The 72,089-nt window shown below is 47.6% G+C and overlaps 1 protein-coding gene across 2 annotated transcripts; it reads left to right on the top strand.

Moving 5' to 3' along the window:
• The first annotated feature begins 50,684 nt into the window (after window positions 1-50,684).
• LOC147120544 (C-X-C chemokine receptor type 4-like) lies at window positions 50,685-54,476 on the top strand. 2 transcript variants are annotated; one of them, XM_085986640.1, is made up of 2 exons: window positions 50,685-50,810; window positions 52,893-54,476. In XM_085986640.1, the coding sequence occupies exons 1-2, from the start codon at window positions 50,781-50,783 to the stop codon at window positions 53,952-53,954; spliced, it is 1,092 nt and encodes a 363-aa protein (XP_085842766.1). In that variant the 5' UTR covers window positions 50,685-50,780; the 3' UTR covers window positions 53,955-54,476. The 2 variants fall into 2 exon arrangements, with proteins under 2 accessions (XP_085842766.1, XP_085842767.1); XM_085986641.1 differs by lacking the exon at window positions 50,685-50,810 and adding an exon at window positions 50,981-52,668.
• Window positions 54,477-72,089: the final 17,613 nt, after the last annotated feature.

Here is a 72,089-nt window from a genome sequence, read left to right as displayed (position 1 = left end):
ACATGACCTGTGAGCTCTAAATTCCAGGCTGACCATCTGGCCAGAAACACGCGTCATGACTCGTTGCCGCTGCTCACTCGTGCTCTATGTGTCATGCAGTGCATTGCCATCTGGCTTACTCTCTAACTCCCTGGGGTGGATATCTTGAGCTGATGCTTGAAAGAGATAGGATGAATAACAATGCATGCGTGCTGGCATTGCCAGGTGATAAAGGCCCTGTTTTGTTCTTACTGCAGCACATATAGAGGAGAAAAAGCGACAGAGAGGTTAGAATGGTTTCCTGAGGAGGAAAGTTCACGTCACTTTCAATAGAAGGTTTAATGCGAGGGATTCATAAATGATTAATTGGAAATTAATGCAAGGTACAGTAGGAAAAGAAGAAAGAGAAGCAGAATTTCACAACAAACCTTCAGCTGGCACAATCCCTCCAACTTCCCCAATCTCTCCAACTTCCCTATCTCTTCCCCATTTAGTATCAGCTGTGGCTCAGTGGGTAGCACACTTACCGCTCAAGTCATGAAGGTTATGAGTTCAAGTCCCACTCCAGGAACTTTGAGCACATAAATCTAGGCTGACAGTGCTGAGGGAATGCTGCACTGTCGGAGGTGCCATCTTTCAGATGAGACGTTAAAACCGAGACCCTGTTTGCTCTCTCAGGTGGACATAAAAGATCCCATGGCAGGGGAGGTGTCCTGGTTAATATTTAGCCCTAAAAAAACAGATTAGCTGGTCATTATCATATTGCTGTTTGTGGGAGCTTGCTGTGTGCAAATTAGCTGCCACATTACAACAGTGACTACACTTCAAAAACATTTCATTGGCTGTAAAGCGCTTTGGATCGTCCGGTGATTGTGAAAGGCACCATATAAATGCAAGTCTTTCTTTCTTTATCTCTGACACCCATGAGGTAATGTAATGCCCTGCATACACACAGCCTTCACCTGGAAGTGTTTCTTCGTTCGTGCTCTCACCATAGAAATCTCACCTAGGTATTATTGCAGATCATAGTAACAAAAGGTAATTCTCACTTTTTGGATTCTTTTTTGACGAAAAAACAGCCCATAATAGTCAAAAGCATGCTGCGCTCAGTGGAGGTCCCCAAAGCTTAGACCTCTAACCCCAATGAAGAAGAAGCAATACAAATCCTGACGTTTTTAGATTAAAAATTAAATTAAATTAAAAAATCCAATTGGAAGAGCAAAAACTACTGTGATGATGTCTGGCTATTTAAGCTTTGCAGACCTTTAAACCCTTCAGCAACATCTAGTGGCCTGGATTTTGCGGTCAGCGGCGTACCTACGAAGCACACCACCGGCATCCGAACAGAATGCGAACTTACCTGATGAGGGCCCCCCTTCTTTGAACTTGCTGTTTGTCGATGCGCACTAGTGGCCCACGGATCCCGGGGCGCACCGTGTGTGGAAGGGTACCTGGGATCATGTGGGCCGGTGCTTCAATCAGGAAACAGAAGCAACATGTGTTTGGAGAATTGATCTTTGAAGCTTTCTCAGAGAAAGAATAAAAGGAAATAAAAACAGGAAAAGAATAAAGAAATCCAGGGAAAAGAGGAGGCAGATTCCAGTAGTTTAATGGCACTCAGGAGAATCAGGGTGAAATTCAGTTAAATTAACATCTGCTACAGTCCCATTTCTTTTAAAGAAACATATTTATCAGCATCCACTGTAAATTATTCGATGATTCTGTGTGTATGCCTGTCAATTTGTGCTAATATTCCACATTTTCTTCGGGTGCCGTCCCAAATGACACTCAGGTTCGACAACTTTTTACGTTCCTGGATGTAAACTAATTGAAAAAAAAGTATTAAAAAAAATTCCAATACAGCAATGAAGATTTTTTTTATTGACGGGCATCCCCTTACGCTGTGGAAATTTTCATACATAATTGCTGGCCAATTAGCCCAACTCTGAGCCAGCAATTAGGTTTTCAATGTCAGTGCGGACGATCTGTCAAGTCAGAACTTGACAGATCGATCACAGGTTTGGGATTTGAAATCCCGAACTTGCTGTCCATTTCAAAGGTGGCATGACGGCGTACTCTGAGAGCACACGGTCATACCCACCGCAAATTCTGCCCCACTATTTCTTGTTTCCCTCCCACACTCCCCAACAGGAGAGCTCCCAATGTGAGGTGTTTATTATGCCTGGAGCTTGCAGCTATCCCTGAAAATGACATGCCTATTCAGAAAATCTAGGCTGATATTTCCTCTGATTTACCTTGAACAACACTATAAGAGATTTGCTAGTTTACACCAATTTCTTTCGCAAATGTACCATGGAATACATATGAGACATTACATCATTTAAATACTTAATTCTTATAGTTGATCTAATCCCTTTGGAGTTGAACAGTACGGTTTGTTACTGGCTCATTGGCAAGATGGAGTAACGTTAACATGACCAGAGGTAAAGGCAGCGTGGTCAGAGTAGTGGAGAGGAAAACACCGGCCACAGCAAGGTCAGTGGAGATGGTTTGAAGGTCAGTATCACAAAATATATCACCCCTTGCCACAGCAAATCTATCTAGTAGAAAGCCTCTCCCTTGAAATAAACACGCACTTCAACAAGATAAAGTTACCCCCTGAAATAAATTCACCCTAAACCTAAACTTAAATCTAAGACTAAGCCCAGCCTTAACCCTGACTCGCTAATCTTCCTTAATCCCAAAGCCAAGTTCCTCCAACCATAAAATCGAAATAGATTTTATTCCAGGGGCAGATTACAAGGTTGTCAGGAGTGGCAACACAGCAAGAGAATAGCAGCGAGCCTACTGAGAATATCACAAAGTGCCGAGCAGCAGGGTAAGGCAGGAGGCAGTGGCAACATGGCTGCCAGGCATGACGGCATTGCGAGGGAACATAACATAAGAATATAAGAAATAGGAGCAGGAGTAGGCCAATCGGCCCCTCAAGCCTGCTCCGCCATTCAATAAGATCGTGGCTGATCTGATCCTAACCGTCAATCTACTATCACAGAACCATCTCCTGAATCTAACAGAATTAGACACACGAAATCAGAGCAGGATCAGGCTACACGGCCCCTGGGCCCGCTCCGCTACCCACAGGGCCATGTCCGATCCGAACCTAGACTCATGTCCAAATTCCTGCCCGCTCCCCGTAACCCTTAATTCCCTTTACTTCTAGGAAACTGTCTATTTCTGTTTTAAATTTATGTAATGATGTAGCTTCTACAGCTTTTTGGGGCAGCATATTCCATGGACCTACCACCCTCTGAGTGAAGTAGTTCCTCCTCATCTCAGTTTTGAAAGAGCAGCCCCTTATTCTAAGACTATGCCCCCTAGTTCTAGTTTCACCCATCATCGGGAACATCTTCCCCGCATCCACCCGATCCAACCCCTTCACAATCTTATATGTTTCAATAAGATCGCCTCTCATTCTTCTGAACTCCAATGAGTAGTGTCCCAATCTACTCAACCTCTCCTCATATGTCCATCCCCTCATCCCCGGGATTAACCGAGTGAACCTTCTTTGTACTGACTCGAGAGCAAGTATGTCTTTTCTTAAGTATGGACACCAAAACTGTACGCAGTATTCCAGGTGCGGTCTCACCAATACCTTGTACAACTGAAGCAATACCTCCCTATTTTTATATTCTATCCCCCTAACAATGAAAGCCAACATTCCATTGGCCTTCTTAATCACTTGCTGCACCTGCATACTAACCTTTTGAGTTTCGTGCACCAGGACCCCCAGATCCCTTTGTACTTCAGTACTTTCCAGTTTCTTGCCATTAAGATAATAACTTGCTCTACGATTTTTCCTGCCAAAGTGCATAACCTCACACTTTCCAGTATTGTATTCCATCTGCCAAATCTCTGCCCACTTACTTAGCCTGTCTATGTCCCCTTGCAGGTTTTTTATGTCCTCCTCACTCACAACTTTCCCTCCCATCTTAGTATCATCTGCAAACTTTGATATGTTACACTTGGCCCCCTCCTCCAAATCGTTAATATAGATTGTAAAGAGTTGGGGACCCAGCACTGACCCCTGCGGAACACCACTAGTTACTGATTGCCAGTCTGAGAATGAACCATTTATCCCAGGGAGCGTCAACAAGCTGCCAAGACCAATGGCAAAGTGAGAAGTTTCAGGGGTAAGAAGGGAAGGAATGACAACAAGGCAAGCTGATTCAGCAACAAGATCAATGTGACAAGAAGAAACCGAATAAAAGGTCAGCATATGCACAAGTAACAGGCTGATCTGGGAGCATGTGGCAATTAGTATGCAGAACCAAATGCAGAAAAGTATTTTCATAATTTTATGATATCTAATGATTAATGAAAATGATCAACTTTGGAAATCTTTTGCAGAAATGAAGAGCCAGTACTGTAAAGTGGAATGGGGGCTTGGAAGTAGATGTGTGGAGAAAAGACGGAAGGACAAAACAGTCTCACTTGTCAGGCAAGTACTAGTGCTGTAATAAAGAAGGGTGATTTAAAAATAGAGCTGGGGAAATACCAGAAGTCAACAGTTTAAGTTCAAAACTTACTGTTCCTCACAAACCACACAGAGTCCACAGGGGATATTTTCAACACGTGGTCAAAATGAATGCAAAGTTGTTGGAGTGTCAGTGGCACCCACCCGCTGGTGTGGGCAAGAGGCACAAACCATTTTCGGATTCGTATCTCATTTCCATATGATAGGCAGACAACAGCACATCCCATTGTACCTCCTTCACCTGCTATTGTCCCCACAACTATTCTCCTCACTTCCTGTGACATCTTCCACTCACCATCCAAACTATGCCTCCCTGACACGCACACCCATTCTTCTTGTAGGACAAGCTGGCACACAATAAGACTGAGCAGACCCACATGTGAAAAATGCCACCATCATCATAAGAATATAAGAACATAAGAAATAGGAGCAGGAATAGGCCACTTGGCCCCTCGAGCCTGCTCCGCCGTTCAATAAGATCATGGCTGATCTAGGACTCAAAGCCACTTCCCAGCCCGCTCCCCATAACCCTTCACTCCCTTATCTTGCAAAAATTTGTCTATCTCCACTTTAAATGTATTTAATGACCTAGCCCCCACTGCTCTCTGGGGCAGAGAATTCCACAGATTTATGACCCTCTGAGAGAAGAAATTCCTCCTCATCTCAGTTCTAAAAGGGCGACCCTTTATTCTGAGACTGTGACCCCGAGTTCTAGATTTCCCCATGAGGGGAAACATCATGTCAAGTGCTGTCCCCAATAGATAGACGCCATTGATGCAGCAGGCAGAGGATGGTCCACAAGTGTGGTAGGTGGTGATATACCTATCAATTCATTCCATGAAAAGCGATGAGTTAAGATAGTAACTATAGGTTTTTATTGGCTAAATAACAAAGCCCACCCTCGTGGGTGATCGGTTCCAGCAAGGAAGAATACTGGCCAAGCAATCACCTTTATACCTGGGCAAGCAGGCGGAGCCATGGGCGGAGTCAGCTGAGGTCAGCCCAGGTATAACAGCGTGCGTGGCAAGAGGTAACCTTGTGTAGTGATAACAACAGTGTAAACAGTGATAACAACAGTGTAACAATAGTGAACGGTTGTGAACGATAACAGTGGTTTACCACATTCACCCCTTGTTTAAAATTGAGTCCGGCGGGGTGAAGTGTACTACTAGTTCGTGTATGTCAGTCTATCAGGAGGCCTCGTAAGCCTTTCTGATCGGTGCAGCAGCGGCGGCGGTGGTGCAGTATCCAATGTTAATGCTGGTGTCTGCGTGGCCGACGGAGGCTCCTGGGGTTCCGGCATGCCGCCTACAGGAGCTGGATTTGGGGGAGTGGTGGGGGGTAACAGTGGTATCTCTGGGGTGCCCGAGGGTGCGAGGTCTCGCAAGGAGACTGTGTCCTCCCGCCCGTCTTGGTATGCCACGTAGGCGTACTGGGGGTTGGCATGCAGGAGGTTCACCCTCTCGACCAGGGGGTCCATTTTATGGGTCCTTACGTGCTTCCGCAGCAGGACGGGCCCCGGAGAAGTCAGCCATGTTGGTAGCGAGGTTCCCGTAGTCGACTTCCTGGGGAAACCGAACATTTGCTCATGAGGGGTGGCGTTAATGGCAGTACAAAGCAGTGACCGGATGGAATGGAGCGCTGCCGGGAGGACTTCCTGCCAGCGAGAGGTTGGGAGGCCCTTAGACTTTAGGGCTAAGAGGACGGCCTTCCAAACTGTCGCGTTCTCTCTTTCTACCTGGCCGTTCCCCCGGGGGTTGTAGCTGGTGGTCCTGCTCGCCGCAATACCTCTCGCCAGCAGGAACTGGCGAAGTTCCGCGCTCATGAAGGATGAGCCCCAGTCGCTATGTATATAGTTCGGGAACCCGAACAAGGCGAAGAGGTCGTTCAGGCATTTGATGACCGTGGTGCTGGTCATGTCTGGGCAGGGGATGGCAAAGGGGAAACGGGAGTACTCGTCAATAATGTTGAGGAAGTACACATTACGGTCAGAGGACGGGAGGGGCCCCTTAAAATCGATGCTCAAACGCTCAAAGGGGCGGGTGGCCTTGATCAGGCTTGCTCTGTCCGGCCTATAGAAATGCGGTTTGCATTCGGCACAGACTTGGCAGTTCCTGGTCATGGTCCTGACCTCCTCGATGGAGTAGGGCAGGTTGCGGGCCTTAATGAAGTGGTAAAGTCTAGTGACCCCGGGGTGGCAGAGGTCGTTGTGGAGGGTCCGCAGTCTATCAACTTGCGCGTTGGCGCATGTACCTCGTGATAGAGCATCAGGGGGCTCGTTGAGTTTACCAGGCCGGTACAAGATATCGTACTCGTAGGTGGAGAGCTCGATTCTCCACCTCAAGATCTTGTCGTTCTTGATTTTGCCCCTCAGCTTGTTATTAAACAAAAACGCAACCGAACGCTGGTCGGTGAGGAGGGTAAATCGTTTGCCTGCCAGGTAATGCCTCCAGCGTCGTACCGCTTCCACAATTGCCTGGGCCTCCTTCTCGACAGAAGAGTGTCGGATCTCAGGGCCCTGGAGGGTCCTTGAGAAGAAGGCTACAGATCTCCCCGCCTGGTTTAGGGTTGCAGCTAGGGCGAAGTCGGATGCATCGCTCTCCACTTGGAAAGGGATGGACTCATCCACTGCGTGCATTGTGGCCTTCGCAATGTCTCCTTTTATGAGGGAGAAGGCTGCGCATGCTTCTGGTGTCAGGGGGAAGGAGGTTGACTTCATGAGGGGGTCTGGCTTTGTCCGCATAATTGGGCACCCATTGGGCATAGTAAGCGAAGAGCCCCAGGGTTCTCCTCAGTGCCTTTTGACAGTGGGGAAGGGGGAGCTCCATGAGGGGGCGCATTCTTTCGGGGTCGGGGCCGATGACTCCGTTCTCTACTACGCAGCCGAGGATGGCAAGGCGCGAGGTGCTAAATATACATTTCTCCTTATTGTAAGTGAGATTCAGCCATTGGGCCGTACGGAGGAATTTCTCCAGATTAACATCAGTGTCCTGCTGATCGTGGCCGCAGATGGTGACGTTATCTAGATAAGGAAACGTGGCCTGCAGCGTGTTCTGGTCAACCATCCGGTCCATCTCCCTTTGGAAGACCGAAACCCCGTTGGTGACGCCGAAGGGAACCCTAAGGAAGTGGTAGAGGCGGCCATTCGCCTCGAAGGCGGTATACTGGCGGTCCTCAGGGCGGATAGGGAGTTGGTGATAGGCCGACTTAAGGTCGATGGTGGAGAATACCCGGTAATGTGCAATCTGGTTTACCATATCAGATATGCGGGGAAGGGGGTATGCGTCCAGCTGGGTGTACCGGTTTATGGTTTGACTGTAGTCGATGACCAGGCGGTGTTTATTGCCGGTCTTAACGACTACGACCTGGGCACGCCAGGGGCTGTTGCTCCCCTCGATGACGCCCTCTTTCAGGAGTCGCTGCACCTCAGAGCTAATAAAAGCTCTGTCCCCGGCGCTGTACCGCCTGCTCTTGGTAGCGACGGGTTTACAGTCGCGGGTGAGGTTAGCGAACAAGGAGGGGGGCGGGACTTTGAGAGTGGAGAGGCCGCAGGTGGTATGCGGCGGGCGGTTTAAAACCTGCTGGTTGTAGACTGTGAGTGGGGGGAGGGGTCCACCGTATGCCAGAGTGACACTTTGGAGGTGGCATTGGAAATCCAGCCCTAGTAGGACGGCAGCGCAGAGCTGGGGCAGGACGAGAAGTTTAAAGTTTTTATATTCCGTGCCCCTAACCGACAGGGTCACCACACAGTAGCCGCTGACGTCAGTTGAATGTGACTTCGACGCCATCGAGATCCGATGGCGCGTTGGCCGGACAGTGAGGGAGTAGTAGCTCACCGTGTCTGGGTGAATAAAACTCTCCGTGCTTCCGCTGTCGAACAGGCAGGTCGTGGCGTGGCCGTTTACTCCGATGTCCATCATGGACTTGGACAGATGATGCGGGAGGGCTTGGTCAAGCGTGACGGAGGCCAGTGTATGGTTGAGTGAGCTGCTGTAGTCTGCAGGTGAGGCGGTGGTTGGGTCTGGAGACAAAATGGCGGCCGAGTGCGGCGAACAAAATGGCAGCGCCCATGACGCGGATCCCCACGAAGTTGGACAAAATGGCGGAGAAGATGGCCGCCCCCACAACTCACATGAGGCACTGCTGGCGTCTGTGGCCTTGATCAAAGATGGCCGCCCCCATGACTCACATGAGGCAATGCTGGCGTCTGTGGCCTTGATCAAAGATGGCCGCCCCCATGACTCACATGAGGCAATGCTGGCATCTGTGGCCTTGATCAAAGATGGCCGCCCCCACAACTCACATGAGGCACTGCTGGTGTCTGTGGCTTTCCCCCTGCAGGCATTTGCGAAGTGGCCTTTCTTTTTGCAGCCAGAGCAGGTCGCGTTCCTTGCAGGGCAGCGCGCCCTTTGATGTCTTGCCTGGCCACAGAAAAAACAGCTGGCGGCCCGATCGCGGGGCTCCGCTGCCGCAGCAGGTCCCGGGGTGGCGGTCCCGATCGATTCCAGGACACCGACGCCGTAGTAGGCCCCAGGGGCGGCGGTGCGAGGGGTATTGCGGCCGGGGTCGGGCCCGAGTCCCAGGGTCGCGCAGCACTGTACCTGGAGTACACCTCGAGGTCCCGATGGGCCACTTCCAGGGAGCGAGCAAGGGCTGCAGCTGTTTTCAAGTCGAGGTCCTTTGATTCTAGCAGTCTTTGCCATGAGTAGTCGGACTGAAGGCCTTTCACGAAGGCATCGCGGATATTTCCTTCAGCATGTTGTGCAGCCGTTACAGCTTTAAAGTCACAGTCCCTGCCGAGTGTTTGTAGCACCCGTAAAAATTCATCTACAGACTCTCCTGGCTGTTGTGAGCGGGATCTTAGGAGGTGTCTGGCATACATTGTATTTACTGGGCTCCGGTACTGCTCTTTTAGCAGGTCGAGGGCCTCCTCGTATGTAGCAAGGTCCCGGATGAGTGCAAATACTTTAGGGCTCACCTGGGCGGTCAGAACTCGTAGTTTAGATTCCGAAGGCACGCCGGAGGCTCCCAGGTAGGATTCAAAACAGCTCAGCCAGTGATCGAAGTCGAGGGCTGAATTCGCTGCCTGTGGGTTTAGATCCAGGTACGGCGGTCGGAGGGCTCGCAGCCAGGTTGGTTGCTGAGGCTGTTGTAGCTGGCCGTTTGGCTGGTCGTTTGGCTGGGGCTGCCCATCCATTTCAAAATTTAGCCAATAAAATTGATATACCTATCAATTCATTCCATGAAAAGTGACGAGTTAAGATAGTAACTATAGGTTTTTATTGGCTAAATAACAAAGCCCACCCTTGTGGGTGATCGGTTCCAGCAAGGAAGAATACTGGCCAAGCAATCACCTTTATACCTGGGCAAGCAGGCGGAGCCATGGGCGGAGTCAGCTGAGGTCAGCCCAGGTATAACAGCGTGCGTGGCAAGAGGTAACCTTGTGTAGTGATAACAACAGTGTAAACAGTGATAACAACAGTGTAACAATAGTGAACGGTTGTGAACGGTAACAGTGGTTTACCACACCCACTACCTTATTTTCGTTTGTCAGTATGTTCCTTAACTGTGCCTTTAGACCATTAACCTGTGTCTGCAGCTCCATGTTGTCTAGAGCGTTGACAACAGATGTCCCGGTACTAAAAGCAGTGAATATGTCATTTACAGTACTCCTTCTTTGCCTCCCTACCCGATCCAAAACTTCCTGTGGTGTTGTGTACAATTTGGCTTTGTCGATGTCGGCAAAGTCAAATTCATAAGATTGTCTGAACATCCTGGTCAACAGAACCTGGTACAATTGCTCCGTTTCCTTGGGACACCACTCCGGCAATCGTACCTCAGTGAGGTTTAAAATCACTGAGGCCACCGCGTAGTGTACCCCTTGGTACAGCATCTGACCGGTGGGTACCAATACTAAACCGCTCCCGGGTCCCTTTGTGGTGGTGGGGCACCCTTCCTTCTGGGCTAGTGCTACCGGAATCGTGGGCAGGGGTTTGCGTGGGCGGGTGATGAGTTCGGTGGCGTTCACCGGAATCAGGGAGAATGGGGCTCCGCATGCCCGGGTGCTGACGTCCCACCTCATCCCCTACCATTCATCCTGCCACTGCCTCTGGAAAAAGATGGATATGCCTTTGGGGCAAACGTGCTTCGAACCCCACGTGCAGACATATATCCCTTCATCTGGTTCCCACCATTTGTCCCAACACACACGTAATTGTCCGTGAGTCCCTGTAATTGTCCAGTGGGTATTGTTACCCAGTCGCTCCCACTCGATTGCGGAGTTCTTCATATTCTTTCCCAGCTTTCGGAGCCACCACCATCTACTTAGCGGTACGTTCCCATTACACACCAAACAGATCCTCTTTCCCACGGTAACGCTGACTCTGGGTGCAATGATCCTCACCCGAGGGCACAGTAACGAAGTCTCTTGGTAGGCAAACCCGGATTTGCTGGAGTATTCTGTAGAATTCGACCCCAGCCATCCTGGCCATCTCCCTTGGTGGAAGTAGGTGGCGGTTTCCTCAACCTCTCGCTTCCCCGTCCCATCCGTCGCGATGGGGGCTGTGTCCCCGGAGCATCCGAACACGATGATGCCCTTGGTGCGGCCTCGGTAGGCCAACCCGCACCCGATCGCCGCGAGCACCACGAGAATCCTCTCCATTGTATCCCTGGTTTCTGTAACCGATAAGATGATGTAGCCAGGCTCCCAATAGGCGCTGGCCTAATTAAACGGATGCTCGGGTCCCCTGACCCTGCCTCCAAACAAACACACATACTGGGCAGACTTCGAAAACTACCTTTAAAACATCCCCATCATCTTAAACTTTGCATGCCTTAAACTAACATTAAAATTACTTAACTTAACTTATCATTACCTAAACTTATGTACAGCGCCGCCCTCCTTCGGGCGGCCTACCTAATTCCTGTGAGGGCTGCAGCGTGCCGCTCCCTGTGGCGGGGCTGCACTGACCTTTGGCTTTGATCCCCCGCAGCCTGTCGCTGCTGAACGGAAATCGTGTCTTTCCTGGGCTACCCTGGGTCGAGGTTGGGGGGAGTAAGGATGATCTGGCCAAAACTTTCTGGGCTGAGGCGTCCGAGTCGACCTACGAGGGGGCACCTTGGGTGTGGCTCCCAGGGCTAACGGACCGGGGATCGGGACCTTCACCGTCGCAGCCTGTGGTCCCACCACAGCTGCCGGCTCCGGCTCCCTTCCCTCAGGCTCCGCCCCCCCGGGGCTGGGATCTGTGGCATCCGACTCCACTCCACCTGTCCCCACAGGTGGTGAGTCTCCACCTCCAATCCCTACCTCCCCCAAGCTCGAGTCGGGGGCGAGACCTTCGTCCTCCGACTCCTCCTCCTCCTTGATCAGTTCAGGGGCGGGGTCGAGCTGTTCGGGCTCTTCCTCGTCCGAATCCCAGATCAACGGGGAGACCTCCCACTCCAATGGGATGACTCCTCCCCTCACGCAGGCTACAGTTCCAGCCTGTGTGGTCTGTGACCCTGTCTCAGGCTGAGGATTTCTGTCCTCAGACCTGGCCCCTGTTGTTGGCCCTTGTGCACCCGGCTTAAACAGTTTACACTGGTTAATGTGAAACCATTTAGTGCGTCGGGGCACCTTCACTGCGTACACCATGGGGCTGGCCTTGTCTACAATGCTGTAGGGCCCCATGTACAGTGGTTCTAGACTCCCTACTCGGGCATAGTTCCTAACCATGACCTGGTCTCCGACTTCCCACTCTTGCATCTTACGGGGTTCCAGCAACAGTCGGTTGCCCTGATGCTGTCTCCCCATGTTCCCAGCCGTTTGCTCATAAACCTGTTTCAGGCGCTCCAAAAGGGTTTGGACGAACTTGTCCCGATTCACCTCTTGGAGCTGGCCCTCAGTGAGCACCGGGACTAGTACATGGGTGGGTGTTCGCATGATCCTCCCAGTCATTAACTCGTGCGGGGAGTACCCCGTACTTTTGGACTGGCTGGCCCGGATCCCCATGAGGACTAGAGGCAGGATCTCCGCCCACTTCTGGGGCGAGCCCATTGCCTCTTTCCTCAGCTTTTCCTTGAGGGTCCGGTTCATGCGTTCAACAATCCCGGATGATTGGGGATTGTGCGCTACGTGCCACTTCCCTTCAATGCCCAAGAGCATGAAGGTGTTCTGCATCACTTGGCCGGTGAAATGACTCCCTCGGTCGGACTCCACAAACCGGGGGAGCCCCCACCGTGAGAACACTTCCCGGATCAAGATCTTGGCAGTACCCAGTGCCGTAGCTGTTCTACACGGAAAGGCTTCTACCCACTTGGTAAACACATCCACTAGGACAAGGCAGTACTTATAGCCTCCCTGGGCGGTGGGCAGGGGCCCTATGTAGTCGACCTGTATCGACTGCCATGGTCCCTCTACCCTCCTGATGTGCCCCATGGGCACCTTCCTTTTCTGGGGGTCTGGGTTGTTTGCAGCGGACACAAGACAGCTTGCACAGAACTCGCGGACATCGTCTCGAAGTCCCGGCCACCATCCCGCCTGCTCTACCCGTTGCCAGGTAACCTCAGGCCCGGGGTGTCCTGCCCCTGGACCCTCATGGGCCAGTTGAAGGAATTCCCTCCGGTGCTGCTGCGGCACAACCCACTGTTCCTCCCGGAACAACATGCCTTCCTTTACGGAGAGGGCTGCCGTACTGTACGGACCCTCTACCTGCTTGCCCTCAATGATGGCATTGAGGACTGTTTTCAGGGCGGGATCCAGGGTTTGGACGGTCTTTCGGTCTAGGGGCAGTGTCACCCCTGTGTTCCCTGGAGTCCCCTCCCTGCCTCGGATCGCTGCCACAGGCCCGGGTCCATAGGGGTCCCAGAAAATGCCGTTGCGGGCACCCTCCCTGGCTAGCGCATCCGCCTGCTGGTTGCCCTGACTGCGGGGTTCTGTGGTGGAATGAGCCTTCACCTTGTGGATGAACACTTCCCCTTCCTCCCCCACCGCTGCCAGGATCTTTTCCAGCAAGGGCTTAACTGTTAAAGGTCGCCCGTCCGCGGAGGTGTATCCGCGACGAGACCAAATGGCCAGGTATTCCGTACACGAATTGCATGTGAACATGCTGTCCGAGCAAATCGTGTATGGGGTTGGGAAGATCTCGGGGTGGGTAACCACGTACGCCACCACGGACAGTTCAGCCTGCTGTGCGCTCATAGTGCTGGGGAGCCTAATCGCCAGGGCAATGTTTGCTGCGGGGTCATAAACTCCACACCCTGTGAGTCGTTCGCCAGCAGATACCGTGCTGGAACCGTCTACGTAGATCTCGCGGCCTGTGGGGTGTATCCCGGCCCGTAAACCTATGTTGACCTCCCATACCCCTTCAACGGAACACCGATGGGCTGTTCTGGGATATACCAGGTTGGCCGCGAGCTTCGGCTCGCAAAGACCTTTAACTTTGAGATCCATCTGGGAAAGGAGGAGGGTCCAGCGCGCAATCCGAGCGCTGCTTACGGTCCCATCCTTAATCCTTCCATCCAGAAGCATCTTTGTGGGTGTGTGGTGGGTGAGGAGAGTGATGGGAGAGGTTCCTGTGAAGATCGCTGATCTGTTCACAGCCCAATGCGTGGCCAGGAGATGCCGTTCGCAATTGGAAAAACTCCTCTCCACATCCGTAAGCACCCTGGAGGAGTAGACCACCGGCCTCAGCTTGCCGTATCGCTCCTGGAGCAGCACGGCGCTCAGGCTGTCTCCACTGGCGGCTACTTCCAGGAAAAACTCCTCCCCCCCATCTATGGCCCCTAGGGCTGGCGCGGTCTGCAGGTCCCTATTTAACTTCTCGAATGCTGCCTGACAACCCTCGTCCCAAGACCACTCGACTCCCTTGTGTAAGAGTCGGAGTAGCGGGGCTGCTGTGGCTGCATAGTCCTCGATGAAGTCTCTGCAGTACCCGGTCAGTCCCAAAAAGGACCTTACACCCGTTACTGTGTTAGGAATCGGCAAATCTTGCACCGATTCCCTCCTAGCCTTATCTATGGCTCTTTCCCCAGCGCGGATGGTCAGACCCAGGAATTTCACCTCCTGCTGGCCGATCTGTGCTTTCTTTGGGTTTACTTTAAAACCCTTCCTTTCCAGTAGCTCCAAAAATTCGGCTAATAGTGGGCCGTGCTCCTCCCTTGAATCAGTGAACAGGAGCAAGTCGTCCACATACTGCACTATCTGATTGGGCTGGCTAAATGCCTTTAAACTTCCTGCCATGCACTGATGGAAAATGCTGGGGCTGTTGTGGAAACCCTGTGGCAAGCAGTTCCAAGTGTACTGTTGCCCTTTAAAAGTAAAGGCGAACTTGTACTGATACTCCCGCCGCAACAGAATGGACCAAAAACCGTTCGAGATATCCAGCACCGTGAACGTGGTCGCGGATGCTGAAATACTCCCTATTAGGTCGGCAACTGCTGCTACCATGGGCGCGCAGGCTGGGATGTTACTGTTGAGGACTCTGTAGTCCACCGTGGCCCTCCATGAATTGTCCGGCTTCTTTGCCGGCCATAGTGGGGAGTTCACGTGAGTGGCTATCGGCCTCAACACGCCCTGCTGCACCAATGAAGATATTGCTGTCTCCATGTCGGGTTCTGCTTCCTTGGGGAAGTTATACTGCTTTTGGGGTCGGATCATGGGGTCCCCGTCTACGCTGACCTCAAACCCGGTGACCCTCCCACAGTCGTGCTTGTGGGTGGCAAACGCGGTCAGATTGTCCGACACAAACGCTTGCAAGTCCGTTGGGACGTCCGCAACCATAAGCTCGAGGTCGTAACCTCCTGACGGCTTCATGGTGCACAGGGCCCCTTTTTCTCCCTTCCCTGGGATCACGACTACCTTGCCTAACCCATTCTCGGCTCCCCAGAGACAGTGATTTCTAAGATCCACGAGGATCCCGTGTTCCACCAAGAAATCAGACCCGAGGATGCCTTTTCCCCCCACCTCGCTCCACTTCAGCAGGATACACGTCCATGTGGTTTGGAGTGCTCCCAAATGAATGGAGAGCGGGATGGAGAACGCGCCAGCCTGTTCTTTGCCTGTGAAACCCGCTACTGAGAATGGAGCCTGGGTAGACAGAGGTGAGGCAAAAGGTTTAGCTGTGTGGATCACGGTACATGATGCCCCTGTATCCAACAGGTAACTACCCTTTTCCTTCTCTACCTCCATCTCCACAAGGGGTCTTCTCCACGCGTCATACCGGAGCGGACACAGGTAGACGGGCTGCGCGGGCTTTAGTCATTTGGGCGCTGCGGTTTGGGCTGGGGGAGCAACAGGGCCATTGGCGACTGCCACCTTCCCCTGCGAGGTCATTAGAGACCGCATTGCCTCTAAAACTGACTCGATCGCATCGGGATGGATCGACACCTCGGCTCCTTTCTCCCGGATGGGCGTCTGGGCTGGGGCTGAGGGAGCTTTTCCCTTTGAATCCTTCCAAGGATTTTTACAGTCCCGGCGCCAGTGACCTTCCTTCCCACACCCATAACAACTACTTTTGGCTTGGGGAGGGCGATTCCCCTCCTGATGCCATTCCTTTTTAACAGGAGCTGCAGGCCTCAACTCATGCACCTTTCCCTTCGGGGGAGGCACTTCCTTACTCCTGCTGTTCCTGTAACCTATCCTGAGCTGATCAAGTACTATCTCTTCCGTGGAGCGGGGGTTATTGGGGTCAAACCATGTTTAGGCCTGCTCCCTCACCTGTGGCAAGCAATTTGTGACCAGGCACCGGAGCCAATGAGCCCTTTGACCAGCATCCAGCCCGTCCCGGGGTGGCCCGCCTGGGCAGCTGCGCCGATACACTGACCACAACCTTCCGGCGAAAACCCGTGGGGGCTCTCCCTCTAGCTGTACCGTCCTACCCAATCGGAGGAACGGTTTCCGTCATCTTCCCCTATAACCTGCAGGACCTCGTCCCGTAAGTTCTCATACTCCCCATGCCCTCTCTTGCTCTCGTCAGAGAGACACTGGAGTATCGAGCTGTCCAGGGAGAACAGCAGCATTTTGCACTGCTCTCCCCCGTCGCAGTCATTAACTGCTGCAGTCTGCTCCACGTCCCTAAAATGGACGGAGGGATCTCCTGACTCGGAGAGTTTTGGGATGTGGCTTATCATTGCCCTTAGCTGTTGTGCACTGTGGGGCATTATGATCTGATTCACGAGGGGTCCGTCCTCGCCATCTTCGTTGTCCGGACCGAGCCTCCGGTGTCGAACGGGACACAGCGGTACCGGCTTCGACCCTACTACCTGGGGTTGCTGTACCTCCGGAATCTCTTCATCTAACTTCACCGTTTCCTTCCCCTCATCCCAAGACTCACTATAGCTGGGAGGTGCCGAGGGCATGGTGGCTGGTACCACAACTGCCTCTTGCGGAATCGGTCTTTTGGATTCCCTGGCTAACTGTAGCTGGCTCGCTGGTGGATTTATGAGACACACCAAGCCGTTTGCCTTCGCTAGGGCCGTTCTCAGGTCCTCTAGCTCCCTTTGGCAAGCGCTATGGTCGGCGTTCTCAGACCTATCCTCGATGGTCATCTTGTAAGCTGCCCTAGCTCCCAGAATACTTTCCTCCTGTGCCTCTACCTGCTGATCTAGGCGGAAACACCTGTCCCTTATTCTACCTTCACTGGCCTTGGCCTCAATGACCTGACACTCCAAGTAATCTATCTTGGTCTCATGGCGATGGGTTACGGATTGGCGTTCCTGATTCAGCGCGTTGAGCGATGCAATCAGTTTCTTTCCTCCCGCAACCTTTTCCTCTACTTCTGCTAGTAACCCTTTGATCTGGGCCGTCTGTGCTACCACGACTTGGTCCAAAAGCTGGACTTGCTTCTTGTAGCACATCAGCCAGACCGCTTTTTCTACAGATCTTTTGTGCTCTTTGCTTTCTGTCCATTTGATGGCTGCGTCTAGCGGGCGCCTATCTCTTAATAGTCAGATATCCACTGTTTTGTAAGGTTTACCTTCCCAAAAACATAATCCGCTATTCTCTCATCCATCACATTTCGTTTATTCAGGCCTTGATCTAAAACACTACATTCCTGCTGCCAAGGTCCTGCCGCAGTCGCCATCTCTGTAGGGGGTTTCTCTTGCTTGCTCTGGTCTCCTGCCAGGCTTCTTGCAATAATTACCCATGAGTGGTTTGACCCACTCGCCCCTACGGTTCTCGACCTTGGACTTAGATGCAGGGAGCTGTAGTGCAGAAAAACTCAATAGACCAGGTTGAATAGCACGAAATGGATGCCTTTATTGAACAGTTTGCAGCATTATAAAATACATGTCATATGCACAGATTAAAGCAACTACAAGCATGCACACATCTATAAACTTAGCTCTATGGAAATGGGGAACACACGGCACATCGTAAAAGGGGTAACACATTACAACTACCCTTAACCCCCTCCCCTAGACCTAAGTAAGTTTCGATTTGAGGAACTCGGGATCATGCTCACCACTTTAAGAATTGCGAAAAGGGGTTTGCGGCCTTTCGACACAGCTTTCCGTCGTCACGTGGGTTTGGAAAGTTCTGGCAGAGCTTGTTTTCCTCTTGGTTCTCCTGCGATGTAGGCAGCCGGTACAGCCTTGGTGAGCACTCGCCACGGATGAATCCGTTACCGACGTGATTTTAAGAACTGGATGCACATGGGTGAATCCATTACCGATGTGATGTTGAGACACTGGAGTGCCGGGCCCTGAGTGTCTTCTTCTCCGGCCTGGGCCGTCGATCTCCCGATGGTCTTCCCCGGGGCGGGACGCTGGTCCCAAAAAGCTTTCTTTATACAGTCATGATTGTCCTTCTGATTTGAAGCAGAGCTGGAGTACAGGGTGTCTTCTTCTTCGGCCTGGGTCATCGATGATCTCCCGACAAAAGTACCCGGGCCACCCTCGTCGTCTTCCCGTCGTGGCCGGGCCTTGCCTGCCCGAACACCGAACACTTTCCGCAACCAAAGTGCTGTCTAATCGAAGAGTCTGTCCCGAAGCGTTTCTGAAGCGTTCAAGAAGTGAAGCTACTCCGAAGCGTACTGATGGACTTTTTCAATCCACAGTTATACCCTTTTGGAACATTCTTATCTCCCGCCAAATCATAGTCCTGTCTTTGTAATAATTTTGGCGGGCAGAACTCTCTGCAGGGGTGTTTTGTCTTCATAACGGGAGTCGGTGATAGCTTAACTGGCCTTCCTGGGCCGATAATGTCTTTGCTTTGTCACCGTAACTCGGCTTGTATATTGATCGGTCTGGAGATTGCCCTTGATGGCTGTTAAACGGCTTCTCTTTGTACAGTAAATGGGTTAAAGTGTTCATTCAATTGTCCGCCCATTTCTTGATGGGTCTCATCCTGCTACCCAAATCTGTCCTGTACTTATAATCTAATCCATATGTATACTCAGTTCCATGAGTTTCGGGTTCCCGAAACTGGTTTTCGCGGGCTTTTAATGCCCTCAATCCACAAGCCTGTCTGGCTTGCAGTAACAGAAATTCAAATGGTCCCAGAAGCTGGTCACGAGGTCTGGTGGCCATTTTGTGTGCCCTTTTATCAAAGGTTTCTCTGTACAAGCTTCTTTTGGTCAATAAAGCTGTTTTATTAACCCTAATTTCCTGCGTGATTATTTATGAAAATTTCGCGAATCTTACAAGGGTAAGACGATACATGATCAGTGGTGTACATGTAAGGAGTTATTTTACAACTTCCAAAAAATATATATTCCACTGAGAAGTAAAGGATGCAAAAGAAAAGACAGCCATCCGTGGCTAAGTAAAGAAATTAAGGATAGTATTCGACTAAAAACTAGGGCATATAAGGTAGCCAAATCTAGTGGGAGGATAGAGGATTGGGAAAACTTTAAAAGACAGCAAAAAATAACAAAAAGATTGATTAAGAAAGGGAAAATAGATTATGAAAGTAAATTAGCAAAAAATATAAAAACAGATAGTAAGACTTTTTATAGTTATATAAAAAGAAAAAGGGTGGCTAAAGTAAATGTTGGTCCCTTAGAGGATGAGACCGGGAAATTAATGGTGGGAAATATGGAGATGGCAAAAACACTGAATGAATATTTTGTATCAGTCTTTACAGTAGAGGACACTAAGGCCTAGAAATTGAGTGCCCTTAGCGCCGATTTTGCGGCGCTAGAGGGCCTAGTGCTGCATTTGGCGCCGGCGCCGAAATTGCCTGGGGCCCTTACGCCGCGGTAGACCGGTAGCGCTGCGCCGGCACCGATGACGTCATCGGTGTGCGCAGCGTCCCGGTTGCCATGCCGACGGGCCCCAGCGCCGAAATTCAGTTGCGGCCGCCTCACCCGTGACAGCCGCAACTAAGGCTCTGGCAACAGAGTCTTACGAGTCTTTGCGCCGGCGCATTAAAGGCCCCGCGGCGGCCGGCCGCTTTCCCGCCGGCCGCCTGGCCGCAGCTCCCTCCCCGGACTTCCCGCCCCCCCCCCCCCCGGAACAGAAGCAAGCCCGGCACTTGTCCGAGGTGCCGGGCTCATTTTTTAAAAGATTTTCGTGGGCCGCGATCGGGTGCAGGCAGCTCCTCCTTAAGGGAAGGAGGAGGCCTGCACTTCCCGAGCCTGCCGCACCGCATTGGGTGCCGCAGCGCCGGAATTGCGGCGCGAAACGGCAGTTAGCGCCGATTTACCGCCGCAAAGACCCTTCAGTAGCGCCGGCAGCTGTTTGGGCGCGGCCCTGCTGAATTTTTGGCGCGCGCAGGGGGACTTAGCGCCGGCACTAACTTCCGGCGCTAAAGCCCTGGCTAAGCCAAAACTCAATTTCTAGGCCTAAGAATATCCCAACACTGGACAAACAGGGGGCTATAGGGGGGGAGGAGCTAAACACGATCAAAATCACTAAGGAAGTGGTACTCGGTAAAATAATGGGACTCAAGGCGGATAAATCCCCTGGACCTGATGGCTTACATCCTAGGGTCTTGAGGGAAGTGGCGGTAGGGATTGTGGATGCATTGGTAATAATTTTCCAAAACTCCCTGGACTCAGCAAAGGTCCCGGCAGACTGGAAAACTGCTAATGTAACGCCCTTATTTAAAAAGGGCAGTAGACAGAAGGCTGGAAACTATAGACCGGTTAGCCTAACATCTGTGGTAGGTAAAATATTGGAGTCCATTATTAAGGAGACAGTAACAGGACATTTGGATAATCATAATTTAATAGGACAAAGTCAGCATGGTTTTATGAAGGGGAAGTCATGTTTGACAAATTTGCTGGAGTTCTTTGAGGAAGTAACATATAGGGTGGATAAAGGGGAACCAGTGGACGTAGTGTATTTAGACTTCCAAAAGGCATTTGACAAGGTGCCACACAAAAGATTATTGCTTAAGATAAAAAATCACGGGATTGGGGGTAATATTCTGGCATGGATAGAGGATTGGCTATCTAACAGAAGGCAGAGAGTTGGGATAAATGGTTCATTCTCAGACTGGCAATCAGTAACTAATGGTGTTCTGCAGGGGTCAGTGCTGGGTCCCCAACTCTTTACAATCTATATTAACGATTTGGAGGAGGGGACCGAGTGTAACATATCAAAGTTTGCAGATGATACTAAGATGGGAGGGAAAGTAGTGAGTGAGGAGGACATAAAAAACCTGCAAGGGGACATAGACAGGCTAAGTAAGTGGGCAGAGATTTGGCAGATGGAATACAATACTGGAAAGTGTGAGGTTATGCACTTTGGCAGGAAAAATCGTAGAGCAAGTTATTATCTTAATGGCAAGAAACTGGAAAGTACTGAAGTAGAAAGGGATCTGGGGGTCCTGGTGCACGAAACTCAAAAGGTTAGTATGCAGGTGCAGCAAGTGATTAAGAAGGCCAATGGAATGTTGGCTTTCATTGCTAGGGGGATAGAATATAAAAATAGGGAGGTATTGCTTCAGTTGTACAAGGTATTGGTGAGACCGCACCTGGAATACTGCATACAGTTTTGGTGTCCATACTTAAGAAAAGACATACTTGCTCTCGAGTCAGTACAAAGAAGGTTCACTCGGTTAATCCCGGGGATGAGGGGATGGACATATGAGGAGAGGTTGAGTAGATTGGGACTCTACTCATTGGAGTTCAGAAGAATGAGAGGCGATCTTATTGAAACATATAAGATTGTGAAGGGGTTGGATCGGGTGGATGCGGGGAGGATGTTCCCGATGATGGGTGAAACTAGAACTAGGGGGCATAGTCTTAGAATAAGGGGCTGCTCTTTCAAAACTGAGATGAGGAGGAACTACTTCACTCAGAGGCTGGTAGGTCCATGGAATATGCTGCCCCAAAAAGCTGTAGAAGCTACATCATTACATAAATTTAAAACAGAAATAGACAGTTTCCTAGAAGTAAAGGGAATTAAGGGTTACAGGGAGCGGGCAGGAATTTGGACATGAGTCTAGGTTCGGATCAGTCATGGCCCTGTGGGTAGCGGAGCAGGCCCAGGGGCCGTGTAGGCTGATCCTGCTCCTATTTCGTGTGTCTAATTCTGTTAGATTCAGGAGATGGTTCAGTGATAGTAGATTGGCGGTTAGGATCAGATCAGCCATGATCTTATTGAATGGCGGAGCAGGCTCGAGGGGCCGATTGGCCTACTCCTGCTCCTATTTCTTATGTTCTTATGTAATCCTACTCGCCCTGATGGGACTGAGCCTGGGAAGGCGGGGCGATGTAGAAGACTCCCACATCTACGGGTGCTCGGAAGATAGAGTGCCTATTGCGACCGACGGAAGCGGTGAACGGGAGATAGAGGAGACCGCCGTCTACGTCCACGAGGGAAGGTGGCCAGGATGGCTGGGGTCCAATTCGTCTCAGTACTCCAGCCAAACCGGATTCACGTACGGGGAGGCCTCCCTCCTGTGCCCCAGGGTGCGGGTCGTTACCACGAGGGTCAGCGTCACCGTAGGGAAACGCGTATGTTTAACGTGCAAGGGACACATTCCTCTGGATAGGTGGTGGTGGCGGCTCAGGAAGCTGAGCAAAAATATGAGAAACCCTGCAGTCGAGTGGGAACGGTTGGGGAACAATACCCACTGGATGATTACAGGGACTCATGGGGGATTAAGTGTGTGTTGGGACAAATGGTGGGAACCAGATCAAGGGATTTATATCTGTATGTGGGGGTCGGAGAGAGTCTGCCCCACAGGCATATCCATCGTTTTCCACCGGCAGTGACGAGACGCCGGGAAGGGGATGAGGTGGGATGCCAGCCGGAAGGTGTGCGCGGTCCCATACACCCCGATCCCAGTCAATGCCACTGAGCTTGTAACCCGCCCCCGTAAGCCCCCGCCCACGGCGCCGGCAGTGAAGATACACAGGGAAGGGTGCTCCACCACCACCAAGGGACCAGGGAATGGGCTGGTACTAGTACCTACCGATCAGGTGCTATACCAGGGGGTACACTACGCAGAAGCCTCCGTGATTTTAATTCTCACCGAGGTACATTTACCGGAGTGGTGTCCAAAAGAAACAGAGCAGCTATATCAGGCCCTATTAAAGGACATGTTCAGGAAGTTTTATGAGTTCGATTTCGCCAATGTCGACAAAACCGAACTGTACATCACACGCCACAAGTTTTTGGGTAATGCAGGGAGACAAAGAAGGGGAGTATGGAATGATGTTTTTACTGCGTTTAATACTGGGTCCTCTGTCATCAACAGCTTGGATGACATAGAGCTACAGACCCAGATAAGCGGTTTAAAAACACAGTTAAGGAAGATATTAATGGATGAGAACAAGGTAGTGGGCTCAGAGTTGCATGAGGACCAGGCCATAATGGTCCATTTAAAGTAGATCATAGCGGAGTTGGAGAAGCACGCAAAGACGGTAAATGCACTCATAAGGGAAGACAGAAATGCTTCTGACCAGGCTGCGCAGAATGAGGTGTGCGTGCTATACGGGGCATGGTTGCTGGGCGAGGGCCGCAGTAACCTGGAGGATTTAAAACAGGGTTTAGTCCCCTCCTGGATCAGCAACAAGCACCTCGCAGCCCTCCATCCATTTGAGAATGCATTAAGCCCATGCCAACTCCGGCTAGCTTCCGAGGCCTACCCAGTCCCCGTGGATTGTGGACGGTCCAAACACACGATCATGGGAGTAGTAGTTAGGATGCCGGTCATGGGTAGGACAGCCCGACATGCGCCTGTATACAGGGTTGAGAACGTTGGAGTCATTCAAGGGGGTGCGCACATTCGTTTCACAGCAGTCCAACCTTACGTCATAAAGTGGGAGCACGCTATGACAGGTACTGACCTCTCGGGGTGCCGGAGCTGGGGAGCACACATAATCCTGTGTCCCCAGCACTTGAATGCCTATTCAAAACCACAGTGCGGGTTCAGAGCTGCTGGCGCGAAACCTATAAATTGTACCATGGAGGCAATGGCACAAGGTCATGTTCCCCCGCAGGTAGCATATATAGGAGGTGGGACATATTGTGTCACCACCGGCACGTCCCACTACCAGCATGGACAGCATAGCTGGTGTCCAGTTAGTGACATCAGTTTCTGTTATAAACCCGAGGCAGAAGTTCAAGTGGCCCAGGAGCGAATTGTCCCCATTCTTGAACCCTCCACTGTTCACCTCACTGTAAAGGAGAATTTTACTAATTTGCAGAAGTATGTAGCGCATTTTGGCTACGAAATTCCCCCTTTCCCTGAACACCTTACCAAAATACTCAAAGCCGTTATAGTTTCACAGGAACATTTTTACACTCTGGAGCAGAAAACAGTAGAGATAGGGGCTAAGATATTGGATATTGTGATTCCACCCTGGTGGGACATTTTCAATAACATAGAGGTCCTTTCGTGGATCAGACTGGCTTCCCACATTCTCGTGGTTTGCCAGTTAGGGATAGTGTTGTATCTGATCTGCATCCAGTGCAAGGGAAAAGGTCAGTTGTTAGAGTTCCGAAACCAGAGGATCTGGAAGGAACATTATGTGAAGGTGGAGGGAGATACAACTGTTTGAGTTTTTTTCCTTGTATTTTTGATTAAAGGTTGTTGTTTTTTGTGTGTTTGTTGTTTTTAATAAAGATTTTACGACGTGTTGTTAATAAAGATGTATGTGTACCAAGTGGTGCCGGGGTGTTGGACCCCCTCCATGCTTGGATGTGTGTAAAAGACTGTAATTATTCTATGTATACTTATGAACACTACATTTTCACGGAATGGGAAGTGCATGTGTCGTGGGTATGTTAGATAGGTAATTACAGGGGAAGGTTGACTATGGAGGGTCTGAAAATTTTGCTCACCTTGTAAGGATGATACTTCAAGCAAGTTTTAGTATCACAGGGGAGAGTGTAGGATTCACAAAAATTCCACATTCTCCCAAGGTTATTAATAAAAGGGACCCTATGGACAATTTGAAAAGGATGGCGTCCGCACCTCGTGACCAAAAGCCTGTAAGTTTTTAAAAGCCTGAACTCTGCAGCACAGAACAAGCAGCTTTGGGAAATCGAAACTTAAAATGCATTTCTGTGAAAAGGACTTTTGTGTTTGAAGGGCCAGACAGCTAAGCAAACATTTGAATATGCATTTTCGTCAAATTGGAACAGATCAACCCAGTTAGGCCTAAACATGAGACCATTAGTGTGTCCGCATAAATAATCGGAAACAGCTTAAGGAAGCCATCAAGGCTGGAGAGGCCGATTAAAATGCATTAATGACAATACAGCCCGGACATCAGGCCATTAGGTGCGATAAACGGCCATCTAAAAACAGTTATTTTAGATTACTATAATCATTTAAAACAGCCTGCCAAAATTGAAACAATGGACTAACCTGATTTGGCGCGCAGATAAGGGCCATTCAAAAGGAGTATAACTGTAGGCCCCCAGTAGCAATCGCTCTCTGCTCTCTTGGCTCTTGACTCTTGCTCTGCCTTGGGCTGCCTCTGCCCGTACTCGTGCCCTGGCCTCGTGGCGGGTTCTCTCCTCACTCCCCGCAGTAAATTTTCAGCAGACAAGGACATCCATACCAACAGCAGGGGAGGGGAACGAGACCCGAGTCCAAAGTCATCCAGGACACCCGGGCCACGAGAGGGGGCAGAGGAAACGAGGCGAGACGAACCGAGATGAAGAGCAAGGTAGACCCGACAAAGGGGCAGCAGAAGACGTATTAATTAAGACCGGGGAAGAAAATATCTGAGGACAGTGAGACTAAGTTGGCTGGGCGAACCCTGCAAATAAGCTGGTGCTTGGAGGGGAAGCATCTTGTTGAACACTGTGAATAAACACAGGTGTCCACGCCATAACAAATATACCGGCGTTCCAAGAATGGGTAGTAAAATCTAAGCAGTAAAGACTGCTAACTGTCTCATTGACACCACGTTACCGCTGACGACCGCCCGAGGGAGACGAAGAAGAGAACCCATCGTGACGAGACGACGACGGTAGCTGAGGAGAAGAAAGGTGTGTCACAGCAACAGCTCCAGCACTGCGCCCTGAGACCACGTGGCGATGGGGTACCTAAGAGGACAGAAGACCAAACCTCAAAATTCGCAATTGCTGAAACAACAGGCTTTGCTTTGGATTGGTGAGCATGAATTCCTGGCCCCTCATAGCTTAATCTAGTTAGGTATAGGGGTGGGATGAGGATAAGGGGATTGTTAAAGTAGTTGTATTTCCCTCGATGTGCCGTGTGTTCCCCATTCCCTGTATAGTGTTATATGCCTGTAATTGTTTCTCTACCAGTAATTTTCTCATAAGACTGTGTTTTATTTCTGTTTCAATAAAATCTTGGTTTTTCTTACATCACACCACTTGTCTACTCGAGTCTTTCTGTATCGCCGCCTGTACCTAAGTCCGGTGTCTAGAACCCAGGGGCGTGGGAGCGATTCGAGGCAGTCAGGGGCATAACTGACTGGGCGCACATGCCACCCACCACCCCCTACAGAATGTTTATCACACAACAAATTATCATAAGTGGCCATAAGTGGCCATCAAGCCCAAGACAACAGCTTAAATTTTCTAAGTCTGTGACAGTAGGTGAGAGTAGGTGAGATACCTCATCACTGATGTGACTCAGAAAATGTACCCTTATAACTTCATTTATAAGGAAATTGAATAAGTATTTGAAAAGGAAAAATATAAAAGCATACAGTGAAAAGGTAATGAAATAAGACTAGAGTATAGCTGTAGTTGGAGATCAGCAGCTGCAGTATAACTGCAACTTGACATCTACTCTGTTCATACATATATATGATGAACATGTAGAAATATTTTATCTTTGAACTTAACCTGATGAGAGCCGGCCGTGTAAACAGGGTAACTCTATTCAATCCACCCTCATGAATTTGAGCAGTAAGCTCTGATAATGCACTGGGTTCTCAGTATAAACAGGGTGGGACAGAAATGATACAGAGCACTGAAATTGGGCTTTTAACCAGATTGGACTCCAACTGTCAACCTCTACTTCCACTGTTAGTATTAATGAATGCTGTATGCAAAGGAAGTACAAACTGTGCCAAACTGACAAGGAAACCAGTTTTGTGTGACTCAGCTTTTCTAACGCATGATGTGTTATGGTTGATGTGCTCGGTTTGTTTTTAACAGACAATGAGGTTTCTAACACCATTAAAAAACTGTTTTGTTGTACTGGAAGAAAACAAAATCAATCAGTTCTTACTGAAAACAGTTTAAAACATTAAGGATGAGCCTCCTATTTTTCAGTTTATGATAAACATACTTTGTTATCATGACACATGGGGCAGATTTTCTGCCCATTTACTTTGACTGGTTGGAGGGCTTCTGAAATTCCTCAAATGCCTAGATCTTCTGCTCTGTGGTGGAGCGGGCCTTCCACAAGGATGCACCACCGATCCTGGCGAATTTCCTGAGGTTAGGGCTATTTGAATAATTCTGGTGAGCTTCCCAGCTTCATCAGGGGAGCCCGTCTGCAGAGGGAAGGAGGCAGATATTCAGTTTGGCAGGCATTTAAGACGTGCCATAGCATAGCAGGGCTGGTAGCCTCTGTGTTGCTGGTTGAAAAATAGAAAACATTTTTTTAGAAGATACCTAATTATATATAATTGATTGCTCTGTGATTGCTTACGTAGGTTTTTTGGTCCTTTAAGCTTTAAATAGTCTGTACACCACCCATAGCAACACCGGATGCCAGGGAGAATAGGTATCCCTTGCACCTAGCATTGCTATGGTGCAAATGACAGAAATTACATCAGATGCTGTATATCCATCATTTGCATATATGAGCAGGCATATTGTATATCCCCCATCACTTCTGACGGGAAATCACTCTTACATAAAAATGGGTGGGGGGGCCCAATGTAACAGATCCCATCTAATTTCCCACTCCTGCCCACCCTAGTTCCACTGAAAAATTGGTGGAGGGTAAAAATTCTGGCCACTCTCTTCAAAGAATTTTATTTTTCAAAATTAGGTGGTTCATTTTAGATGAAGAAAAAAATCTCCCTCCTCCTATCCCTGCCTTGCACACTCTTTAAACTGCCTAATGTCTTCTGTTTTTTTTTACTGAAATTTAATCATTACTAAGTTTGTAGCAATCAACTACTGCCACTTTTGTAATGACTCCCAATATCATACATGAAATGATTACTATGGATTGAAAGAACAACCCCATTTGTACAGTTGTCTGTCAAACAGGCAGTTCCACGGTGTCAAGAAAAGGTTTGTGCACATGCGTGTGCACACACAAATAAAACATGCAGACACTGGATTCTGCATGTGCATGGGCAAAACTACTATGCTTTTGGAAGACAGTCTCTCTGAAAAAACATGCACAGAAAATGAACAAGGGCAAGTGCGATGTTAGGAAGGAGAACACTATATTATTATTAATATAGGATTAGAATAGACAGGGCATGATGGCCGGCGCGGACACAATGGGCCAAAGGGCCTCTTTCTGTGCTGTATAACTCTATGGGGGATAAATTCGGTATCGCCCCGCTTGGGGCACTAGTATTGGCGGTACGCAAAGTTTAGCGCCAGGCGCAACTTATCGCCACCTCGAGCGATATTGGGTTGCAGCGCCCCTGAAGGTGATTGCGGCGCTAAATCAGGCGCTGCACAGTACTCTTAAGGCGCTAACCCGGCGGCACTACTCAATTTCTCGGCGGCCGGGCACAGCGCAGGTGCTGTCAATAATCAATTTCCCCAAGACACGCTGGCGCCGGCCAGCTCTTAAAGGGGCGGGTCAATTAACATCAGCAGCCACACTCTATGCCTTGTAGGCCTCAAAATCGGCGGTGACCTACCTGTGGCGTTCAAAACTTCCAAGACATGGAGAGGGTCAGGCAGAGAGCGGAGCGCTTTCGCGATGGGGCATTGGATGATCTGGTTGGCGCAGTGGAGCACCGGCAAGCTGTGCTGTACCCCGAGAATGGCAGGAGGCCTCATCAGAGCGAATACTGCAGAGCTTGGAGGGATGTTGCCCAAAAAGTCACCTCCAGCAGCGTGGTGCCCAGGACTCCTGTGCAATGCAGGAAGAAGTTCAACGACCTCACTCGGGTCATTAGGGTGAGTGCCTTTTTCACATTCATCTTCATCCCTCCATCTGCACCTGACTTTATGGCCAGAGGGTGCGCGAAGTCCCAATGGCCATCTGCAAGCCAGCACCCATGGCCCTTTCTGGAAACACACATGCACATTCAGCACAGTGCATAATGTAAGGGCTATTCTACCATGGGGGGCATGTAATGTCAGCTCAGGGCAGCATGTTTCATCACTTTCCGTCCTTTCTCCTGCAGGCCAAGCTGGCCAGGAACCGTAGGGAGCAGCTTCGTAGCGGAGGAGGCCGGCCTCACCTGCAGACCCTCACAGACCTCGAGGAGCGAGTCCACCAGATTGTTGGAAGCCGGATGAGTGGTCCTGTCACCTCTGGAGCTGCCGACCCCATTGTGCACAGCGATGGTAAGGTCATCACCTTTTTGAGCTCCCTCCTTCCACTTGTTCCCCCCACCAGCATGCTTTTCCACTTTGGACCCAAGTCAGTGCATTGCAGCACTCATGCATCCCTTGCTGCCACCCTGTCCTTTTGCTAAAGCCACTCTTCAACCTCCCTGCTTTCAGATGCTGCATCACCAGCTCGGGAGCCGGGCCCTCAAGCTGCCACTGCCACTGACTCCGGAGGAGACGAGCAGGAGGAAGCCGGACCATCCCTACCACCCTCAGGCGAGTCAGCCCCTCTGCAGACTGGGGAGACTACTTCCCTGGAGGGGAGCGGGGGGAATGCTCTGAGGAGGAACCAGTTCCAGGAACCAGCAGGCTGCAGCAACGCAAGGGGGGTAGGGAAGCTCGGGGGCCGTCTCCCCGGAGGGCGAGTCAGGCCGCGAGTACTGCTGCACAGAGCGCAGAAGAGGTGCATGCCCTCGCAGAAATGAGCGCCCAGGCTGGGCTGAGGCACACTGAGCTCATGGCTGCAGTGGCAAGGATGCCTGAATCCATCGAGACACTGGCAAGGAGTGTCCAAGACTTCGGCGCAGCACAGGCAAGGAGTCTCCAAGACTTCGGCGCAGCACAGGCAAGGAGTGTGCAGGACTTCGGGACAGCACTGGAAAGGACTGTCCAGGGCTTCACCGAAGCACTGGCACCTGCCACGCAACTGCTGAGTGCTGCCACGCAGTCACTCGCTGGTCTAATGCAGACGCAGATTGAGGCCACGCGACCACTGACTGCTGCCACCCTCGCTGGATCAGGCAGGATTACCCGGGGCCCTTGCAGCACCACAGCAGGCCAGCAATCTGTGGACCACCCGATTGCTGCGCATGCTGTGGTGCTGCCCCGTCAGAGTGCCAGTGTGTCGGCCGACCAGGGAGCTGCTGTCCGCTCTCAGGATGACAGCATTCCTGATGCCACCACTGGCACGCCTCCACTGCAGCTGCCACCACCTGCAGGACAGACTGCTTCCACCCATGCACAGCTGGAACAGTCAGCAGCCGGGCCCTCCAGACCCAGAGGTCGTCCAGGCTGTCCCTCAGGGGCATCTGTGCTTTCAGACAGTCAGCAGGCCTCCCCCAGCCTTGCTGCAGCCACTGTGCTCCCATTACGGAGGAGCTGCAGGGAGGGAAGGGGCCAATCTCACAAGAGAAGCAGATCACCATCAAGGGGGAAAGAGTAGAAGGTGCTGCTGAAACATCTTATTTGTAGAAATCAAGGCCGAGGATGCTGGTCTGAATGTTAGTTATGTTCTGGACAGTCTCCCGGGTGTGCGAGCCATTTATGTGTCAGTATGTTGGTTTTGCTTTCAGTTGCCATTGCTTTGTCTTGTTGGAAGGAAGCACATTTTGTACAATAAAAAACTTTCTTTATTTACAATGGCCATGTCTGCTATTTACATGCATTTTGCCCTTCACAGGCTTTGGGGTATCAGAACGGTTCCATTCGTCTTCTTGGAATGTCAGCATGCATTCCGTGAGAGGGGCCTAGAAGCGACTTCTGATCAGCCTCTGACGGACGGCCCTTCCAGTTTGTGCCTCCCTCCCATCATGGTCCTGCTCCTCCTCCTCCTCCTCCTCCTCTGCTGGTGCTTCAATGTCTGGTGGCATTGGCTGGGTCCATAGGATAGCGAGGTTATGGAGCATGCAAAATACAACCACGAAGTGGGAGACTCACTCATGCGAGTACTGCAGGGCTCCTCCGGAATGGTCCAGACAGTGGAACCGCTGCTTCAGCACGCCGATTGTGTGCTCCACAATGTTCCTCGTCGCCTGATGGCTCGCATTGTAGCGTTCTTCAGCAGGGGTGCTGGGTGAACGGAGCAGGGTCATCAGCCATGGGCACAGAGGATAGCCCTTGTCCCCGAGAAGCCAGCCTCCTGGGTGAGCCGGCGCCTCAGAAAGGTCTACAACAGAAGACTGGTGCAGGATGAAGGCGTCGTGGCTGCTGCCTGGGAACTGTGCATTCACTGTGAGGATCAGCTGTCGGTGGTCACAGACCAGCTGGACATTCAAGGAATGGAACCCCTTGCGGTTGCGGAACTCCTCCAGATTCAATACAGGCACCCGCAAAGCCACGTGCGTGCAGCCAATGGCGCCCTGCACCATGGGGAAGTCCGCTATTGCTGCGAAGTCCTCTGCACACTCCCGCTGCTTTTCTGGGGTCATTTGGAAGGAGATGTACTGCCGCCTCCTTTTAAACAGGGCATCAGTCACTTGACGGATGCAGCAATGCACCGCAAACTGCGAGATGTTGGCTGTGTCCCCTGTTGCGGCCTGAAAGGCGCCACTTGCGTAGAAATTTAGGGCAACAGTCATCTTCACAGCCACCGACAGAGTTGTCCTGCACCTTATCTGAGGCTGCAGATCTGGCTGAAGCAGGTGGCACAGCTCAGTCACCACCTCCTTTCTAAAGCGTAGCCTTCTGATACACTGCTCCTCCAACATGTTCAAGTAGGAAAACTGCTGTCGGTAAACCCTGGCAGCGTAAGGTCTGGTGTGGCGACATCTGTTGGCCCTCCTCCATCTGGCCATGCCTGCCCCTCTCTCCCTGCATCTCTGTGCCCTTTCCAAATGATTTAGCAGCAGGACGTTCCCCTCCAATGCAGCCCCCATAATATGTGCGCACAGAAAGTCTCCCCGTTTGATATGCTCACCAACAGCAAGGTGATGGTCAGAAGGCTGAAGTTCTTCTGCCAGCGCTGGCTCAGTGGTGAAATGGCTCTCAGTGTGCAGCTCAGCAACTCTCTCTAACTCTCGAAGAAGTTGTGCTCCAAAAATGGCTGCCGCTTTTATACCACAGCAGTCCCCTTTAAAGAACGCCCCCCCCAGCCCCACAGCGACTGGGGAACGTTCCAGGTAAGCTGTCCTTATTAGCGCCAGGCGGAACGAAGGGGCGTGCCACTGAATTTCCGGTCCGGGGCGCCCAAAAGGCGTTGCACACTGAAATGATGTCATGATCTGCCTGCGCCCGTGAGCGGGCGCTAAGGTTTAGCACCGGCGCAAATGTCCACTCAATATGGGAGGAGGCGCAGGGTTCTCTGCGCCCGGGCACTAGTTGGTTACCGCCCCAATTCTCGGCCTCTTTAGGCGCTAATGGGTGGCGCGACAAACCGAATTTCTCCCCCTATGACTCTATGACTAGACATGCAAACATAAATCTAATGCGTCCAAATTCATCCTGGCATGAAACCTACCTAAGAGATATGTTAACTTTAAGCTTCAGTCAGGATCTTAAAGTTTCAGTCAGGATTGATTTGGCAAACATGATTCACAGAGAAGTTCAAGCTGGCAGCCCGAGGTTGGTTTCGGCAGTTTTCAAGTCCCATTTAACCTCCAGTTGCTGTTATAAAAACAGGTAAAAGGGTGGCTCACTCAATCATACCAGTATAGTTAGATGACTAATATTTTGAATGGCTTTGGTCTGTTCCAAGTAGTGACAGTAAGAGAAACCTAGCCGTGCTTTTTCTCCCTCAGAAGTTATTTGTTTCATGTTCAGAAATCACATTGGTTCTTTTTGAGCATATTCAGCTTTTTCACCAAGTGAGGAATTACTTTGTGTTTCTACAACAGCAATAACAATTTGCACTTATATAGCTCCTTTAATGTAGTAAAATGTCTCAAAGTGCTTCACAGCAACATAAACAAAAATTACCAGTAAGCCAAAGAAGAAAACATTAGGACAGGTGATCAAAAACTTGGTCAAATAGGTTGTTAGAAGGGTCTTAAAGGAGAAGAGAGAGGTGGAGAGGTGGAGAGGTCTAGGGAGGGAATTCCAGAGCTTAAGGCCTAAACAGCTAAAGGTAAGGCTGCCAATGATGGGGTAAAGGAAGTGGAGATAAACAAGAGGCCAGAGTTGGAGGAATGCAACATTCTCAGAGGGTTGTAGGGCTGGAGAAGGTTACAGAGATAGGGAGGGGTGAGGCCATTGAGGGCTTTGAACATGAGGATGAGAATTTTAATATTGGGGTGTTTGGAGACCAAGAGCTAATGTAGGGCTCCCAGGGCCCGAGCGTTAATATACGACTGATAGGTGTGCACCAGCAATTGTTTGGTGCATTGGACGGCCTGCCAGGGCGTCTCCACACCTTGTCGGACAGTGTTGAGGCATCCACTGCGAACTTGTGCAGGGTCATCGTGCATGGCATCAGGGCAATGCAGTCAACCATGGAGCATGTGGTCAGCTCTGTGCATGCTGAGCAGGGCCCTTAGTGATATAGCCTGTGGTGACATCTCTGACTGCTTTGACTGAAGCTCAGACTGATGCCAGTAAGCTGCTGAGCTCCACAAACACCACATGCTTCCAGAGTTTGTGTGAAAGCATGGATAAGAACTTGATTAAATAGGCGCCCGCTGATTTCAGTCCTAAGAAGGGGCCTGACCCAAAATGGTGTCGGGAGCACTTCAACGTGGAATGGACAGGCGGGACTGCAACCAGATTTTCTGGACCCTTAACGCCCATAGACTCAACATTAAATGGCCAGACGCCCATCGAAAATCACCTCCTTTTGATCCAGCATCATCTTTTACAACAGATTGCAATTGGTTAATTTACAGCAAGGCTCAGTTGTGTACTAATGTTACTGGCCTCCACTCTGGGTTGTGGCTTTGTGTTTACCAAAGTCCTGGCATGAAAAGCAAAGATCTGTTTCAGGACACACAAATTTAATGGGCCTGATTAAATTCCACTGCAATAACATGAACAGATAGGCCGTGAAATTCAGCACCTTAGCGCTGACTGATAAGGTGGGTTTCAGAGGGGAAATGGCCATTTTGGGCAGGTCGGCAGCGCAGCCATTGCCTGCACTCGCTAGAGAAATGGTAATGAGGCAGATTGTGACATCAATGAGTGTGCAATGCCGATTTGACGCAAGACCTGCCATTTTTCAACGTCGCCGCTCCATTCAACGTCCTCTCCAAATTGCGAACAGCTGAACATGCATTCAGCTGCAGGAAGGAACTTCCACCAGCAATATTTAAATGGATCAGCAATATCTTGCACCTGACTTGCTTTTTGATTTGTACTGGCTCTGTGTAGGTTTGTGCAACTGTTTGGAGCGTTCTAGTTATTTAAAGTTGGTGAGGTGATAGGCAGTGGTGCTGCTAGTGGAGAAAACCTTGCTTCTGATTTAAATGGTTTTGCTCACACCACTTGCTCACAGTTATGGGGGCTCTACTTGCAGTCCCCCTCGCACTCGGGTATGACAGGGAGCTAGAGCAGAGGCAGCGAAGAAGAGGACAAGCTGCTCACAGAGGGAGGAGGAGGGACAGGAGGGCTTTCAGCAGAAGGCCTTATCCACCTAGGGTCTTCCAAGAGCACTTCTCCTACCTGCACTTAAGCCAGGAGCAGTGTATTAGAAGGCTCCGCTTCACCAAGGAGGTGGTCACATAGCTCTACCACCTCCTGGAACCGGACCTCAGAGCAGGGTGACGACAACGCTGCCAGTGGCCCTCAAGGTCACCATGGCTCTCAATTTTTTCACCACCGGATCCTTCCAGTCTGGAGCAGGAGACATAGATAACATCTCCCAGTTTGCCGTCCATTGCTGCATCCAGGAGGTCACAGAGGCGCTGTACTCCAGGAGAAGGGACTTCATTGCACGCATGTGGCTTTGCCAAGATATCGGGCTTCCCCATGGTGCAGGGCGCCATCGACTGCACACACGTGGCTTTGTGGGCACCGCATATCAATCCTGAGATGTACCGCAACCACAAAGGCTACCGCTCTCTTATTGTGCAGTTGGTGAGTGACCACGCCCAGCACATCATGGTGGTGAATGCCCAGTATCCTGGCAGCAGTCATTATGCCTTCACCCTGTGCCAGTCCGGTGTACCAGCAAACTTCCAGCCACCATGTCAAACCCGAGGGTGGCTGCTCAGAGACAAGGACTAGCCACTCTGCACCTGGCTGATTGTTCCACTCCGCAACCCCACCACTCGTGGCCAGCAGTCATAAAATGACAGCCAGGTTGCCATGAGGTACCTCATCGAGCAGACCATCGAGGTTCTAAAGCAATGATTCCGCTACCTTGACTGCTTGGGAGGAGACCTCCAGTCCACACCGGAGCGGGTGTCCCATTTCGTGGTGGTCTGCTGTATCTTCCATAATTTGGCCATCATGAGGGCACAGCTCTTGCCACAACGGGTTCTGTAACCAACTCAGGAGGAGGAGGAAGAGGAGGAAGGGAGAAGGCAGGCAGCAGATCCCTGTTCCGTACAGGCTGTTCATGATTACCTTATCAGGATCCAGTTCCCTTGAATGAAACCTGTTGCTCACCACTTCCCCACCTCACCATCCCTCTGTCACAGAACATCACAGCGTCCTCTTGGTCACAAAGCTGAAATGAGAGCCACCACAGAACAAACATTCCAAACATATAATTTATAAATTAATCAATGCCAAACTACAACAACAACGTCAACTAATCACCTGTAAGGCCCGCAAAATTATACAGATTCCCCCAAAGTAAGAAAAGAAGAGATATTGGACTGTTTGAAATAATATTGGGCCAAAGGTGATCTAAAATCAAAACCCCAGGAAGATTTGGCTAGTTTAAAAGGCATGGTCAGGCCTGTGGAAAAGCTACAATAAAAGGAATGGGTGGGACAGACAATTTGAGTATTGGAAAAGGGGCCAGACTGTCTGAGAATGTTCTGGGCCATCCCAGTCATTCTACATAAAGATAATAAGCCCACGGAAAAGACTGTTCCTGACAAAACTTATAGGGCCACCAAGAACATGAATAATACAATACATGCCAACAACCAACAAAAGAGAACCTGGCCCCAGCAGGAGAAAACAATCAAACAACAGTTTAAAACCATTCAGAAAGATTTCCAAAACACTTTGCACATTTTAAACTGATTTCAAAGCAATCCCGAAACCAGTTAAAAGCCAATTAAAAATAGATGGGACCATCCCCGAAACTCGATGAGAATTTAAACATATTAAAATTAACGAGCCCGCCAAAATTAACAAAGTACCAGAGGAGATTTGGTGCTCAGATAAGCCAGGCCTCAAAACAGTATAATTGAGGCCTGCCTGTTCAGTGAAACAGATCACGTTGCGTTCGAGAGACAGTACAGTTCACACAGTTGAGGACACAGCTCCAGAAGGTTCAAGTTCAGTACAGGAGAGAGAAAGTACGGTTCAGTAAAAAAGATATCATCGTCACTGTACTTCGTCGAAGGATCGGAGACTTGAGGAAAGAAGAACGAAATGGAAGGAAAAGGAAATCGCGGCAACTAAAGGCCTCAAGAAACCAACAACTAGCAATATTACCACCAACTAGGTAATATTGGGCCACCGCGGCCAACAAGACACCAACCACCAAGAAGTCGAAAATTCACAAACTTGTTTCCAGTCTACAAGCTAGTCTGACTTACCCCTGGGTAAGATTTGACACAAAAGACTGTAAAAACTATACCTAACCAAAGAAAATTGGGTACTTACCCGATAAATCCAACTACGCATCCAACCGCATCAGCGGACAGGCGAAGACTGAAAACCCAATGCAGGTGCAGTCTCCCACCACATCCGGGGTACAGCAGGCCCCAACCACCACAACTAAAGAGAACCCCGAAATCGCGAACCTCTACAATCTGTCAAGAAAGTCGTTTGGTGAGCATTTCCTGGTCCTCTGGAATTCAGCCTAGTTAGGATAATGGGATTGGGAGGGTAGGGTATTTTTGTCTATTGTAATTCTCCCTCGCATATTCCGAAGTGTTTCCCCCTTTTAGAGTATAAGATTTATTGTATTGTATATTTTCCTGTCTCAAAAATAAAAATCTCAATTCTTTTGACCAACTCAGGTGTCTGTTGCAATTTCATTACAACCCCCAAATAAGTCCAAAGTCTAGAACCAAGGGAGTGCAAGCGATTTGAACCATTCAGGGAGTCAGATGTGAAGCTGACCACACACCACCACCCCTTACACACCCTTGTGCATTCCCTTAGTGTCTGTTCCTTTGCCTACGCTAATGCCCCTACACAGTGCTACCCCAGTGGCTGCAGTATGGCTGGTGGAAAGCTGCTGACTTTCCATGGGGGAGACAGCAGATCGCCTTTAAGGATGACCTCAGGCAGCTCTGGGCCTGGAAGGCCCGGTTGTAGACTGCACCACCTCGGCATGGGCGGCAGCAGTCTGGGATGGCTGGCTGACAGGCAGCAGCAAGGGCGCTGCCAGGGTTGCAGGGGTGGGAGTAGGAATGCTGTCATCCTGAGAGAGGACAGCAGGTTCTTGCTCCACGGAGCCACTGCCCCAGGGCGGCACCTCCGCATTCCTAGCCATCTGTTGGAACACAGACTGCTGTGAGACCCTGCAAGTCCCTTTCCACACTCGTAAACCCAGCCACGACGGCATCAGTCTGAGCTTGTGTGGCAGCAAGCTGAGCCTGCATGAGAGGAATCTGAGCTTCCACTGCAGCACTGAGACGTTGGGTCGCTTCCGCTTGTGTTGCAATGGAAGCTGCAAGATCGCCCATCACACCCAGCATCATGGTTGGGTGCACAAATGTCCTAATGGAGTTGCCCATCATTTCCATCCTTGGAAATCGTGGGCTCCAAGCTCCACGCAAAGACCCGTTCAATGTTGGAGGTGGACTCCTCCATGCTCCTTGACACTGACAAGAGGCTCTCTGGCAGGCTTGCCAATGCACCAAACATTTCTGTCACGAAATATAGTTTTTGAAATAGTGTAGGTCTTTTCCATTACTTCTCATAGATTTCTCCTTGCCATCCAATGACTAAGAAGACAAGTAGGCAGCTAATAGCCAGATTCTACCTATGTCATTCTATAATTGATCACAAAGTGTGTAACAGTTCATTGGGTGACTATCTCAATGTCTCGGCTCAGCACTTTATGTGTCACCTCTACCTCCATACATATTGAATCTAAGCGTATGTGGAATCACATGATTATAGCAGTAAGATTATTAACATTTGGTTAAGGTTACCTTGGCAATGAAGGACTTCCCCAGCAGGATTTTTGTCTAGTTAATTTATTCAATATAGGCATCAAATAGCTAATCAGTTTACAGATTTTCAACAGACCTGTGGTCAAGATATTACAGATTTATGGATAGTGCAGTACAGGTAAAACTTTTGATTTTAATGTCTGGGAATGTTCAAACTATCCATGGAAATAACTTTTACAGGGAATTGTTCTGAAGCAACACAGCCATACAGTGGGTTTTCTCCGTGGGGTGCTTTCCTCACCTGCTGCTGATGTTAAAAGGGTGTTATACATCTATCTGCCAGATCGTATTACACTGAGGGTTAATGATTTTTGCTTAAATACCATCTCTCCAATATGTCTGACTAAAGAAGAAGTTAGTTTAAATTCAATGGCTTTGTAGTTACCCTAAATTCAGTATAACTTGTTGGTTTTTTCTCCTGGATATATGTCTCGACGTGACAAAATAAACTGTTAGATATTAAAACCGCAGGGCTAAAAAATACACTTGTACTTGTTTTGTTGCTACAGACGTCTGGAGCGAGCCCTCAGGCATTGGCCGGGCCACACTATATCTGATGTTCCTTAAATTGAAAGTTTGTTGGTGAATTCAGACGTCAGCCCCATTTCGCAAGTCAGTGTGGTTGTCAACCCCTACCTACCCCACCCATCCAGCAGACTTTTAACAAAAAAGTTGCGGTTTAGTCCTTATCAGCCGCTGAAACACACAAAAGGAGACATGTCATCAGACAGTTTTTAAGGGGACTTAACGGTTTATTTCTTGTTTTGACAGGAAACTTATTTTAAAAAAAAGGGTGCAGCTCAGTTGTAACATCTGTTCCTTGTCCTGTGCACTTCTGTTTGTGGTGTTGCTTTGCGTGCAAACGTGTGTCATCTATTAACCCTTTAATTCTATGGGATGTATCATAGAATCATAGAAATTTACAGCACGGAAGGAGGCCATTTCGGCCCATCATGGCCGTGCCGGCCGATAAAGAGCTATCCAGCCTAATCCCACTTTCCAGCTCTTGGTCTGTAGCCCTGTAGGATACGGCACTTCAAGCGCACATCCAAGCACTTTTTAAATGTAGTGAGGGTTTCTGACTCTACCACCCTTTCAGGCGGTGAGTTCCAGGCCCCCACCACCCTCTGGGTGAAGAAATTTCCCCTCAAATCTCCTCTAAACCTCCTACCAATTACATTAAATCTATGCCCCCTGGTTGTTGATCCCTCTGCTAAGGGAAATAGGTCCTTCTAGGTCCTCCACTCTATCTAGGCCCCTCATAATTTTATACACCTCAATAAGGTCTCCCCTCAGTCTCGTCTGTTCCAAAGAAAACAAACCCAACCTATCCAGTCTTTCCTCGTAGCTAAAATTCTCCAGTCCAGGCAACATCTTCGTAAATCTCCTCTGTCCCCTCTCGTGCAATCACATCTTTCCTGTAATGTGGTGACCAGAACACAGTACTCTAGCTGTGGCCTAACTAGTGTTTTATACAGTTCAAGCATAACCTCCCTGCTCTTATATTCTATGCCACAGCTAATAAAGGCAAGTATTCCGTATGCCTTCTTAACCACCTTATCTACCTGGCCTGGTACCTTCAAGGATCTGAGGACCTGCACGCCAAGGTCCCTTTGTTCCTCTACACTACTCAATATCCTACCATTTATTGCGTATTCATTGCCTTGTCAGCCCTCCCCAAATGCATTACCTCACACTTCTCCAGATTGAATTGAATTTGCCACTGTTCTGCGTATGTATAGGGTGTGTGTGTGTGTGTACATGCGTAGAGAGGGGTGTATATAGGTGTATACACTAAAGTACACACGCATATATTTGACATTGTCCCTTGAGTCCTTGAAACAAGTAACTTAATATCAGGGTTAGAATCAAATAGCTTGAAAGAAGCATATGTGAACTATGTCTGTATTGATACAAGTGTTATTTATATTTACAAAAGAGCACACATAGAAAAGTCAGTGGCCTATTTTGCTGCTAAGCATTATTGGGAAGTTCCAGAAGTCAGTATCATAGAATAGTACAGCACAGAAGGAGGCCAATCGGCCCATCGAGTCTGCACCGGCTCTTTCGAAGAGCAATCCAGTTAGTCCCACTCCCCCGCTCTTTCCCCATATCCCTGCAATTTTTCCTCCTTCAAGTATTTATTCAATTCCCTTTTGAAGGCTACTATTGAATCTGTATCCACCACCTTATAAGGCAGTGCATTCCAAATCCTAACTACTTGTGTGAAAAAGTTTCTCCTCCTGTCACCTCTGGTTTTTTTGCCAATCACCTTAAATCTGTGCCCTGTCGTTATCGACCCTTCAGCCATTGGAAACAGTTTCTTTTCATTTACTCTATCTAAACCCTTCATGATTTTAAACACCTCTATTAAATCTCTTCTTAGCCTACTCTGCTCCAAAGAGAACAACCCCAGCTTCTCCAGTCTATCCACGTTACTGTAATCCCTCATCCCTAGAACCATTCTAATAAATCTATTCTGTACCCTTTCCAAAGCCTTCACGTCCTTTCTAAAGTGTGGTGCCCAGAATTGGACACAATACTCCAGCTGGGGCTGAATTAGTGTTTTATATAGGTTTAGCATAACTTCCTGGCTTTTGTACTCAAAGGGGTAGATTTTCTGGCCGCCGTCGGGTGGCTTTCCAGGCGGCCGGGGGCCGAAAAATCGGTGAAAAAGCGGGTCGGGACCCCCCCCCGCCTGATTCCCCGCCCCGTCCGACTTTCGGACCGCCGTTTCTACGCGACCCGCCTCAGTCCCGGCCACCGCTGGCGGGACTGGTCGTCGGAGCAGTAATGAGCAATTATCTCCTTGTTGAGGTAGATTTTCCGGGGCCGATGCGACTTTGGGGCTTTCCCCACATCAAACACGCCTGCGGGGAACCCCGCTGATGAGAGCTGGTGTGAAAACAGTTGGCTTGCTTGCTGTCAGCTGCAGGTCAATGAGGGCTGAAGAGATTTAAAGAGGCAGCATTTGCAGGCTGCAGGACCTTGTTGATGAAGGCTTGGGGGAACTTTTTGAAGGCTTAGGAACAGCTGTAGAAAGTTGGAGCCTCACACACTGTTGCGTTTGCAAAGATAATCCAGAGACCGTAAGCAGAGTTCAGTTCATGTTGCTTTTTTAATGGCTGCTCCACACACACACTCCCAGGCAAAAGCAATCGAATACCTATACACAATACCATGATAACAGCACTATCAAACTCCATGTGCTCAGGCCAAGGCAATCGAGTACCTATCACCAATGTCAGACATAACACACACTTCTCCAGTGTGAGCTCCTGGGAAGCCCCTCTCACCACCTTAACTCAGCGCCCCCTCAACGGAGGCATCTGCCAGAAGCATGGGAGGCCTTTGGTACCTTCCCTTCCTGGCATTAGAGGATCTCCAACAGCAGAGGCGGCAGCAGCAGAACCAGGAACAGCAGGATGAGCACCAGGAGCACCAGGCTGCTGCTCACTCACCTGAAGCTGCACAGGCCAGAAGGGGCCAACGCTTGGGAGTGGCTTGAGAGCACCTTGCTGCACTTTAGGGGGCCAGTGGGACCCGTTTCTGCACTGGCAGTCCTACTCAGAAGGACTTCCATGAAGATCTGGTTTCTCTGTTCAACAGATGGCCAATGCTCCTCAAGAGATGTCATTCTCTTATGAGCACTCACCATGTTTTCCGTACCCTGACAAGTTATCTCCTGCATGGAGGTTGCCAACCTTTCCATGGTGATGCGTTCATGCGCCAATGATTCCACAAAGGCTCTGCTCATGGTCGCTATGGAATCCTCCATTCGCTCAACACTCACAGCAACCCTGGAGACAAAACCTGCCAGAGACTCCTGCATCTGTGCATGGAGATCCATCACCTCTTCTCTTGCGGATGGACCCAGAGGCAGAGGGTCGACATGCAGCGCAGCTGAGCTGAGCTGGCAGAGTCCTGCGCCCTCCGACGAGGACTCTCCACTGCTGTCCCTGTCTCCAGAATCCACTGAGGCTCACTTGTGAGCTGTGAAACACCAGGTGACAACACTACTCTATGTCCCGAAGGTCCCCCCGAGGTGTGAGTGTCTGCGCTGGTGCTGGGTGCTCTTACTTCTGCTGACGCTGCGCCCTCAGAGGTTGGAGCTTCCTCTGAGGAGTCTGGTTGCACAGCCTCTTCCTCCTCCACAGTGAGGATGGGGGCGCTGGATGGTACTGTAGGGGAGTAAAGGAAGGAGTTAGAGAAGTTTCTTCTGGTGACTCCCAGCGAGTTGGCATCTTCTGACACCTGCATCCATGCAGCATTGGTCTCAGTGGGAGGCCTCTTCCTCCCTGACCTAGGGAAGAGGACCTCCCTGTGGGCCCTTACCCCATCCAATAATGCCTACAGTGAAGCCTCGTCGAATTTGGAGGCAGCTCGGGGTCTGGCACTGGCCACAGCTGCTGCAGGCTCCTCTGCCATCCTGTACAGTTCGTTTGGAAGCCTTCAGAGGATGCAGTGCTTGCTATGGACCTTGAAAGCACCACGTGGGGATTTCTGACTCAAATTGGACAATTAGCAAGGCTTCCCACATGCTGGGAATTAATTGGCCACTTGAGGGAAAATTGCGTGGAGCTGGCTGACACTTTTTTATGTGTGTCAGAAACCCCACATTCGGGGAAACCCGACCATTTTCCACACAAGCCGAAAATCGGGGCCAATGCCTCTATTTATAAAGCCCAGGATCCCATATGCTCTATTAACTGCTCTGTCCTGGCACCTTCAAAGATTTGTGCACAAGCACCCCCAGGTCTCTCTGTTCTTGCAGCCCTTTAAAATTGTACCATTTAGTGTGTATGGTCTCTCCTCATTCTTCCTACCAAAATATATCACCTTACACTTTTATGCATTGAATTTCATCTGCCATGTGTCTGTCCATTCCACCAGTCTGCCTATGTCTTCTTGAAGTTTATTACTATCTTCTTTGCTTTTTAATACACTTCCAAGTTATGTGTCATCTGCAAATTTCGAAACTGTGCCCTGTATACCCAAATCAATTGCAGCAAAATCATTGGTAAGCTGAATAACCACAATGGGTATTTGATGTGTATTAATTTTCTTTTAACCTAACCTGCTCATCAGGAAACTGACGGGATCGGCGGGGGGGGTGGGGAACAACACTAGTTTTACTCCCTGCCTGATTTTACTCTCCATTGAAGTCAATGGGTGGGTGTAAAACTGGCGTTCCATCCACTCCCGTGAGTTTCCTGCCTGGTGAGTTAGGTTACAATTGCCCCAATTATCTTCTATTGAAGGGTATGTGCTCTCCACCTCCCATTTCTCCCCTCACAAGTCTTCCTTTGACCATATGTACCTGTGCCTGTGAGAGTGGCTGCCTGCTGTCAGGCCATTCACAATGCTGCTCTTGGCAGATAGCTACAATGGTTTGAAAATTCCTGGGGCATCACCCCACCGGCACAAGTGTAGCAGAGCAGAACCCCCACTCTGCCTCACCTAAGACTGGGGACCCCATCCTAAAACCCATAGACGAAGTTAATTGCATAGCTGGGGTGGGTCGGCAGTACGTGCAAGGACACATCAGTGGCGGCTGCCCTGACCTAAGCCGATCGGTCCTTCTAAGGCACAGGGAGTCCTTCCAAGAACAAAATTGCTGAAATTTTTTTTTTAAGAAGCATTTGATTTTAACTTTTGGATGGCCAACCAGTGGAGCGCGTCAGCAGCCCGCCCGCTCCGGGAGCGAAGGGGCCAGAGTAATTTTGAGGCTAGGCCTCATTTAGATGGAACCGGCAAGCTGCCGCCATGAATCAGCATCCCAATGCAGCTCGGCAAATTCAGGCCAGCCTAATATCAGGTGGCCCAGACGCTGTGGAACGGCAGCAAAGTAAATCTGAATGCGGGGTGGGTAGGGATCAGGGAGGGGGGAACCCAGGGTGACGGTGTCCCAGATTATTTTTTGTGGGGCCTGGAAAAGCACTCTTATTCCTCCTGGCTCCACAAAACGAATTTACAACTTACCTTTACAAGGTCTCTTCGACTCTATCACCAGTGAAACTGAATGTATGTCATAGGACCCCAATTTGCATATTAAAAGGCGCCTACCACCTGAAACAGGCAGGCGTTTGGCCGCCCAATGGTTAGCCTCTGTAAAAATGGCAGGGGGCCAGTCATCAGTATTAACGACCCCATTTTAAGGTTGTTACCACTTCATTTTGGCCAGTCTGACTAGAGAAAGTAATCGATCCCAGGGGGGATTGGTTGACTTACTCCAGTAAAGGCTTGAGGCTTTCAGAAGGCCTCAGTGAGACTCACACAATGGACAGAATTTTGTTTACCTGGGCGGATCGGGCGCAGGTGGTCAGCGTGACGGGTCACGACCCCGTTCCCCATTTCATGCCGCTCCTCAGTGACTTTCCCTTAATAAGGCCTATTAAGGCAGGCCTGCACGTTTCCCAGCCCTGTTATATGGTGTGGATCTGATTAAAGGAGCCTTGGCCACATTGCATTTGAAGGTTCACCTAGGAGCGTGCAGGCACTGTATTGGAGCGTTTGAGTGTTGCTAAGCCTTGGAAATATGACTGCACAGAGGTAGAGGGCTGCACCCAGGTTCTCAAGAGACTCCCTCCATATGTTTGTGGAGGGAGTGAGAGCACGCAGGGAGGTCCTCTTCCCTTCTGATGGGCACAAGAGACCTCTCCAGGAGACAAAACAAGCCTGACTCCAAATTGCAGGGGAGGTGAACAGCAGGGATATTGTCAGGAGGACCTGGGTGCAGTTCTGGAAATGCTTCAATTATCTCATTAGATCAGGAAAAGTGAGTGCTAAGCCATACACAACTTCATCCTGCTGTGTCTCTCATCACATCCCCATCACTCTGCCTTCCCAAGCCTCATCCTGCACATCATTACTCACACCAACATACCTTGCATATCAACCCATCCCGCTCTCACTCTCTACATTATCACATCCTCATCTGACTAGCCACCCCTCACACTCCCCCTCATCCTAATGCAATCATACCAACATACCAAGGCCACTTGGCTTTGGCACCCCACTCCGTCATAGTCTCCCTCTACAGATGTAACCCATCCATTCCTTACACTCATTCCATCACTCTCACTCAAACTTCTCTTCTTTCCCTCCTTGCAGGAAAAGAAAGCCCACAATAAGAAAGAGAGGGAGAGTACCAAAGGTGGCCCTCCATCATTGGCGACTTTAACTGCAGCAGAGGAGGTCACCCTGGAGGTCTCAGGAGTTGCGGAGCAGCTGGCGGTGGGAGATTAAGAGAGGGGACCTCTCACCAACTTCGTAACAGAATTACATCTCATGCAGCCACATGGCATACAGCAGTCACTCATAGAATCATAGACTCCGTCTGTGCTGTATGCATTCTATGATTCTATACTTAATTGGAGGAAGGCCAATTTCAGTGGGTTGAGAATGGATCTGGCCCGGGTAAAGTTGGTTCTCAACCCTTCTGCCAATGGGAACAGTTTCTCTCTAGTTACTCTGTCTAGATCCGTCATGATTTTGAATACCTCTAGCAAATCTCCTCTCAACCTTCTATGAAGCAGCATGCTATAGACAGGGCTAAGCGATCCCACAATCAACAGATCAGATCAAAGCTCTGCAGTCCTGCCACGTCCAGTTGTGAATGGTGGTGGACCATTAAAGAACTAACTGGAGGAGGAGGCTCCAAGAATATCCCCATCCTCAATGTTGGTGGAGCCCAGCACGTGAGTGCAAAAGTCAAGGCTGAAGCGTTTGCTACCAACTTCAGCCAGAAGTGCTGAGTGGATGATCCATATCGGCCTTCTCCTGAGGTCCCACCATCACAGAACCCAGTCTTCAGCCAATTAGATTCACTCCACGTAATATCAAGAAACGGCTGACCACACTGGATACAGCAAAGGATATGGGCCCCAACAACATCCCGGCTATCGGGTTGAAGACTTGTGCTCCAGAACTAGCCGTGCCTCTAGCCAAGCTGTTCCAGTACAGCTACAACACTGGCATCTATCCGACAATGTGGAAAACTGCCCAGGTCTGTCCTGTCCACAAAAAGCAGGACAAATCCAACCCAGCCAATTACCGCCCCATCAGTCTACTCTCAATCTTCAGCAAAGTGATGGAAGGTATCATCAACAGTGCTATCAAGCGGCACTTACTCACCAATAACCTGCTCACTGATGCCCAGTTTGGGTTCCGCCAAGGCCACTCGGCTCCCGACCTCATTACAGCCTTGGTCCAAACATGGACAAAGGAGCTGAATTCCAGAGGTGAGGTGAGAGTGACTGCCCTTGACATCAAAGCAGCATTTGACCATGTGGCATCAAGGAGCCCTAGTAAAACTGAAGTCAATGGGAATCAGGGGGAAAATGCTCCACTGACTGGAATCATACCTGGCACAAAGGAAGATGGTTGTGGTGGTTGAAGGTCAATCATCACAGTCCCAGGACTTCGCTGCAGGAGTTCCTCAGGGCAGTGTCCTAGGCCCAACCACCTTCAGCTGCTTTATCAATGACCTTCCCTCCGACATAAGGTCAGAAATGGGGATGTTCGCTGATGACTGCACTGTGTTCAGCACCATTCGCAACTCCACAGATAATGAAGCAGTCCATGCCCGCATGCAACAAGACCTGGACGACGTTCAGGCTTGGGCTGATAAGTGGCAGGTAACATTCGCACCACAGAAGTGTCAGGCAATGACGATCTCCAACAAGCGATAGTCTAACCACCTCCCCTTGACATTCAATGGCATTACCATCGCCGAATCCCCCACTATCAACATCCTGGGGGTCACCGTTAACCAGAAACTTAACTGGACCAGCCACATAAATACTGTGGCAACAAGAGCAGGTCAGGGGCTAGGTATTATGCAGCGAGTGTCTCACCTCCTGACTCCCCAAAACCTTTCCACCATCTACAAGGCACAAATAAGGAGTGTGATGGAATACTCTCCACTTGCTTGGATGAGTGCAGCTCCAACAACACTCAAGAAGCTCGACACCATCCAGGACAAAACAGCCCGCTTGATTGGCACCCCATCCACCACCTTAAACATTCACTCCCTCCACCACCGGCGTACAATGGCTGCAGTGTGTGCCATCTACAAGATGCACTGCAGCAACTTGCCAAGGCTTCTTCAGCAGCACCTCCCAAACCCGCGATCTCTTCCACCTAGAAGGACAAGGGCAGGAGGCGCATGGGAATACCACCACCTGCAAGTTCCCCTCCAAGTCACACACCATCCTGACTTAGAAGTATATCGCTGATCCTTCATCGTCGCTGGGTCAAAATCCTGGAACTCACTCCCTAACAGCACTGTAAGAGTACCATCACCACACGGACTGCAGCGGTTCAAGAAGGCAGCTCACCACTACCTTCTCAAGGGCAACTATGGATGGGCAGTAAATGCTGGCATTGCCAGCAACGCCCACATCCCATAAATGAATTTTTGAAAAAGCTGTTGTTGTTGTATAATATTGACAGAGGCCTGTCCTTTGAGTTAGATAATGATGTGTGGTATGTGGGAATGTAAAGATAGGAAAAGTAAATTTAGATTATCTTCTGACAGAGTCCAACAAGAAAGATTTTAAAAGGTGTCATGGTATTTTGCCTTCCTATATACTGTAAATTATTAGCAGCCCTTGAAAAGTTTGCGATAAATTAAAATAATTGTGAAAACACTGCCCTTAAAATTTCAACCCAAACTTTTGCCTGATTACAATCATCACTTTAGATCGTTACAACACACGTACTTACTCCAGAGCCAGACAACTTCACTATCTGTCTCAGACTGTTTTCACCCAAGGAATATCACACCCTACAGGCAAGACAGAGCAATGACAAGATCTTTCAATTGATCACTTTCAATGATGTATAGATTCACTGCAGTTGCCATTTTAGTGTCAAAACATCTGCTTGACCTCTAGAAAGGAGATCAACCACAAAAAAGAGAAGGTTGTCAAAGAGGCCAGTGATATTACTGGAGATGTAATCATATTACAAAGAGAATTCTCAAAGTAACAACTATTGGAAAATTGATATACATAATTTACTGGCAACAAACAATAAGGATCACTGACAGCAGCTTTGGAAGAACAGAGTAAGGATTATAGTACTTCATAGGGCTAGTAGGTTTATAACATTCAGCCAAGTTCAAAGTTCATAGAATTATTAATACATTGTCATAAATTATGCTTTAAAAAAGAGAGGAAGGCAATAAAAGTAAAATCAATTAAAATTTACACTGAAAGATTTAAAGGAGATAATTTTTGAATAAGTACTTTCAACGATAAATATCATTCCGTAGAAACTGAAAAAAATATAGCCAAAGAAATTGAAAGCAGCTATCAGTGATTTTAAAGAAGTATATATACTTCATGGGATTCCAAGAATACTCCAATGTTGTTTGCAGGGCTTTATAGAGGAGCATTGTAAATAATATTCTTAAAACATTTTTTAGTCTAAAACAAGTGACTGCTCAGTAATGGCTCCAGAAAGAGAACAGATGCACCGTTGCTGATGATTCTGAATGGGTGCATTGTTAAGGATCCCCATGTGACACATAGTAGTAACATGGTGACCTTTCAAGGCAGGAATAGACCAAAGTTCCATCTAGCCCATCAGCTACTTCCCAAAAGAATACCTTGAAGCATTTCTAAATCTAATAACCCTGAATTCAGTGCATACAATCCTGTCAATGAGTTTATTTTCTAAAATAAAGCCAGGGCACTGCTATATATGGTTGCAATATTTATCCACAAAGTAATGTTCTACTTAATAGCTTAAAAGAAAAAGTCTGAAAAGAGAAATAAAAACATAATGGCCCAGATATTCCTGTCAAAATAACGATGAGGTAAATGGCGGTCATCGTTATTTATGCGCAAATGGTACAGCAACATCAGGCGAGGGGCAGAGGCGCAGTTAAACTCAAATATCCAATAGTTGCTGTCCGAGTTGCACCGCTCAGCCGTTAGCTCCGTGAAAACAGCATCTCGCTGATAAACCTTACGATTGTAAAGGCATTGACTGGCATGAAGTTGCTCTACTTTCGCGAGAGATACGAACTAAACTCACCAAAGAAAGTTAAGTCTTGTCCATTCCAGTCTCGGTACCATTTTAATGATGTGTTAACTGTTAATTACTGCCAGTCAACCTCTCTGGCACTGAAAATTAACTATTACATGTGTGTAATCTCATTTGTTCAGATTTTAATTGTTGTTGGAGATTTTTAAATTTTTAAATTTAAAATTAAAACATTTTATTTTTACTTTTACTTTTTCTTTGTCATTTTTCTCTCTCTTAATTCAATCTTTCTTTCCCTTTCTTTATTCCTCTTTCTGTACCTGATTTGACATTGAATTCACCCACTCTGATTTACACTCCTTTCTCAGTCCTTGCGCCGTTTATTTCACAATCCTTCAATCTGATTGGTTAAAGAGATATACAGTTGCTTTCCCTTTTAAGTGAGGTCCATGATGCCATTTCCCTTGCTGCAACGTTAGCAGCTCGCACTTTCAGCAACTTGCTACACCAAAAAAAGTAAAAATCTAAATGTGCAAAGGGCAAGTCTAACAAATGGCAGACGCCGTTAGATGCCCTGCTACAACAAGATTTGGCCCAATGATTTGGATTTGTTCTTGGGATGTGGGTGATGCTGGCAAGGCCAGATTTATTGCCCATCCTTAGTTGCCCTGAGAAGGTGGCGGTGGGCCTTCTCCTTGTATAGCTGCAAGCCTTGTGCTGATGTGTTTCTAGGATTTTAAACCAGCAATGATGAAGGAATGATAGGGGATGAAGGCAAAAGGTAAAGAAAACAAATTTAACAAATAGAAAAATGAAATATAAAATTACCCCCCCAAAAAACGCAGAAACAAAATGTAAGAGGGAATGAATGAGGGAATGAATGGTACGAGCAGAAGGCAAAAATGGGAGAATGGATTTTCCCCAATTGTCCCCCCTTCTCTCCTGAAGTCACAGACTCCTGCCGGACTGCAGCTTCAGACACAAGCAGTGTTCGGGTGCCTCGATCAAGGCCGTTATTCATGCATTGTGTCAGCAGGCTGTTCAATCCTGCCGGCCAGGTACACAACCGACAGCGATACTTTTTTTTTTCAGAAGCAGATTTTCATTAAATACGGACCTATACTGGGCATTCCACGTTACCCCATCGTGTCAGTTGTTTGCATAATATCGGAAATTATGAAATAAAATTGGCTTTCAGCGCCGCTGTAGCAGTTCTGTCGCGGTTGCATGTGCGCCTTGTGACTGGGGTTTGTTGTTGGATGAATTTCCCCCAGTTTGACAGTTGTTGGTTTGCTTCAGTTTGTGGGCGGGGCTCTGGCTGTGTGCATGCGCGGGTGCAAGTGGGGAATTTGCCTCAAGTTTAAAAACTTCACCAAAGGATCTTCACAGAGTCAGAAGTCAGCGAGAGCTCAACTTCCACCATAGCAAGAGCCAAGCGTTATTGTGAACCGTGCAGTATGTCCAAGGCTACCGAGTTGTACGAAGTGGTAAGATAAACTTTAATTACTATAATTAAAATACTCTTTGTTCAATTTCTATTATATCTGTAAATTGTGCACCAAAATGTTTTTTCAATTTAAAAAAAAGTTATCATTGTGGCTTTTTATTTAGAAAATATCCTTTTTTATGTTTTTTTATTGCATTTCTATGCGATGTGCCTACTGTGCAGAGTAAGCATTTATCTATAGATGACATAAAACTGTTATATGCAAAGTAAGGATAATCGGAATATATTCTAGGATCTAAAACCAATATATTCTAGGATCATTGAAAATACCTGGGAGAAGTCAACAAGAGTTTTGAGTTTTTTTATGTTTACTATTCTAGATTAGCCTCTCCACAATGTGCGTTTTTGTTATGTTCAATGAAACCGGTTGCTTGCGTGTGCGTGTTTTGAAACTGCATTTTGCAATATTGGTCCGATCCATTCGCCTCGCTTATCTAGTTCCGTATTTTTTAATCTTGCGCGCGTTTTATGATTTGCCTTTTGAAACCAGCGTGGTAAGATTCATTCGGTTTGGACCCACGAAGGTAGAGAGTTTAAAGTGACAGCGTTCAACTGCAATTTTGCCATTTTATGTTAACAGGCAGTTACTTCAAAGCCGGGGTTTGTTTCATTGTTACCAACCAATAGGTCGTTTCGCATTCACATATTCCGTGTATAGGGAAACACCCCACGGGTAATGATCTTGCAGGTACATTTCGTGCACAAGATGTGCAATTGGTACATTTCACTATTTATTTTAAGACCTTTCACTTAGGCACCAAAAAGCCAAATATGTAGAACCGTTAGTCCAATAATATAACAAAAAATCCCCGCGGAATGTCCTTAAACTTTGCTTATTACTCACGTTGGGTAAACACCAACTGAAACTTCAAACCGCGTGGGTTGAATCGCAGTGGGTCGACCTTAGCGTGAATGGGTTTAAAATAAGCAGTTGAGGGCGGGTGTTAAGTAGCAACGAAAGAAATAACTGCCTGTTAACATGCCATTGCGTTGATCATTCATATTTTACCGAGTGACTGCAACCCCATGAGGTCGATACATCAGACACTGCACTGAGATGCGCACAGCGAAGCAAGTGAGAATCAGTCTAGCTGTGTAATAGTAAATATATACAGTGATTTCGCTTCCAAAATCCCCCGCCATCCCATAAAAAACAGAGACGTTATGCATTGATCAGTTCGGGACGATACTGCATCTCTGAAAACGGCAGTGTAAGCCCAGCGTGAGTAACTCGGTGCCTTTGAGCGGAGTTTTATATCGCACAGGGCTCAGCTCCTGCCTCTCTCGTGTCGCACGCTTATTGCCCAGAGTTTAGCTGGAAAGTGGCAAACCAAGTGTGACTCGCCGCGGCTTTAAATGTGTTTAACCCACAACCTGCAACAGCAAAACAAACTGCCTGAGTTACCCCCAAATCAGGTTTGGCAATAAACCTCAGTGTCAGCTGTGGCGCAGTGTGGTAGAACCCGCGCCTTCTGAGTCAGAAGGTTGTGGGTTCATAATCCCACTGTACAGACTTCAATTCTAGGCGGAGTGCTGAACCGTCTGATGGTGCTGCTGGGTGAGGCATTAAACCGAGGCCCATCTACTCTCTCAGGTGGATGTAAAAGATCCCATGGCACTATTTTGAGGAGCCAGTGGAGTTCTCCCCGTCCGGGCCAATATTTATCCCTCAATCAACATCACGAAAACAGATGATCTGGTCATTATCGCAGTGCTGTTTGTGGGAGCTTGCTGTGCACACATTGGCTGCTGTGTTCCCCACATTACAACAGTGACGCCACTTCAAAAAGTACTGCATTGGCTGTAAAGCACTTTGGGACGTCTGGTGGTCATGAAAGGTGCTCTAAGTATTTTACTTCTTGTCCATGTCAGAAATTCTAACCCAAACAACGGAGGATCTGCTTCCTATTGGGTCGGTTAGAGTGTGGCTGTTGCCATCCGCGTCCTGGAAACCTGGTCTGTTTGGAAAGGGAATGGTGCAGCTTTAAATTAAATAAATCAAACTAACAGCTTTGGTACTTTTTTTTTAATCAAATTTTTTTTTTTATTGTTATACTTCCAGATGCCTTACGACGCTAGTTACCACAATGACACCGACGATTATAACTACACGTATGAAGAGGGCATTGTGTGCGACGGAGAAAACTCCTTCTTCAAAAGCATCTTCTTCCCATGTGTCTACTCGCTGGTGTTCGTGCTGGGAATCGCCGGGAATGGCCTGATGGTGATCATCATGGGTTACCACCGGAGATACCGCACCATGACTGACAAATACAGGCTGCACTTGTCCGTGGCTGACCTGCTCTTCGTCTTTACCCTCCCGTTCTGGTCCGTCGATGCTAGCCACGGTTGGTATTTTGGAGAGGTGTTCTGCAAGATCGTGCACATCATCTACACCGTCAACCTCTACAGCAGCGTTTTAATCCTGGCTTTCATAAGCTTGGATCGCTACTATGCGGTCGTGCATGCAACCAACAGCATTGGCCCGCGGACGATTTTGGCGAACCGGTTGGTTTATGTGGGCGTGTGGTTGCCAGCAATTCTGCTGACAGTGCCCGACATGGTCTTTGCTAAAACCAGAAACCTCGTCGACAGGGTGGTGTGCGAACGCATTTACCCGCAAGAAACTTACCAGTCCTGGGTGATCGCTTTCCGAATCCAAGGGATCGCGGTGGGATTCGTCCTGCCGGGGCTGGTCATCCTGACCTGCTACTGCATCATCATCTCCAAACTCTCCCATTCCACCGGCTTTCAGAAGCGCAAAGCCTTGAAAATAACCATCATCCTGATCGTCACTTTCTTCTTCTGCTGGCTGCCCTATTACATCGTGATCTCCATCGACACCGTGATGCTGATGAAGGGGAGCGAGTATTCTTGCGGCATGGAGAACATTGTCTTCACTGCCATGGCGATCACTGAAGCTGTCGCCTTCTTTCACTGCTGCCTCAATCCCATTTTGTACGCCTTTGTCGGGGTCAACTTCAAAAGTTACACCCGAAGAGTCTTCAGTCACTCCGAAACCAGGTGTTCTTCTCTTAAAAAGCTGAAAAGCAAAGACAGACGAGGAATCCACCCGTCAGTTTCGACCGAGTCCGAGTCGTCCAGTCTTCAGTCCAGTTGCTAACTTCTTTTCCCAGAACCATTCGTTCTTTGTGTGATGTCAAAGAGCGCTGCATTAATCCGAGGTGTTATCAATGTTTTCACTATTGGTGTTCAAGCTTTTCTTTGTATTGTTTTAATGTTGCGGTTGCTATTTATATAATAGGTTATTTATGTCTCCAAATCTTTTTAACCTTATACTTTTATACTTTTCTGTTTCATTCAGTTATCCTTCTGTAAATGGTTTTAAAACTCGCGGTAAAGAAAAAACAGCGGCAGGGAAACAAGTTTTTGGAGTGCATATGTCTAATTTTCACTGATGTAAATAAGGTGTGTCACTGAATAATATAATAAATTTTTACTTCGTATTAATCCCCACTTTATCCTGTAAATTGATCACCGAAATTATGTTGTGACAGGGACAAACGAGTTGTTTATAATCAACAATCCATATCACTGATTTGGGACCTTGGTAAAGATTCAATATGACTGCACTTGTATTTCTACAGATTAATATGTAAATAAATGCACTGTTTCTCATATGAAATTTTATGGTGTATTTCTTTCGACAACTTCATGACTGACAACTTGGAGTTGCTACCACATAACACGAACATTTCACAATATCCACATTTAGTTTTATTGCAATGGGACCCTGCTGGAATACTGACAGGAGATGCAGCCTTTCATTGGCAGCTGTCAGAAGTTCTACTCCCATTAATGCTCATGAATTAGGGGACAATCCTCTAATGCAGAGAAGTCTCAATGGCCCAGTCCAGAAGCTCTGAGAGTCCTGCGGATTTCAGTATCACCTTACCTGTGTAGTTTTGTTTGTAGAGGTTAAACAAAGGTCCATCTGCTCTCTCAGGTGGACGTAAAAGATCCCATGGCAGTATTTCGAAGAAGAGCCGGCGAGTTATCCCTAGGTGTCCTGGCCAATATTTACCCCTCGATCAACATCACTAATAAAAACAGATTATCTGGTCATTATCACATTGCTGTTTGTGGGAGCTTGCTTTGCAGAAATTGCTGCCTTTCCTACATTACAACAGTGATTACACTTCAAAAGTACTTCATTGACTGTAAAGCACTTAGGGAGGTCCTGAGGTTATGAAAGGCACCATATAAGTGCAAGTCTTCCTTTTCTTTTTAATTTCATTCAACAATAACTGTGGTTTCAATGCTGATTACAAATTTGAACAATCGATTAACAGCAACTTTCTTCATAGCTTGGTTATTAACAGGCATTTGCATTTAAAAAAAAATTGTTTCTGGCATTACTTTTTCCCCCGAACATAATCAACCAGTAGGATTTGCAAAAATATCAATAAATTACAATGCACAATAATAATTAGAACATAGCTTTTCCAATTGTAATACCCAGGGGCAACAATTAGCTAGAGATTAATGGTGTTACACTGCAGGTATAATGGGGGGCTGACGGACTGAAATCATTCTGCTGATTCCATGTCAATCTCTGGGCTGGGAAAATTAAATCCTAATCACCAGAATTGAAATGTTGGTTAAATTTTAATGTTAAAGACCTACGGTAATGTCGCTTCGCCATAAATATTTTAAAGGTTTCAAATAAATGTTAAACAATCTCAAGCAGTCAAATGGTTCGCCTGGGAACTTTGTTTCACAGTAGGTGGAGGTATATTGCTGCAAGTGCAAAGGGAAGCAGCACGCAACTACCTGTGGGTGACATCCGACCTAAATTCAATTTGAGCAACTTCACGCCTGAGCTACACAACTCAGTTTATGTTGATATGAAGCCAAGACTGCTTCACATCAAAGTAAAACTAGCCTTTACTTTTCTCCAGAAACTAGCATGTTGTGCAAGCTGCTAGATTCCAAGATGATATCGATGAGGAACGGTCCACCATTTTTATCACAGCATCCAATGGTTTCATTAACGATTCCAATTTTTTTTTTACATCTTTCTTGTTGCCTCCACTGCTCTATCCAGAAGTTGATTCCATATGTTGGTCATTTTGGACAGACTTATATTAGTCCTAAGTTTATCTGTGGTGCTTACCTACTGAAAATCTCAACCACATCCACAGAAAATTGATTTAGGCATCACTTGCTGGATTTGGTTACAGCCCTTTAGCAATTCATAGTAAGTACACTATTCCTTTGAACAGAAAGGTAAGTCTAATTATTCAGCAAATAATGTTATGTTGATTAACTGTTAAAATTGAGATGAAGATTTAAAAAATATATAGAAAGTGATGACCAACTATTCCCAATAACACTACGGTCTGCTTCCGCTGGGACAGTGGAACACCAGATTGATATCCAGGAGTTTGAGTCTGTGCAGCAAAACGGCTACAGCAACTTTTAGATAGAATTACATAGAAATTACAACATGGAAATAGTCTGTTTAGCCCAATCCGTCCATTTATCCTCCACATTTGCACTAGTCCTAATCCCATGTGCCCGCTTTGTTCCCATATCCTCATATTATCTTTTCCTTCAAACAACTACCTAACCTATTCTTAAATGTTGACATGGTCTCCACTTCAATCACTAACTCTGACAGCACATTCCGCAGCCTTACATCCCGCTGCGTAAAAAAAAATTCTGCTGCTCTCGGTCCTAAATCTTGAACATTTGATTTTATATCTATGTCTGCTTGTTCTAGGCCCCTCAATCACTGGAAATAGTAGAGTAGGTCTTGACTTTGTGCGATAGTGTAAAATGGGTGATAGCGAGTTGACAGCCGTTTTACATCTCCCAATTATTATCTCCGGTGAAGTCAATCGTCAGAGAGGTAAAACGGTCTGCCGACTCTCTATCATGTGTTTTGCACTATCGCACAAAATCAAGCTCTATCGCACAAAGTCAAGATCTACTGCAATATGTTTTTATAAATAATATACATTTCACTTCATTATAAATGGATGGCAATGGAAATCAAAACTGGGAGAGATGTAAAACGAGCTGCTGACTCGCTATTACCCATTTTACAGTGTCGCATAAAGTCAAGCTCTACTGTAGTCTGTTTCTATCTACTCTGTCTCATCCCTTCATAATTTTAAACACCTCAATAAATCACCCATTCATTTCTTCTGTTCTAACAAAAACAGCCCCTATTTTTTAAATCTTCCCTTGTATTTGAGTTTCCTCATACCACACAGCATCCTAGTAAATCTGCAATGTACCCTTTCGATTACCTCAATATCCTTCCTACATTGTGGAGCCCAAAACTGCACGCACTACTCAAACTGTAGTCTTACTAAGATTTTATATAGATTCAACATTACATCTCAACTTTTATATTCTATACTTCTTTCCATAACACCCAGTATCCATTAGCTTTTTTTGCGGCTTTATCCAATTGAGGCACTGTTTTTAATGTCTTGTGACCTTAAACCACAAATTCCTCTGCTCTTCCACATCACCAGCTTTACTCCACTCAAAGTATTTTTTTTAACAAAATATACCACCTCAAATTTGCTGCCATTGAATTCGATTTGCCACTTACTTTTCTCATTCCACCATCTTATCAATATCCCCTTGCTGCTTATGCCTCCTATTTTAGTATTGTCTGCAAATGTGGACACCACTGCCTCTCTATCCAAATCACTGATGTACACAGCAAACAGAAGTGGTTACAAGAACAGAACCCTGTGGGGCTCCGCTACCTACTTCTAACCACTCTGAGAAACTGTCTTTAACTCCTACTCTCTGTTTCATCCCTGCTAACCAATTGTTAATCCAACTTGCCACCCCTCCCTCAATTCTATACATTTTAATCTTCTCCAAAAGTCACCGGTATCTTACCTTGTCAAAGGCTTTCTGAAGAATCCAGTCATCCAGACAGAGAAAAGACAGATACATGGCTCAGGTTACAAAAGCTCTGCCCCAAGGAGTGATAGAGACACTCAATGGCACAGAGTAGCGCCACCCCCTCCCCCACCACCCACCCCCACCGTGTTCCCTTCAGAAGTGCCTGGTGAAGCAGGTGTGGGAGAAAAATCACAGAATGGGTCAGTGCTGTCTCCCACACCACTAGCACATGAACTGATATCAGAAAGAAGACATCAAGGCTTTAAGTCATCTGCTAAGCTAAACTAACAATACTGTTAAACATTATAAAGTAAATTTGTGATTTAGCCCTCCTGGCACAGAGTGCATATATGGAATTTGACCACAGAGGTCAGCACACTTGATTCACTGTACAATTTCCCGTCTATTCTGCTGACATACCCACCCAAAGTCCCAATACGTGTCCTTGTAGTGCAAAGCTCTTTGCTGTGCCACTATTTTCAAGAAAAATCTTTTATTTTAGTTAAAACAAAAGATGTAGCTGTTCCTGAAATTAATTTACAGTCATGCAAGTGTAGTGATACTAATGACCCAGGGTCTGACTCAATTAGCTTCAATCTTATCTGTGACTGACCCAACAGTCAAAACCTTTGAATAGCATTTAAAATAAATAAGGATTCCATATTATTTGGTAACTTTATATGGGATGTCAGTTATTGACAACACTTCCACTTTGACAGCCTTGTGACAGTCCCAGATCATGGAGTGCATGTAGAGTAAAGTTCCATTTACATTTTATCAGTAATGTCCCTTAACTTATATTTAATAGCATCTCTATACTATTATATCTTTAGGACTATAGATGATGGTTGACTATTACAAGCGGATCTAGGTGTGCTGGGGGCTTGGGTCCATGGCTGGCAAATTATGTTTAAGTGTAGTGCTATGCATATGGGCAGGGCAAAAGCTGAATACAACCTTCAGGGAAAATAATTAAAGCTGGTGGAGAAAGAGTGTGATCTGGGCGTTCTAGTATATAGATCTCTAAAGGTTCATGACCAATGCCATGAAGCAATATCTAGAGCAAATAGGGTGCTTGTGCTAGGGTATATTTACAGGACAATGCACTACAAAACAAAGCATACTATTTTGTCCTTGTACAAGACCTTGGTTGGCCTCAGTTAGAATGCTGTATCCAGTTTTGATCTCGTGTGGTGCATGATATTGAGGCTTTGGAAAGGGTGCAGAGGAGGGCCACAAGATTAATTCCCAGTTTAAAGCCTCTTAGTTACCAAGATAGGCTCAAAGTGCTGGGCCTCTACACTTTAGGGAAGCATAGACTTAGCGGTGATTTGATCAAGGTTTATAAAATGATGAAGGGATTCAAATGTGTTTGTGTAGACGGTTTGTTACAACTAAATAGATTAGGGAGGACCAGGAATCACAATCTCAAGTTAGGTAAGCGCAGAATTAGTTAGATGTTAGGAGGTAGTCCTTTTCTCAAAAAATAGTGGACCTGTGGTACAGGCTGCCAGTTTATGCGGTGAATGCTGATTCGCTGAATTCCTTCAAGCAAGAGCGGGACCTCTTTCTGGTGGAGATCATCTTGTACAAGAGCTAAGTATCGTACAACATTAATCAGGACCAGAGTTCTCTCCTGGACTAGTTTCGATCATCTAACAGGGTCGGAGAGGAATTATCCAATTTTTTTTCCCATTTTGCACCCTTAGGTACTCCAACACTATACCCATTGTCAGCCAGTTCCTGTTTTTATGTTCCTGCCTTAAAACATTTCCTGCTGCTTAAAATGAATGGACAAAAAAATCATGGGCTGGGGTTCACAATTTCCTGATTTAGTGCACTTCAGTGAGTTTGTCAACTTACCCATTAACCTTTATAAACAAACAAAAATACTTCAAAAGAGAAAGACTTTTTACCTCAATGATCAACATCGATAAACAGCAATACATTCTCCAAAAACAATCTCTTGGGTTTTTACTAATCGTCAACAAAGAAATCACAAGAACCGTTTGCACATGTTCACAGGTGTTATTTGTCTGTGAGGAGTTCATAACAGAAAAGCACCATTGTTAATACATTTGCATCAATGTCATTAACTTGCCTGAAATAAAACATTGAGAATACATTTGCAAGTTTCTTTGCAAGTCTTTTGGAAAAACAAAGAAACTCTCAAATCCTCACAGGATGTGGGGACATGCCCTTCTACCCTTCAACTCCTGTTGATGCACAGATTGCATGCTGGGAAATTCTGTATCAGAATAAGACAGCAGGGATGCCAGGTTATATGACATAAATATTGCTCTTGTGAGATATGGATCCTTAAGGAAAACATCAGAAAAAATGAGGGTGGTCCTCAGTGTTGGAGTAAATGCCTTTTAAATTAGGATTGGATAAAGCTGAATCCAGTGCATAAAGGGCAAACTACTTTAACCACCTGAATTTATTTGACATTCTATAATATTCAACATCATTTTGCGATTAATTTTATTTCAAAATGTTCTGCTGCACTGTTGGAGGTGCTGTCTTTCAGCTGAGACTTTAAAGTGAGGTCCTGTTCCGCTCCCCCCACCTCCCCCCCCCCCCACCCCACAACAGGTAGACGTAAAAGATCCCATGGGCCTATGGGAAGAAGAGCAGGGGAGTCCTCTCCGGTGTCCTGGCCAATACTTATCCCTCAATCAGCATTACTAAAAAAAAACAGATTATCTGGACATTATCACATTGCTGTTTGTGGGAGCTTGCTGTGTGCAAATTGGCTGCCGCGTTTCCTGCATTACAACAGTGACTACACTTCAAAAGTACTTAATTGGCTGTAAAGCACTTTGGGATGTCCTGAGGTCATGAAGGGCACTGTCTAAATGCAAGTTCTTTCTTTCTTTCTTAAATTGTATCCATTATCTTTGTCTATTTAGTTGGCTGAGTAAATACAATGGCACCCAAAGGCTTTTCAAACAATATTTTGAACGATTTAATTAATTCCCCTTCTTTTCCTTGCTAGTTGATTTCTTGATTGCTGTTTGCTGATTCTTGATTAGTAGTTTGCATTTCAGCTTGCTACTTGTACATTGGTAGGTTGTCTAGCTGTTTAGTTGTGATTTGTGGCTGAGTTATGAATATGGAGATTGACACTTTCAGGATGCACATTAGGTACATTCATATAGACATTGCCTTGTGTATATATTAGCAGATCTGCTGTGGTGTTGCTTAAGGTGAGTCAGAGGATACACTGTTTATCCCTCTGCCATGACATCATGCATGGTGTCCCTACAAAGAATTTTGTTGCGTTGCCCACATTAACATCAGTGTTAAGTTTAAAAAAACAAAATCTTAATTCAGAGCACTGTTGAGAGGCAGGCTTTTAATTTGCTAATATACTTAAATAATTAATCTAAGTGTTTGTAAAGAGTTGTTGTTGTCATCTCAGTGCCAGGAATCCAGCATGAAACAAGAAACAATCAGGCCAGAGGTCCAATGATCAAAGGCCAGAGGAGTGAGGGTACTTGGTGCTGGGAGATGGGTCAGGAGATTATGAAATCTTGGGTCGAAGGGTTTTACGGTCAGAGGTTCAGGAGTCATGATGTCAGAGTTTAATATGATAAGACAGGATCTGGCCAAAGTGGATTGGGATCAGCTACTTGTAGGAAAATCCACATCAGAGCAGTGGGAGTCTTTTAGAAAGGAAATGGAGAGAGTACAATGCCAACATGTTCCCGTAAAGGTCAAGGGTAGGACCAACAAGCCCAGGGAACCCTGGATGTCAAGGGATATACAAGAATGGATTAGGAAAAAAAGGGAGGCTTTGGGCAGATACAAAGGACTAAAAACAGTGGAAGCCCTAGAGGAGTATAGAAAGTGCAGGGGGGTAATTAAAAAAGAAATTAGGAGCGCGAAGAGGGGGGCATGAAAAAACACTGATGGGCAAAATAAAGGAAAATCCCAAGGTGTTTTATATAAGTATATTAAGGGCAAGAGGATAACCAGGGAAAGAGTAGGGCCCATTAGGGACCAAAGTGGCAATCTGTGTGTAGAGCCGGAAGATGTGGGTGAGGTTTTAAATTAATATTTTGCATCTGTGTTCACTATGGAGAAGGACAATGTAGGCATAGAAATCAGGCAGGGGGATTGTGATATACTTGAACAAATTAGTATTGAGAGGGAGGAGGTACTAGCAGTTTTAGTGGGCTTAAATGTGGATAAATCCCCAGGCCCAGACAAGATATATCCCAGGCTGCTGTGTGAGGCAAGGCAGGAGATTGCAGGGGCTCTGACACAAATTTTCAGAACCTCTCTGGCTACAGGGGAGGTGCCAGAGAACTGGAGGACAGCTAACGTAGTACCATTATTCAAGAAGGGTAGTAGGGATAAACCAGGGAATTACAGGCCAGTGAGCCTAACATCAGTGGTAGGGAAATTATTGGGAAAAATTCTGAGGGACAGAATTAGTCTCCACTTGGAGAGGCAAGGATTAATCAAGGATAGTCAGCATGGCTTTGTCAGGGGGAGATCATGTCTAACCAATTTGATTGAATTTTTCGAGGGGGTGACTAAGTGTTTGGATAAGGGTAGTGCAGTTGATGTAGTCTACATGGACTTCAGTAAGGCTTTTGACAAAGTCCCGCATGGGAGACTGGTCAAGAAGGTAAGAGTCCATGGGATCCAGGGCAATTTGGCACATTGGATCCAAAATTGGCTTAATGGCAGGAGGCAGAGGGTGATGGTCGAAGGTTGTTTTTGTGACTGGAAGCCTGTGTCCAGTGGTGTACTGCAGGGATCAGTGCTGGGTCCTTTGCTGTTTGTTGTGTACATTAATGATTTAGGTATGAATGTAGGAGGTATGATCAGTAATGTCGCAAATGACATGAAAATTGGTGGGGTGATAAATAATGAGGAGGGAAGCCTCAGGCTACAGGATGATATAGACGGGTTGGTCAGATGGGCAGAACAGTGGCAAATGGAATTTAACCCTGAAAAGTGTGAGTTGATGCATTTTGGGAGGACTAACAAGGCAAGGGAATACACAATGAATGGTAGGACCCTAGGAAGGACAGAGGATCAGAGGGACCTTGGTGTGCATGTACATAGATCCCTGAAGGCAGCAGGACAGGTAGATAAGGCCGTGAAAAAGGCGGTGGGATACTTGCCTTCATTAGCCGAGGCATAGAATATAAGAGCAGGGAGGTTATGATGGAGCTGTACAAAACGCTAGTTAGGCCACAGTTGGAATACTGTGTGCAGTTCTGGTCACCAGACTATAGGAAGGATGTGATTGCATTGGAGAGGGTGCAGAGAATATTCACCAGGATGTTACCTGGGCTAGAGCACTTCAGCTATGAAGAGAGACTGGACAGGCTGGGGTTGTTTTCCTTAGAGCAGAGAAGGCTGAGGGGGGACCTGATTGAGGTGTACAAAATTATGAGTGGCATAGATTGGGTAGATAGAACGGGACTTTTCCCCTTAGTAGAGGGGTCAATAACCAAGGGGCATAGTTTCAAGTTAAGGGGCAGGAGGTTTAGAGGGGATTTGAGGAAAAACTTTTTCACCCAGAGGGTGGTTGGAATCTGGAACTCACTGCCTGAAAGGGTGGTAGAGGCAGGATCCCTCACAACATTCAAGAAGCATTTAGATGAGCACTTGAAACGCCATAGCATACAAGGTTACGGACCAAGTGCTGGAAAATGGGATGAGAATAGATAGGGCTTGATGGCCGGCACGGACATGATGGGCCGAAGGGCCTCTTTCTGTGCTGTATAACTCTATGGGGGGAAAATATAGTATCGCACCGTTTGGGGCGCCATTAGCGGCTGTGCGCAAAGTTTAGCGCCTGGCGCTAATTATCGCCTCCGACTGCAAACTTGTCTTTTATCGCCCCTGGAGGTGCTTGGAGCGCTAATCAGATGCTTCACACCGGTTTTAAGGCGCAAAGGCCGAGGAGCGAGGCGCTACCTCAGAGCGCTGGCGAAGCTCATGTGATGTCAGTCAGCAATGGAACACAAACACACTGGCGCCGGCCAGTTTTTAAAGGGGAGGTCTGACGAAAGGTCATCGACCTGAAATGTTAACTCTGTTTCTCTCTTCGCAGATGCTGCTTGACCTGCTGAGTTTCTCCAGCATTTTTCTGTTTTTATCTTAAAGGGGTGGGTTGATTTTGCACTCCATCCACATCCTGCTCATTGCAGCCTTGAATCTCGGCCTGGAGAGACCTGTACATCAAATCTGCTGGATAGAACAATGGAGAGACCCAGGGAAAGAGCTCAGAGTGCAGCCCCCACAGTCTCTTCTAAATAGATACAAGGAAGGGCAAATCAAAATGAACCTGCAAAGTGCTGCTCAGTATGCAAAACTCCTTCACACAGTGTTGAATCTCTCCAGAAGTCACTCTCTCTCTCTCTCTCTCTCTCTCAGAATGCGTGGTGCAAAAATGTCACCAACAAAAAAAGGCAGGAAGCGGTCGCCTTTAAATAACGCTCCCCCAGTCCCTTCCTGAATGCAAAACGCTCTCCTCAACCTGTCGTTGCTAGCGGCAGGCGGTAAGGCAGGGGGCGCCACTCAATATCCAGTCAGGGGTGCTACCGGGGCGTAGCGCACTCGACTGACGTCACGATCTGCCGGCGCAGGAGATCATGGCGGTAGTGTTTAGCGCTGCCGCAAAATGTCTAGTTAATTTTGCGAGCAGCGCAAACATCGCCGTGCCCGGGCGCTAGTTGCTTTGCGCCCCATTAGCGCCCTCTTAAGGCGCTAACGGGAGGTGCAAACAACTGAATTTTTCCCCCTATGACTCTATGGGCTGGATTTTCATTCAGAAGTCGGGAAGGAGGCTGGACTACAACTTTCGGGTTGTAGTCCCGCCTCCATCGAGATGTGGCAATCCACGCGATTTTCACTTGATTGACCTTGTTGAGCCCGCCCAGCGGGCTCAGCAGGCCAATTAAGGGCCACTTGGCAACAAGTGACGTCACAGACTGAAATTTCATCTGTCAAGACGTGTTGACAGATGAAATATTAGCGTTTCACAGCTGTTTGAAGCTGTCAAACACTGACAGTCTTACTTCTAACATGAGTCCTTCTATGCAAACTCAGTTAGAAATCTCGCCGGCACTGAAAGCTGCAGGCTGTCACTTTTGACAGCTCGTGGCCATTCTGCTTTCTGTGCTGGCTGAATGATGGACTCCCGAAACGTAGAGGAAGGAAGGCTGTAAAGATAAGTACAGGTAATTTAAACTTCTTTACACACTTTAGACACACCAAACACACTTACCTTTACACTCATGCACCCATCACTCACCTGAACACCGACATCTCGACCCCTCCAAGTCTTTCAACCCGACGGCCCGACTCCTCTAACTTGGTGTGGTTTGGAGCCGTCGGGAATCCCACACGACAACCTTCAAAATAGGGATTAGACTAAAAACTGCCTGTTAACTACCTGTTAACTGGCAGTTAATTGGCACTAATCCCTTCCCACCTCGGGTCGGCGGGTCCCAGTGCGGGGCGGGTACCCGCCTCCTTTGAAACTTACATGGAGGCGGGTTTTGGGCGGGATGGTGTCGGGAACTCCGAATTCGGGATTTTAGCCCCCCGCACGCCTAAAAGCCCGCCTCATGGCACACTGAAAATCGACCCCTATGAGTCACCAGGCCCAATCTCCACTGAGGACACAAAACTGGAGGAGGGTGGTAGATGATTGAAATAACAATCAGGCATCCTCAAATGAGTTGGACGGATAGCCCCAAGTGCTAGGCTTGAGTTCTGTCGATGAAAAGGAAATCAGGTAGGCAGGCAGCATTACGGTCACGGCCTGAAATCAGAATCTGGCAGCCACAAATGAGTTGGTAGAGGAGTGAAACCTAGCTACGCTAAGTATTGGGCGGGGCATCAGTTAAACCAAAAAATCAGGCAGAGGGGAGCTGAAAAACCTGAAATTAAGGTTAAAAAAGAAAATGATGGGCAAATCTGTGTGGCGCAACAGCACCACTTAATTTCCAGTAGGCGCCAAGGCTGTATATTGCACTAGTGTGACAGCCAAATGTTGTTATATACTGTAACATTTAAAGGGTGACAAAAATGTTGACACCTTGTAAATATTGTCATAAAATAATTCCTCAAAACTCATGACACAGGAAGTAAGATTAATTTGTACAAGAACTTCACACAATATCTAAGATATATCCAATATTTTTACTTCTATAAATTAGTTTGAAGTGTCAATAACTTGGATTAGTTGTTCCAACCTGTACAAATTGTCTGATATTTTTCATCATCCAATATCTTGAAGACATAGTGAAAATTCTATGTGACATTCAAGGGGAGATTTTACTGGGTGAACCATGTCAAAGGGAGTAGGGCGAGTGGTGCAGTTTCCCTACACTTGGAGTTCCTACTTCCCTTATGTAAGATTGGAGGCCAGTACATCTGGTGAGATGAGGCACACAGGCTTCCAGAAGGGCAAACGTGGGTCCCACTGGGTGTCCAGGTTAGGGACATGGCTTGGACCCCCGAAGGTGGGGACATTTTGTTTAAACAGGGGCCGAGGGAGAGGTGGAACTGCATGGGGTTTCAGCAGGGATCCTACGAGAAAGGCTCACACAGTTTGGCTATATCTTGAAGGGTTGTTGACTGCACGGTTGGTATCCTGTCAGGATGTTTCTGTGTGCTTTTGAAACCTATTGTGGATGACGATTTGTAATGTATTTAATTGTGAAATATATTTTAGTTCAGATTTCAAAGCAAAGAGGGGTATAACTGTTGCTCCGTATTGAGGCTTCAGTTCATATGTACGAGTTCAATGATAAAATTGTCACAAGACATACTTTTATGAAAATCACCATCCATTAAGAACATGATGTACTTCCTGTCAGCTGTCATCCGTAAACAATGTGTAAAGTACAGAGAGAATCCAATTAAGAAATGAAACAGGACATGTTTTGAAAGAACTACAAGTAAAAAGTAAGATCAAGGGTGTTATATAATCTTGAGGTTAAAGTGATGTTTATAGACTGCTATATCCCATTACATTTTATAAGTTCGTTCCTTGGATTCCATTATGTCCTAGGTAATGACCAGGGGTTAAGAAAGATTTTAAATGGATTGTTAATGGCAGCACAGTGTTGTGTCAGGTGGCAGTTCCCAACAAGATGTGTTTAGAAAGGTGCAAAGCATCTTTTTAACAATGATAAACATCAAAAAAATGTGCATTTATAGTGACAACTGACAGGAAGTACACCATGTCCTTAATGGATAGTGATTATCATAAAAGTACAGTATGTCTTGTGAAAAACAAGAAAGTCATGCTAAATCTTTATAAGTCACTGGTAAGGCCTCAGCTGGAGTATTGTGTACAATTCTGGGCACCACATTTTAGGACGGATGTCAAAGCCTTCGAGAGGGTACAACAGAGGTTTACCAGGATGACACCAGGCATGAGATACTTCAGTTATGTGGGGAGATTGCAGAAGCGGGAATTGTTCTCCTTAGAGCAGAGAAGGTTAAGAGGAGACCTAATAGAGATATTCAAAATCATGAGGGGTTTTGATAGAGCAAGTAGGGAGAAATTGTTTCCTCTGGCAAGTGGGTCGATAACCAGAGGTCAAAGATTTAAAATAATTTGCAAAAGAACTAGAGAGGAAATGAGGAGAAATGATTTCACACAGAGGGTTATTATGATCTGGAACGGACTACCTGAAAGGGTGATGCTAACAGATTTCACAGGAACTTTCAAAAGGCAATTGGACATGTACTTGAAGAGGACTAAATTGTAGGGTTATGGGGAAAAGCTGGGGTATTTTCCAAGTGCTCTGCTATGACATCTTTTATAATGGACTCTAGCATTTTCCCCACTACCGAGGTCAGGCTTACCGGTCTATAATTCCCCGTTTTCTCTCGACCACCTTTTTTAAATAGTAGGGTTACATTAGCTACCCTCCAATTCATGGGAACTGTTCCAGAGTCTATAGAATTTTGGAAGATGACCAGCAATGCAACTACTATTTCTATTTCATTAAATGCATTATATCATAGAATCTTACAGTGTAGAAGGAGGCCATTCGGCCCATCATGCCTGTGCGGCTCTTTGAAGGAGCTGTCCAATTTAGTCCCACACCCCAGCTTTTCCCCATAGCCCTGCAAATTGGTCCTCTTCAAGTACATGTCCAATTGCCTTTTGAAAGTTCCTATGAAATCTGTTAGCATCACCCTTTCAGTGACAGGATCGGACAAAGTCAACATGGGTTTACAAAAGGTAAATCATGCTTGACTAATCTACTGGAATTATTTGAGGATGTAACTGGTAGAATAGATAAGGGAGAACCAGTGGATGTGGTGTATTTGGACTTTCAGAAGGCTTTCGATAAGGTCCCGCGTCAGAGATTAGCGTGCAAAGTTAAAGCACATGGGATTGGGCGTAAGGTAGTGACTTGGATAAAGAACTGGTTGGCAGACAAGAAGCAAAGAGTTGGAATAAACGGGTCTTTTTCTGAGTGGCAGGCAGTGACTACTGGGGTACCGCAGGGATCGGTGTTAGGACCCCAGCTACTCACAATATATATTAATGATCTAGATGAGGGAACTAGATGTAATATCTCTACAAAGCTGGGTGGGCATGTGTGCTGTGAAGAGGATGCAGAGAAACTCCAGTATGATTTGGACAGGTTGGGTGATTGGGCTGATGCATGGCAGATGCAGTATAATGTGGATAAATGCGAGGTTATCCACTTTGGTGGCAAAAACAGGAAGGCAGATTATTATCTGAATGGCAATAGATTGGGAAAAGGGGAAGTGCAATGAGACCTGGGTGTCCTTGTGCACCAGTTGCTGAAGGTAAGCATGCAGGTGCAGCAGCCAGTTAAGAAGGCAAATGGTATGTTGGCCTTCATAGCGAGAGGATTTGAGTACAGAAGCAAGGGTGTCTTGCTGCAGTTGTACAGGGCCTTGGTGAGACCACACCTTGAGTATTGTGTGCAGTTTTGGTCGCCTTATCTGAGGAAGGATGTTCTTGCCATGGAGGGAGTGCAGCGAAGATTCACCAGGCTGATACCTGGGATGGCAGGGATGACATATAAAGAGAGATTGGGTCGATTAGGCTTATATTCGCCGGAGTTTAGAAGAATGAGAGGGGATCTCATTGAAACTTATAAAATTCTAACAGGACTAGACAGACTAGATGCAGGAAGGATGTTCCCGATGGTGGGGGAGTCCAGAACTAGAGGTTACAGTCTAAGGATAAGGGGTAAGCCATTTAGGACTGTGATGAGGAGGAATTTCTTCACCCAGAGAGTGGTGAACCTGTGGAATTCTCTACCACACAAGGCAGTTGAAGCCAATTCACCAAATATATTCAAGAAGGAGTTAGATATATTTCTTAAAGCTAAAGGGATATGGGGAGAAAGCAGGGACCGGGTACTGAATTTGGATGATCAGCCATGATCTCATTAAATGGCAGAACAGGCTCGAGGGGCCGAATGGCCTACTCCTGCTCCTATCTTCTATGCTTCTATGTTTCTATATAACACTGTGCCCTAAGGAGCGTCACAGTTTTGGATCAGACCTGAGCAAGAGGGGGAAGTAAGGAAGGTGAACAAAAGTGCTGGCAAGAGGTAGGTTTAAATAAAAATTTTAAGTTGGGGAAAGATGAAATAAGACAAAAGGATTTAGGAAAGGAGTTTCAGAGTGTGGGAACAAGAGGGCTCAAGCCTCTGGCACCAATGGTAGAGTAGATGCATGGGGAGAGTGCACAGTAGACCAGAGTTGGAAGATCAAAGGGTGCAACAGTAACTTAGGGCTTAAGGAAGTTGCAAAGGTATTGAAGCAGGAAGCTGTGGAGCAATTTGAATATGATGATTTTGAATTTGACGCATTTGTGGATGCAAAGCCATCAGAGACCAGCAAGGGTTGGGGTGATAGCTGAATGGGACCACAGAGATGATTGATATTCTGGAGGTGGCAGTAGGCAGTTTTGGTGATAAACTGCATATATTTTTGAAGCTAAGCTCAGTATCAAGCAGGACACCAAGGCTGTACACCCTTGGGTTTAGGTCGAACAGGTAGGGAGGTGGGATTGGAGCTTTTCTTGTAATTCTCAAACTGCCGTGGTGAGATTTTGAACTCACATTCTCTGAATTATTTGTCCATGTCTGTGGATTATTAGTCCAGTGATATAACCACTATGCTACCCGTTGTGTCCGTGTATAATAAGACACAGACTGCAGGAGAACAGTACAACAGGTGTTTACTCAACGTGGCTCACAGTTGAACTGATCTGTACAGATTACTACTCAGTGCTATATACAGGTGTGGTCACTGCCGGTACTGCAGTATACATGAGCTGTAAAAGATAGTTCCCCCCTTAAAGGTATATACATTACAATTCCTCCCCTTTTAGATTAACAGTACCATAACACTCATTTAACAATTAAATATCAAACTAATTACAATTAACACTTTTAACATGCAACATTAGCTGAAAATAGTCTATTTATATATTCAGTCTTTGGGGAGGCTTCCTGATCCTTTCTGGATAGCACCTTTCCCGAGTGTCTTGCTCTTGGTGCGGAGGCGATTCTGGCCCCCTGTCGTCGGTTGGTTCATCAGCTTCCGATGCTACTGTTTCTGGGGTAGATGCGACCTGTACGTTGGGTTCATCACCAGGTACGTATGGGCGAGGCATGGGGTTGACTTGTTCCTGTGACTCTAGGATCTGGTCAGCATGGCGTCTCACGATGCTCTCCCCAACGTCCACTGTGTACATTAGGGGGCCCTGCCGTGTGCATATCGTTCCTGGCTGCCATTTTTCTGTTCGGTAGTCGCGGGCCAAGACTGGTTGCCCTACATTGAAGCTCCTTGTTGGCTTCTCATGGATGTGCTGGAATTGCTTACTCTCAACATCTCTTCGTACGTTTGGTCTGAGCAAATCCAGGCGAGATCTTAACCTTCGGCTAAAGAACATCATGGCTGGGGCCTGGTTGGTGACTGCATGTGTCGCATTCCGGTAGGCGAACAGGAAATTGTCCACCTTGTGCTGCAGCAGAATGTTGTCATTGTACATAGCCTTTATTGCCTTCTTAAAGGTTTGTACGAACCTCTCAGCCAATCCATTTGTGGCTGGATGATACGGGGCGGATGTGTAATGCCTTACCCCATTCTTTTTCAAGAACCTCCGGAACTCTTCGGACACAAACTGTGGTCCGTTGTCGGAGCAAATCTGTTCTGGCAAGCCATTCCTGGCAAAAATGGTCCGTAGGACTGCAATAGTTTTCTCCGTGGTGGTGGAGGACATTTTGATGACCTCAGGCCATTTCGAGTGCGCATCCACGGCTATTAAAAACATTGAGTCCATGAATGGACCAGCAAAATCAATATGCACCCGTTGCCATGGAGATGAGGGCCACTCCCATGGGTGTAGAGGGGCCTGTGGTGGTGCATTTTGGACTTTCTGGCATCCTGAGCAGCTCTTGGTCAGGTCCTCGATTTGTTTATCGATTCCCAGCCACCACACATAAGCCCTGGCTAGGCTTTTCATTTTTACCCCTCCCAGATGACCCTCATGAAGCTCATTGAGCACTCTATCCCTTAACTTGGGTGGAATTACCACTCGGGATCCACACATCAAGGTCCCCCGGCACACTGACAGCTGTTCTCTCCTTGTCGAGAATGCTGGCAACAGTGAGTCGCCATGTGTTGGCCATCCCTTCACCGTCAAATCATATACCCGAGACAGTGTCGGGTCATTTCGGGTTTCCTTTTCGATACAAGCGTTAGTTACCGGTAGGTATTCAACTATAGTCGAATGGAATATTTCGACAGGATCCACTGCTGGTGCTTCCTCCGCAGTAGGCAGTGGCAGGCGTGATAGCCCATCAGCATTTCCATGCTGTTTCGTGCCCTTATATTCAATCTCATAGTGGTGCGCCCCTAGAAAAAGTGACCATCTTTGTAGTCATTGCGCAGTCATCACCGGAACGCCCTTCTTCGGATTAAAAATGGAGACAAGAGGCTGGTGATCAGTCAGCAAGGTGAATTTCTGCCCGTGCAGATAGTGATTGAACTTTTTCACTCCCCACACTAGGCTGAGGGCCTCCCTGTCAATCTGGGCGTAGTTACGCTTGGCTGAGGTTAGTGATTGTGACGCAAAGGCTATTGGCCTCTCAGAGCCGTCCGAGAATTTGTGCGACAGCACTGCTCCAATGCCGTAGGGTGACGCATCACATGCCAACCGAATTGGTAATGCTGGGTTGTAATGGGCCAATACCTCTTTCGATGTGATTAGTGTTTTGCTCTTCTGGAAAGCTCGTCTACATTCGTCACTCCACTTCCATGGCACCCCAGTTTGCAGTAGAGTGTTCAGTGGGTATAGTATTGTAGACAAGTGATATAC

Source organism: Somniosus microcephalus, chromosome 4 (genome assembly GCF_052327205.1).
Source record: "Somniosus microcephalus isolate GS21.2 chromosome 4, FLI_Smic_1.0, whole genome shotgun sequence".
Taxonomy (NCBI): Eukaryota; Metazoa; Chordata; class Chondrichthyes; order Squaliformes; family Somniosidae; genus Somniosus; species Somniosus microcephalus.
This window is presented reverse-complemented; position numbering and strand designations above follow the sequence as displayed.

Coding starts and splice junctions, on each gene's coding strand:
- LOC147120544 (XM_085986640.1), top strand. CDS start 50,781: ATGTCCAAGGCTACCGAGTTGTACGAAGTG. Junction 50,811..52,892: donor CTACCGAGTTGTACGAAGTG/GTAAGATAAACT, acceptor TTATACTTCCAG/ATGCCTTACGACGCTAGTTA.